General features: G+C 40.8%; 6 protein-coding genes and 2 pseudogenes across 9 annotated transcripts; 1 reads left to right on the top strand and 7 right to left on the bottom strand.

The window, feature by feature from the left end:
* Positions 1-6,151: 6,151 nt before the first annotated feature.
* Positions 6,152-10,935, bottom strand: LOC145890296 (uncharacterized; annotated as a pseudogene). Its single transcript, XR_014399550.1, has 4 exons — positions 10,887-10,935; positions 8,999-10,170; positions 7,630-8,188; positions 6,152-7,491 (listed from the first exon to the last, which is right to left on the bottom strand). The product of XR_014399550.1 is annotated as an uncharacterized LOC145890296 (transcript).
* A 108-nt stretch (positions 10,936-11,043) lies between these two features.
* On the bottom strand, positions 11,044-11,691 carry LOC145890295 (uncharacterized). Its single transcript, XM_082981310.1, has one exon. The coding sequence runs from the start codon at positions 11,689-11,691 to the stop codon at positions 11,044-11,046; it is 648 nt and encodes a 215-aa protein (XP_082837436.1).
* A 623-nt stretch (positions 11,692-12,314) lies between these two features.
* On the top strand, positions 12,315-18,575 carry LOC145888749 (uncharacterized). 3 transcript variants are annotated; one of them, XM_082979578.1, is made up of 11 exons: positions 12,315-12,697; positions 12,764-12,925; positions 12,986-13,064; positions 13,145-13,243; positions 13,308-13,412; positions 13,496-13,609; positions 13,666-13,830; positions 13,931-14,035; positions 14,136-14,219; positions 14,287-17,435; positions 17,519-18,575. In XM_082979578.1, the coding sequence occupies exons 7-10, from the start codon at positions 13,775-13,777 to the stop codon at positions 16,649-16,651; spliced, it is 2,610 nt and encodes an 869-aa protein (XP_082835704.1). In that variant the 5' UTR covers positions 12,315-12,697; positions 12,764-12,925; positions 12,986-13,064; positions 13,145-13,243; positions 13,308-13,412; positions 13,496-13,609; positions 13,666-13,774; the 3' UTR covers positions 16,652-17,435; positions 17,519-18,575. The 3 variants fall into 3 exon arrangements, with proteins under 3 accessions (XP_082835704.1, XP_082835703.1, XP_082835705.1); XM_082979577.1 differs by having other exon boundaries at positions 13,663-13,830; XM_082979579.1 differs by lacking the exon at positions 17,519-18,575 and having other exon boundaries at positions 13,663-13,830; positions 14,136-14,215; positions 14,287-14,591.
* Positions 18,576-22,985: 4,410 nt separating this feature from the next.
* On the bottom strand, positions 22,986-23,369 carry LOC145890294 (putative inhibitor of apoptosis). Its single transcript, XM_082981309.1, has one exon. It carries the CDS (start codon positions 23,367-23,369, stop codon positions 22,986-22,988), a length of 384 nt encoding a protein of 127 aa, XP_082837435.1.
* A 2,351-nt stretch (positions 23,370-25,720) lies between these two features.
* Positions 25,721-26,410, bottom strand: LOC145890293 (uncharacterized; annotated as a pseudogene).
* Positions 26,411-36,460: 10,050 nt separating this feature from the next.
* On the bottom strand, positions 36,461-36,985 carry LOC145890292 (uncharacterized). Its single transcript, XM_082981308.1, has one exon. The coding sequence runs from the start codon at positions 36,983-36,985 to the stop codon at positions 36,461-36,463; it is 525 nt and encodes a 174-aa protein (XP_082837434.1).
* Positions 36,985-38,544, bottom strand: LOC145890291 (uncharacterized). Its single transcript, XM_082981306.1, has one exon. It carries the CDS (start codon positions 38,542-38,544, stop codon positions 36,985-36,987), a length of 1,560 nt encoding a protein of 519 aa, XP_082837432.1.
* LOC145890290 (uncharacterized) lies at positions 38,541-40,986 on the bottom strand. The gene is made up of 2 exons (XM_082981305.1): positions 40,285-40,986; positions 38,541-40,184 (listed from the first exon to the last, which is right to left on the bottom strand). Exons 1-2 carry the CDS (start codon positions 40,984-40,986, stop codon positions 38,541-38,543), a joined length of 2,346 nt encoding a protein of 781 aa, XP_082837431.1.
* Positions 40,987-64,861: the final 23,875 nt, after the last annotated feature.

Genomic DNA, 64,861 nt, shown 5'->3' with positions numbered 1-64,861 from the left:
GTGTGAAAAAGTTGATTTCAGACTTTCCACATTTCTATCAGAATCATAGCTTAAATCCTGCACGGTTTTATCAACCACATATCCGCAAACATTAATTTAAGCAATAATATAACTGATACTAATGCAAAAAGATTTACATAGGCTAAGTTGTTCAACCGCCACAACAACACTGGAGTTTCAGTGTTTTCCGCATTTGTACAATAAAACTTCAATGAAAAAAATTGTTTTACCGAAAAGTCATATACAGAAAATTGTGAGAAGTGCTCAAATCGCCAAGTTGAGTTTTAAGCCAGATAAAAAATACATCATCGAACCAATCAGATTCATATTGCTCACTAGGGATGTCCCAAGGCGAATCCGAACCCGAATAGATTTGCCGAATATCAGAATAGGATTCATATTCGTGCGAACCCCGAATATTGCGCACGATTCGTGGGCAAATATTTATTGGAGTGTATAATGATGGTTGCATGATATAGCGGCTAAAGTTTTGTTTATTTTCCTAAATCAATAACGACAGCACATACAAATGCCACGAGAACTGGAGTAGACGTTTTCACGTTTGGTTAATCACCACGAAAGTATACAAAACGGTCGTCTAACATCATACCGGTTTCATTACTCATTAGTAGTGAGAGACGAAAAAAGGCGAGTCTTACGTAGTTATGTCTACTTTCATTCTGGCAAAATCCGAATATGTTTCTTCGAAAAAAGCGAAAAAAGCAATGATCACTATTTCACGAGATGGTTCATAAGATACAAACGTGTTTGTTCTGTCTATAAATCACAGTAGGTCTAATTATTTGAACCAAATTCAAACTGGACAGTTAGTACACACAAATTAATGACAGCAAATCCCACGTTTTTCATCAGAATGGCTTGAAACATCAGCGATTTTTCGTACTTCACTAAGGGGGGGTATGTCAAATTCAACAAAGTGCCAAAATACATTCCGCCCCCCTATAATTTGTTTTTAATCTCTTTATCTGTCAAGAATCTAGTGGTGATCAACAGTAAAACCATTAAAATCGGTAGAAATCCCAGGTATTCCATCAGAATGACTTGAAACACAAGCGATTTTGCGTGATTTGCTAAGGGGGTACGTCACATTCAACCGCGTGCCAAAATACTTTCCGCCCCCTATAATTTTTTTTAAATCTCTATCTGTCAAGAATCTTGCGCTGATTAACGGCAAAACGATTAACGGGAAAACAAAGTACAAATCCTAGGTTTTCTATCAGAATGACTGTGTTGGATTATCGCTATTCCCATGAAAATAAAAGATTTTGGGTTATAAAGAAAATTCTGTATACCTTGTATTTGCCTCCAATGTGTACACCAATTGACTGTCAATAATCTAGTGCTGCTTTTTGTGCACATGAAAAGGTAGTTAAAGGGATTAGTGCTCACTGCTTATATTTCTTTTTTCACACATAAATGACGGGCGTGCCATAAAACGTAATATTAAACCCTCTGCTTGTTTAATAGATGAGTATCAACTATTTACCCTCTCTGCCAATTTGTTCAATTATATTCGTTCAAACGTGACAAGCAAAGTGCAGCTAATAATATGAATTATGTAAACTGTATACAGATGGCCACTGTTGCACCTAGTTTGGTGCCCAACGGTGATTGTATTCCACATGTCGCAACCACCTCACTGCGACCACTGCAAGGCTGACGGCCACAACAAGCCTGACTGCAACATCTTAACAGCAAAGAAAAGAAGAAAAAGTACTAACACTAAAGATAAAGATACCAACAGAGAGCCAATGGACCAAGTCCCCAACTCCACAGAAGACCTGACCGAGTCAGACAAAGTCGACGACAAAGAAGAACCCCCGACAAGACAAGAATCCGAAGAAGAAACCTTCACTACAACAGATGACCCCTGCACATCCGATTTTTATACATCTGACTCCACCCCTCCCACATCCGAGACCACACCATGTTCAATACCCAAACCAATTTTCGTAGAACACCCATCCAAAATCACCACAATGAAGAAACAAGAAATCCCATACAAGGTCCTTACAACCAAAAAACGTAAGAAAGACAGTTCCCAAACGCACAAAAAAACAAGTGCTGCCGAAAATCCTTTCCCATTGACAAAATTACGTACGTATGTCGCTGTGACCGTCTCTACCAGCTATGTGACTGCGGCCTGTGGCTCACCCACCACAACTATAATGGTACGCGATGCAGGGCACCCAATTGTATACTCCATATCCAGTGCAAATGTGGGGTATACCACAATATCACCCAAAATAAAACTTGTTCTTACGAAATTAAATACCCACAGGACCTCAACACAACAATATAGTGACACTGGTCGTTTATAATTTTTCCCTTCTTATGTATCGCAATCACCATGCTGGCTCTGCCGCCTTTCAATGAACTACAACCTTACTTTCCTTTTTCGCGGTCGTGTAAGTCAAGGCACCCTAAAAAAAATCGTAACAGTGGCCATCTGTCTGCAGTTTACACAATTCAGACGTGACAGATTGGTTGAATGGATGGATTCTAGTTCAACGTTTTCAATTGCTATTTCGTTTTGATTTGTTGTATATTGAGGACACTTACGTTATTTCCATTGAAATTTTACGCTGTTATTAGCATTTTGCTGATAATATTTGAACGCTAAGAAAACTTTACAGTTATTTGTGAGTGCATGTTTATTTGATAAAGCATGGACAGATTACGGAAAACGAAATTGCTCTGCATCACCTACAAAATATAATGGATTTGCAAAAAAGTGCCAGCCATGCCAGATTAAGTCGACTTGAATCTGCAATGTTTTTGTATAGAAACCGTTAAAGCACACAAACTACCCAATAAGACTCTTAACCGCAAAATAAAACGCACGACTTCAACGTCAAAAACTGTAAAATATCTTTGTCAGAAGTCCCAAAAAATAAATCGGAGAAAAAAAATACATCAAATCAAACAAAAACAAGGTATGTTTATTTGATAAGATTCGAGCCAGTGTGGGCGAACAAAAAGAATTTATTACGTTTTCATAAAAAATTAAGGTGTAGATTTTTCTTTGATTATGTTATCCCTAACGTACAACACACAGAAAATGCAAAATGATCATCATTTTCGGTTGTTAAATATTTCGAAAAACTGGTCTAACTCCATACAAATGCATTACGTTTTTGAGAAACGAATAAATCACATTCACACGAAGGGGGAAAAACCTGCGTAGACCTTTGTCACAAATAGTAATTGCGGGTAACCTGCGATTACCGATTTTAATTGTTTTCCCGTTAATCAGCACTAGATTCTTGACAGATGCAGAGATTTTTAAAAAATTATAGGGGGCGGAATGTATTTTGGCACGCGGTTGAATGTGACGTACCCCCCTAGCAAAACACGCAAAATCGCTTGTGTTTTAAGTCATTCTGATGGAATACCTGGGATTTGTACCGATTTTAATTGTTCTCCCGTTAATCAGAACTATATTCTTGACCGGTACAGAGATTTAAAAAAAATTATATGGGGCGGAATGTATTTTGGCACGCGGTTGAATTTGACGTACCCCCCCTAGCAAAACACGCAAAATCCAAATGATTCTGAGCAAAAACTTGAGAATTTTCGGTGAGCACTTGTATGTATTGAACTTCCAGAAGAATTCTTGTTAAAATTGTGAAGCTTTTTGTTATTTAAATTCAGAATAAACACATATGTATCCGATGAACATTCTCGGGTAACTGTATTCACTGATGCGGAACTATTTTAGTGAAGAAACCTATTCGGATTCTGCCAAAATGACAATAGTGTAGTTATGGGAGCAACAAAGTAAGTGTATTTGTGGCAAAATTTCGTCACGCATTACTGCACACATATACTCGTTACAAACCAAAAAATAAAATGACATGCTGCAATTAAATGTGATGCCTCTTACTTTTGCCTCCTTACGCTTGCGTTCATAATTAATTTCTTTTCTATAATTATTCCAAATTGCATGCTATAGCATTATAATATAAAGCAAACTGTTTGACATATTGAATACGCGGAGTACAATAAAATTAAACAAGTGCAAATTCAAGGCGACAACCGAGAAATTTTTTTAAACTCGCTTCAAATGGAACTTTATTAAACTCTATATTTGAAGGTGTTCCATGACTTGAATTACATAATATTTTATTGAATGTAACAACACATAAATAAAAATACAGTGGCAAGCACAGTGGAAGTACAGGGCACCATGAAGTACAGTGTTCGACGAAACTATGGACTCTGAGAAGTGGTGGGCTTAGGTGAGGATTGATTTCCTTTTCTTGACATCCTGCCGGAATTCCAATCGCCGACTCCAGGTAAAACTCGTTTTAACGTTGTGGCGATTTCTTGGTGACTAACTGCACCGTGTCTGGTACCTCTCAATACGTCTGCAGAACACAAAACATAAGATTTAGTTAAAATTTTGGTGACATCTCATCGTGTACACAAATTAAATATTTGACATGTCGGAATTAAATATGTGAAAGTTGTGACAACTTCACAATTGGAAGGCTTTACAATGAGGCCCGCAGTGTGGCGTGTCTTGTGAGATTTCTAAAGCAATTTGACTCACCCAACACAAATGCAAACGGAGGATGTGATTTGAATGGGATTTTTGTTTTCCTGCGTCCAACCGCCAAACCAACCCACTTCAGGGAAATTGAAGAGCCAGGTGTTTTGTCATAAACAGCTTTACAAAATTCCGGAGGGTGCCACAAAGTCGGTCTGTGTCAATTTTGTCCTTTGAAAAAGTATGAACATACAAAATGATTGGAATGTATGCCAGATGTCATTAACAGCGAAAAGCATGCTAACAAAAAGCTAAGTGCATTAAGTATAAAGGAAGCTCACATTAGGTTCAATAAGTACAGCCATCAGATCTTCATCGTTGTCAGCTGATAGCGGCAAACAGCTGTCTGCCTTACTTTTGTTTTTTCTGTCACAGTTTCCAGTTTGCTTTCGATTCTCTGAATCCGGTCACCAAACATCGGAATCTCTTTTTCCACCTTTTCCGTTTTGTCAATAAGGATGTCAATCTTTTCAGACAGTTCATGCTCCTTAATTGTGACGTTGTTCTTTGACGCTTGAGTGAAAATAATCTGTTGAAAGTATTTGTAAACTAAAATAAGCAAATATACAAGCAGAGGCACCCCAGTTAATTAAAAAACTAGACGGAGAATATGTGCCGGCATTTGGCACAAAAATCAACACATCAAAACGGGTCACCTTTGTTGCAAGAGGGGAATCATGGGAGAAGCACTGCTTTCAGTGAATTCGCTCATCAAAATGTCCCTTTCCAGGTCAGCAGATCTACATTTGCTTTTCACACAACGAGCATATGTGCCTGAAGGGACCAAGTGCAGGAAACTGAGAATGCACAATTATTTTCCCCTAATATACAACTTACTCCCTGTAACATCTGTAATTCGTCACGTAGAATATGCACGGCCTGGAACGTGCCAGCTACCACACTACGATTTTCCCCTTATTAAATGAACGCGACCAATGATTGTCTCAACGTCAGTTCTCTGTTGTAAACGAATATCCACATTATAGTACAACACATTATCAACAACAATACAAAATAGCGCTACATACCAACTTTTTTGGGTCCAGGTCTCTATTACTCTTTATTCAAATAGATTCAGCTCTATCTCTTATTCAATAACCTTATTCAAATAGAAAACACAATAAATTCCAACTGAACCATTTATATTCAAGGGGCCCCTTTAAATACCGCAGTACACCAGTGCCACCAGTGCCACCAGTACCTCCAGTGCCTCCAGTGCCTCCAGTGCCTCCAGTGCCTCCAGTGCCTCCAGTGCCTCCAGTGCCTCCAGTGCCTCCAGTGCCTCCAGTGCCTCCAGTGCCTCCAGTGCCTCCAGTGCCTCCAGTGCCTCCAGTGCCTCCAGTGCCTCCAGTGCCTCCAGTGCCTCCAGTGCCTCCAGTGCCTCCAGTGCCTCCAGTGCCTCCAGTGCCTCCAGTGCCTCCAGTGCCTCCAGTGCCTCCAGTGCCTCCAGTGCCTCCAGTGCCTCCAGTGCCTCCAGTGCCTCTAAAATGCTATTGTAGGCATCGTAGGCATCGTAGGCATCGTAGGCGTTGAGTCTACGATGCCTATACTTGATGCCTACAAATGCCATCCGGGTGCCAGCCAGTGTGCGTTTTAGTGTGACCAGTGCCTTTTCGTACCACGTGTGGAAGACGTTGATCGAAGCTCTTTTATATTGTTATCTTGGCTGTGTTTATTTGTTGTGTGAACTGTTCTTTCAAGTATTTGCTCCATTGCATGCCGGGTATATACATCTGATAGGCCTGTGAAGTACATCTGTATGGTCCAAGCCGATGAATATGAATACGCACAATCCAAACATGCACTTTCCAGAGTTGGGGAATCCAAACTGATCGATTTTGCAAATTGGTGTTGTTTGTGTGTCAAAATGCAAGACTGGTCTAGTTTTGTGTAGTATGTTCCTGTTTTAATAATATTGTACCACATGTGGAGCGGTAGTTGCTGAATCTTCTTGCTGTGTAAACAACTTTTTCGACTTGTTACTTATCTAAACGACGATGAATGTGTCGTGCGAGTTATTCACTATGCTAAAGCTGACTTTATACTGAACACATGAGTCCATTTTTATATGATTAATTAATGCTACATTTCTATTCAACATGATGCTCAGCTTTGACTTATTGCTTTGTACATTTTGTGGGAGTCGATGCGGATGCCATCATACCATTTCAGTAATCAACAGTTTGGTACTGATCACCTCACCAATATCTTTAAATGTGCTAGAATGTTTAACATCCCTGTATGAACTGATATTTTACTCAAGAAGCTAGACCTTTATTTGTTGTATCAGTAACCAAAGTCTTATCTGTGAATCGGAAATCATGAATGAAATGAAATTGTATATGTAAATCCAAAAGCTGCTGTTTCTGCAGACATAATAAAAGAAACAAAATACAAAAGAAGAGAACATAGAGAAACTGTTTCAACTGGTGGACTTAGTGTGGTTTCTTATTTTTTCTGCTGCATGGTTTTTTTCCTGTTTGTTTTGGTGGAATTTTTGTGCAAAATGTTTTGTTCTTGGATACAATGTGATCATTTGCACTAAAAGTTTTCTTCTGAAACTTTGAGAAGTGTTCATCTTTTTCTTTTTTGGTCAGCATTGTAATTTTTTTCAAAGATGGAAAATTGTGGATGTAATATGTACATGCCGCATCTCACAAAACTCCTATGGACATCTGTGTACATAGCCTGTATCATGTTGTAAATAATACATATTAGGTTTGGAATTTGCTTTCTTTTCCATTCAGTTTCAACTTTTAACATGAAATTTCCACTTTCACAATTATTGTTTGTCCATGCCTTATCATTTACCAGTTTGTATGGCCATACTTTATGTTTTAGGCTTGGAATCATCCTGGTCTGTACATAGTGGTATGCATCTGGAACATCATTCAGACAGTAGTCCAGACAAGTTGCTTCTTTTTGTTCAAATTCTATTTGATCTGTCGCTTTGACTACATCAAATATCATATTTGTCAGCTTATTTCTTACTGTCATGTTGGCCCCAACTTTGTCACAAAGGTAAACTTTTAGATTTTGTTTTAGGCGGTTTAAACAAAGTACATGCTGTGCATTTGGAAAGGCTGTCTGGCATGCTTTATGTATTGCCTTCTCATCATCACTTCCAAAAACTAAATTATCTCCCATGCCCAGCTCCTGCCGAAGATGTGTGAAGAAGGTGTTATATGTTTTTGCATCAGAGTGCAAGTGCAAGAATGTAGGTCCAAAAAAAATTGGATGATCCTGAGTATCTGCTCGTATAATGGCAAGGTGTTTAAAAACAGTGTACGTTGCAAAAATTTGTCCAAGGTTGTATGTCTTGTCAGTTCCTAGAACTGTTTTGCCTGTCATACAGAATCGCCGCACATCTTCCATTTGATTGGTTGTATACAGAATTGATGAAAAAGGTTCTTTTTTTGTTTGAGCTGCTTGTTGCACAAATGGGTGTGTGGTCACCATATTAATTACTTGTAGGTATTCATCCGCCACATTAGAAAAGGTACCTTCATCAGAATTTGCTTTGCCATTGTGTTTGAAATTGTACATTTGTTGTTAGTTTCTAGGTCCTTTGGTGATGTCATTAAATTGATTGGCATTTAATTGTTTAACATATGCCTTTTTAGACCGCATATCAGTAATTCTATCAAAATAGTTTTGCCCGCGGGGAATGCCCGTCTTGTACATAGTCTCAGTTCCGTCACAAGGCAACCGGTGATGCGTTGGGGTCAATTTTCTGGTTGAATGAGCAAGAAGTCACGTGGTGTAGCCAGGGCGATTTTCAGCGTGTTTAGTGCAGTTTTAGTGCATTTTTTGCTCTTCTCAGTCAGTCAGACGTTTGGTGCAGGGTGCTGTGAAAAGTTTAGTTGAAAAACCACCAAAATGTTCAAGGGGATGTAGCTCAAAATTGAATCACAGAAGTATACCTTAATTTGTGATTTTATGTTAGGCCCGCCTCTTGGCTACGCAGTAAGGTGAAAATTAGTTGCAAGATAGTTGCTTAAAGCACCACCTAGGGGTCTTTTAGGCCCCCGATTAGTCATTATTTTAGCTAAATTGGCTGCAAAAAAATGTAAGATGGTTTTGCGAAAAAATGAATCACAAAAACCTCATCCAATTTGCAATTTAATGTTGGCCCTAACCCTTTTCTACGCAATGGCAAAAAAAATTGTCACAGGAAAGTTGCTTTGGTTGCCCCCTGGGACTGTTTTTGCTATCCTATAGGACAAAAGATCCTCCTGGAGGCTCCTCAGATCCTTGCTGTGTTTTGGCGGATGCAGCTGCAATCAATTTTTTTTCTCTATGAATAGTACCAGTAGATCTTCATGGGTCACTGACCACAGGAATTGTTGTTGGCAAAAAAGCAAATCACTCAGTATGGGTATTAATGGTGATAGCCTTCAAAACTAGATTTTTGGGATTTAATACTGATATGCGGCCTTTAGGAGGAATATTTTTTAACATGTCCTTCATTTCTTCTGCTGATTGTGAATTTGTCTTCACATATACCTGGGAATGTTTACTGTTGCCATGAGGCTGATGGCCAGGAAATTGACCAAGATATTCTGCAATTGCTGCTGTTGTGCAAGAATCTTCTATCCAAGATATTTTGCGTTGGTAAGACTGGTTTGATGCTAGTTTTGTGTAATAGGTTCCTAGTTTAATGATATCATGCTTTTCTGGTTGAGGATCTAGTTTTTCGAAGTGAACAGTTTTGTTGCTTCTTCTTCTTGTGCAAATAAGATTGTTTTTGAAAAACACATTTTTTAGTTGGCCACCTGTTTTTAAAAAGTAAGTGTAAAAAAATGACCCAGGCTTCCATGCCCCACAATCATCATCAAAGTGACGCATCTGGCCACATTTTCTTTTGGCTGAATTTAGTTGATTATCAAAAACTACAAAACAATTTTCTTTTTTGCCAGCAGGGATCATTGCAGCCTGTTTTACACCAATTTCTGTCAGCATTTTAATAACTGCTTTTTGAGAATGACAGCTGTTGTTTGGAAGTGACTGCAACATGTGAATTTTGTCAGGTGTGTACTTGTTTTTCTGGTCATTGCAACTATATTCACTTGCTTTTCTTTTTAATTTAGGGCTGGAATGATTTGGAGGGGAACATTGAAGAGGTGTTTTGGTAAAAAGGGCCACAAAATGATTTGGCAACCACATCTTGTGAGTGGTAGAGCACACTCGACTCCACATAATGTGTATTTGTGGTGAACAAACTTTTTGTGGCAGATTTGTGGTTGATAGTATTGACACCACTGCATCATTTGTTCCATTGCATGGCGGGTATAAACATCTGATTGGCCTTTGAAGCACATCTGTCAAAGCTAATATGGTCCAAGCTGATGAATACGTGCCTGGAACCGCACAGTCCAAACATGCCCTTTCCAAAGTTGGGGAAACCAAGCTAATTGATTTTGCTGATTGGTGTTGTTTGTATGTGTTAAAATGCAACACCATTTGCAGACAACAAACAACTCTTCATCTTAACGCTAAACTTTCATTTCTACACAAAGTTAAGCTGATTGCATTGAACAGACAGTTGCCATCTGGAGTGGTTTTTACTGCCTGTTTATCTTCGGCTAACCCATAAACTTAAACTAGGAACCTATTACACAAATTTATAACCTTAAAAAGGAATCACCACATACAAATCTTTTGAAAAACGAATAAAATTCTACGACAACACAAACGTTTCATGTTTGATCATACTGTGGTTTCCTGGTGGAAAACCAGGCCGGTGCGTAGATAATATTAAATTATTAAATATCTAAAAAACTTGTTTTAACTATGCAAATATTGGCTTCCACACACACAAAACAAATAATTCATGAAATGAGTGTCAATCAATAGTTTACTTGTACAATTTGAATATGTGTTGTGATGTCATAGAGACTTATTATGTCGTTCAGATAAATGCAACGTAAACGTGGCAAAGACACATAAGTTGCACTGGAGGCACTGGTGTACTGCGGTATTTAAAGGGGTCCACATTCAAGTACAGCACAAGCACATTCATTACTGGCATTAAAACGAGGCCAGTGTATGTTGCAAATGTTACGTCATAGACGCCAAGCGTCACAAAAGCAAATGGCGGGAAACATAGAAACCCTCGCTGCAACATACCCGGCCCCGATGTGTGAACCCATTAAGCACATCTTATATACAGAACATACAGCGAGCACAACACTAAAAAACGCATGTACAAAGCGGCAACACATATGATCCATCGACCGATCTTTGCACAACACACAACTTCGCGATCGGACGCTTTTAACAGTCCCATTTTTTTGACCAATACACTTTGTACCGATCCGAAATGATCCGGGTAAGTCTCGATTACTCTTCCCATCAGCCATCTACCTCGCGGAACGGAATTGTCCGCGATAAGAACAACATCACCACACGCCAGGTTCCGAGTAGACGCAGTCCATTTCTGACGCGTTTGTAACGTCGGTAAATACTCTCTAGTCCACCTCCGCCAAAACTGGTCGGCCAAATATTGCGTTTGGCAATATGTCGCATCGTCCGAACAAGAGCAAATGATTGGGAGTCAACGGCTCCTCGCTTTCTGGATCCATTGTAATCGGGGTAAGCGGTCTTGCGTTCAAGATAGCCTCCACTTTAACCATCACGGTACGAAGTGTTTCATCCGAAGTAAGTTGCTTAGACAGAAAAGTGCCCAGTATTCTTCTTATTGATCGAATGAGCCTCTCCCATACTCCACCCATGTTGCTGGCAGTTGGTGGATTGAAAGCACAATCGATTCCTCGTTGTCTAAGACTCTCATAGATTTGAGCTTGATTCCAAGCTTGCAAGGATTCACGCAAAATCCGTAAAGCACCAATAAATTTGGTGCCTTTGTCACTAAAAATCTTTTTTGGCCTCCCACGACGTCCGATAAACCTTCGCACAGCATCGACAAAGGAATCCACAGATAAAGAATGTGGAATTTTTATGTGAACTGCACGAACTGTCAGGCAGGTAAATACGCACCCATAACGCTTTACATCGCTTCTACCTTGCTTGGCAATCAGAGGACCAAAATAGTCTACTCCAACGTATGTGAAGGAAGGTTCATTCGGTGTTATACGCACGCGTGGAAGATCAGCCATCATCTGCTGTCTAGTTGGGGAGTTGCGTCGGCGGCAAAATATGCATTGACCGAGCACGCGTCTTACAGCAGTTCCACTGCGAACTATCTAATATTTCTGACGCAACGCCGTCCAAAATCCTATTTCCGAATGCTGAACCGTCCTGTGATGATCCACGATAATCAGATCTGTAACATGATGGTTGTTAGGCAACATAACAGGATGCTTCAAATCATAGCATATTGGCGCTCGATGCAACCGTCCTCCAACGCGCAAAACACCATCAACCAACAGTAGTATACTAGGTGAAAGCTGTCGCGACGGTCATAAATCCCTTTTAGTGAGCCATCATGATGAGCCATCCTTAGTGATGATGCTACGCCATCCACGTGCTAAGTTAAGGCCTACGCTGCTCACAGAGCAGTCGAGTGCTTGTGCCAGGTCGCTGAGAGGTCAAGTCAGCGCTCCGATTTACGACCTCTCGCTGCGAAGCGAATGTGAGGACCGGTCGTAAAAATCAGAGTGATCGACGTCCAATTCCACGCTGTGAATTCCAGCTGGGGTCGTGTATTTCAGACCATCACTGTGTGATTGGGGGGAGCTCTGTTCTGTTATGCGAACGTATTGTTGTGTGGGAATCGAAACGGAACCCCTGCTGTGTTTCCCTGTTCGACGATCGATGTTCTGTTATTTGTGGTCATGGTCAAATAAGGTCGTGCTTTGTTTACGAGGTTTGTACGCAGCAAGGATGAGAATTGCGCAATATCGGTTATAATTAGAACAAGCGAAAGAAGATCCTCAAAAAAGGCAAGTGGGTGCGTGTGTTATAAACAGCAACTGCGATCAGCGACATTCATCCGAGTTATCAGAGAGCTAGAGTGAGTGTTGCCGAGGTAGTCAGCATGGAAGTCGCTCAACGTAAGTTTGTTTGTCAGAATTGTCAAGCCAAGTTTTGGAACCCCGAGCAGCTTGACCTGCATATGGTGAACTGTGATGTCCTAAATGTGTGCAAGCATTGTGATAGAAGGTAAGCGTAAAGAATATGTTTGATTGCGTAATCGTTTTGCATTTACATTTGTTTGCCTTCACACAGTTTTAGCAACAGGAACAACCTTAAGCGTCACCTAAAGCAAAACTGTAAGGTCCTGCGAACCCTTCGAAACGCCAACCCAAAAGTAGACGATGTGGGATCAGATGGTGGAGAACGATCGTTTGCTGTCAAAGTGCAAAAAACGAATACAGGAAAGAGATTAAGGTTGTGCTAAATTGCGTTTAAGTAAGAAATGCCGTATTTAACCAATATATTATTCTGTAGTATTGAAAGCTGGGATTGTGTCGCGATCAGCTCTGTCGATGAACAAACCTCTGCTACGAATTCGATAAAAAAAAAGAAGGTAAAACAATTATTTGTGTGTTTATCACATTTGGTTTTTGACAAAAATCACGTTTATTTTTCTTTTTTATTGTTTCGTAGAACCTATGAGAATTGCGATGTTGGTTTGTCTGTCGACAAGTCAAATAATACAACAACTGATCAAGTGAAAGTGGATAACCTCCAAGCTGGTGTATCGGGGTAAGTTACATGCGGCTTGTTTGTTTTTTCCGTTGGACAATTTTTATGTTTTTTTCCCTCATAGAATTGCTAATCATGGAAACCAACGTGAGGAAGGGTTTTTGGACACACCTCAATTTATCGATGTGCGATCTCCGGGCGACATTTCACAGCATTCATTTGTCGAAAGGTTCGTTGACTAATTTACTTACTTGTTGTGATGTAACAAACATATTTCCCTGCGTTATGTCCGTGTTGTGGTGTACCTTACAGCTCCGACACATTCCCGGTTGATTTTCGTCCAACGCTACGTGAACATACCACCGAAACGTTGGAAAACGGAAAAATAGTTGTTGCATCCAAAAAGTCTTCGAAAGATCAAACAAGGTATGAATTAGTGTTGACCGTTTGAAACAGTTAATATATGTTGTGTATCGCAGCAGCGTCGATGAGGAAAAGATAAAAAAGGGTAGTGAACAAGTACAGGGCTATAGTCTGTACACGGAAACCGACTCTGAGATCGTTGAATATTGCGCTATAATCGAAAAGGCGATGGAACGTGAACTACAAACAAAGCGGGGAACGAACGCCCCTGGTACAGGATCTGAGTGAGTACAAGTTATATCGTTGTTTGATCTGGTCGTATCAATATCTGAACGATGAACAGGTGTAACGTGCAGGTAATTTATGCTGGGTTTGTTCTTACAGTGTAAGAAGGGTCGGGTTAATTCAGTTGCAAGAAGACGAAAAGCCACAGGAAGAAAAAGAAGTAGAAGAAGACGGTGGAAACAAATTGCAAGAATTTGAATCAAGGTAAGTACAAGTAAAAATACATTGGTATTTTCAAACCTAATTGTTTGTATGTGCATTCTACGTTGGTATAACGTGTTCACACCGGTTTCGATACTTGTAGTGCGAGCGAAGGTGCTTTGATGGGAGGCGATAATGAAGGTTATCATTTGGAATCGATCGAAGTCCGATCGGTGCAGAAAGGTAGGTGGGTTTTCAGTCGGATGTTATTGACAAGAGCTTGCCAAAAAAGAAATCACTGAATAATTGTTTAGTGGAAAAAGCGGTGGGAGACCTCGAAGACGCTCTCGACCAATTCAACATCTGGAATCTTCCCCCGAGTGTAATGCAGGTGACCGCGGCGAAACTGTTGGTAGTGGTTTGGTGGCTGACAACTGGCGAGCGATACGCACCTTTCAGAGACGGGGAAAATTAACGAGTATTTTTAACTTTCGCCTACCGATAAACTGGGAACACGTAAATGACATCGCAGATGAAATATTGGCCGGCGGTAATGAAGCGTTTCGAATTAACGCTGGATTCGGGTATTCTCTGCAAAGTATCTCGGGTGAGGAACGTTACTGGCACGCGAGCTCTAATAACTTCCAGGTGTTTGAAAAACCCTTTGTCGTTCGCACCCTTGACGATTTGTTAAGGTTTTTTGACGCTTTGCGAGAGATCGATGTTTCCGAGGAAGTAAGGTTAAAGCGCCCAAACACTTCCTGGATAGTCAAAGAGGTTCTGAACGTCACATTTTATGTGTATTATATGGCAAGTCCGCTTATTGGACGCGGGGTAAAGTTGCCGCTGTACGTCTCACAAAATACCGGTTTGCGTGCGCTACACAAAACCGTCGATGGCAGACGGTATTATGACGACAATTTGTGTTTCTTTCGCTGTCTGGCGCTTTTTGCGGATCACAAAATGGTGCAAGGGCTCACGTCTAGAGCACGTGAACTGTGCCAACAATATGCCCAACACGCCGGTCTAGAATCCGCGAACTTCCCGGGTGTCACCCTAGATGATTTGCCCTGTTTGGAAGCCTTTTTTAATCTTAACATTAATGTCTTTCAGTTAATTCGCGGTGAAGAGTTAAAGTGTAAACTCATTTGGCGTAGTGTGACCCGTTTCAGCGAAAAACGAGATCCAATATTAAATCTTAACCTTTATGAAACACACTTTAGTTTGATCACCGATATGAACAAGTACTCGTCAACCTTCTGTTGTCGTGTTTGTTCGACTTCCTTTCCAAGTCCTTATCAATGTAATCGTCACCAGGCCACCTGCGATTTGGTCACAAAAGAGGTTTTTAAATCAGGATTTTTTTCCCCCATGGGAAGTGTGTTGGACAGGCTTAGAAATGCTGGGGTCGTTGTAGATCCATCGCTAAACCTGTTTCCCTTTCGCGCGTGTTTTGATTTTGAAAGTTATTTCGCCACCGAAGGTCTACCAAAGCCGGCGCCGAAAACCAAGTGGATTGCTGAACATTTACCGTTAAGTGTGTCGGTGTGTTCATCGGTCCCCGGTTTTGAAAGCCCGGAATGTTTTATCACAACCGGTGATAGTCAGGATTTGGTGGACCGTTTTGTTGGCTACTTGCACCGAATAAGAACCGCGGCCTCAAATATTATGCTTGATCGCTTTTCCGACGTCATCAAACAGTTGGTAAGATTAATTGGCGTCAGTTGCGAACTGGAAGACGGCGAAGGCAACAACCACCCTTTGGTTAGGTTAAAACGCGATCTCCATTTATATTTGACAAACATTCCGATTCTGACGTATAACGGATCATCCTACGATTTAAATCTCGTAAAAAAGTATCTCATACCCGCTTTGATAAACACCGACAAAATTTTAAATGTAGTAAAACGAAACAATCAGTATTTATCGATACAAACAAGGTGCTTTGAATTTCTCGACTTGCGAAATTACGTGGCGGCAAACTGTTCCTATGACATGTTGTTGCGCGCGTTTAAATGTAATTTGCTGAAGGGGAGTTATCCCTATGAATATATGACAAGTATCGAAAAGTTGAAAGAACCTTGTTTACCCCCGCAGACGGCTTTTTACAGTTCTCTCAAAAGAACCGGTATTTCAGACGCCGATTACCGGAGGTGTTTAGACACATGGCGTTCGGAAGGCATGACATCCCTTGAAGACTATCTCATCTGGTACAATAATCGCGACGTCGTGCCGTTTATGGAGGTTGTTTCAAAACTTTGCACGTTTTATGAGGGACTCGGCGTAGATCCGTTCAAAGAAGCGATTTCCGTTCCTGGAATAACTCTCGTTTATTTAATGAAAACGATTAATCCGGACATCGGTCTACCGCTCTTTGGTGAAAAGTTCAAAGACATTTTTAACCTCGTACACGAAAATATTGTAGGAGGTCCTGCCATTATTTTCCATAGGTATCACGAGCGCGGCGTCACCAGAATACGCTCGGTGAAATACGGCCCACAGGCTAGAGTTTGTCAAGCTGTGGTTGGCTACGATTGCAACGCTCTCTATCTCTCTGCAATGGGAAAGGCCCACGGGACGTCATTTTTTTCTGTGCTCACCTACGAGACTGATACCCGTCTTTTTAGTGTAAGGCATTCTTCCAGGCACGGTCACCTTGCGCGAATATGGTTGGATTAGTGTGCGCAAAAGTATGGGATATTTATCCAACACCAGTTCAATAAAGGCGAAGTTCGTATAGGTCAGCGTAACATCCCGGTGGACGGTTATTGTCACGAACACAGAAAAATTTTTCAGTTTCACGGTTGCTATTTTCACGGGTGTGAAACGTGCTCATCGCGTTTTCGTTACAAAGATAAAAATGCCCCGGTGGTTGCCCGCGAAAAAACCACCGAAGTCACAGCCTATTTTCGGCGGCTTGGGTACGAGGTTTTGCACATATGGGAGTGTGAATGGTACGCACTGCAGCGTGGCGACAAGTCCGTGCGCGATTTCGTTGCTGGGCGGATGTTTAAAAAACTTCGCATTCCAACGGTTCGTAATTTTGCTAACGTACTCGACGCTGTCCGTTCCGGCACCCTGTTTGGCTTGGTCGAATGCGACATCGCTGTTCCACCCGAAAAGCGCGAATATTTTAGCGAGATGTGTCCGATTTTCAAAAACATAGATATTTCGCGTGCCGATATCGGGGAATACATGAGACATTTTGCAGAAAAACACGGCATCCTAACTACCAAACGTCGATCTTTAATCGCGAGTCTTAAAGGGGACAAAATTTTGCTTGCCACCCCTTTGTTACGGTGGTATTTATCGCACGGTCTGGTTGTCAGTCACATTTACCAAGTCATATGCTACGAACCCAACCGTTGTTTCGAATCGTTCACGGACGCGGTCACCAAGGCACGTCGCTTGGGGGATGTTGAACCTGACAAAAAGCTTATTGGAGACACGTTCAAACTGCTCGGTAAATATTGTTGTTTATTAGTCAAATGTTTTTGTTGTGCTTTTTTTGTAACTTTTGTGTTAATCATCTTCGTCCTTTTCCAGGCAATGCCAGTTACGGTAAAGTGATCACGAACAAACGAAAACATTTGGAGACAAAGTATCTGTGCGAAAAAAGATTGATCAACTCTCCCCGCTTCAAGCACGTCGAAAGGGTTAACGACGATCTGTACGAGATGAAACTCAAAAAGCGAACAATCCATCAAAATCTACCGGTTCATGTTGGTTTCTTTGTTTATCAATATGCCAAATTGCGCATGCTCGAGTTCTATTACGATTTCATCGATCGTTTTGTCGACCGTTGTAATTTTGAGTTGACAGTTTCGGACACCGATTCGTTTTATATTGCTCTGGCGGCCGACAGTTTCGATGACGTGGTTCGCCCCAGCTTGAAACGTGAATTTTTTCAAAACATTCACAAATGGTTCCCGTCGCCTTGTTGTGACCTACATCGCTCCGAGTTTGTCGAAACGCGTGTCTCCCACCGTCCGTTTATCCAGCATCCGTGCTGTAAAGTTCGCGAGCGTTCGGACCTTCGCACACCCGGTCTTTTCAAGATCGAGTGGAGGGGAACTGGAATTGTGGCCCTCGCCGCAAAAACATATTTTTGTAAAGGTGGCGACGGGGACGACAAGCAAACGTCAAAGGGACTCAACAAATCGCAAAACCCGCTTTCTTTTCAGCACTATCTCGACGTGCTTAATACCGGCGTGAGCGTGGCGGGAAAAAACACCGGATTTCGGGTCATGAACCAGTCCGTTTTCACCTACGAACAATCGCGAAGTGTAATCGGTAATTTTTATTGTAAACGTAAAGTGTTGGCCGACGGCGTTTCCACCGTACCGTTGGATTTGTGAACCTCCGAGATTGAACATCCGCCGTCGGTTGTGCATCGAACCACTTTCTCTCTTTGTGTGTGTGTGTGTGTGTGTGTGTGTGTATTCTTTTTTTCGTAAAGCAATAAAACGAAAACAAATCGTGGTGTTGGCTGTGGCTTTGTGCGACACGGCGAGTTAAGAGCTTTCTTGTCCACCGACGAGTCGAAGTTCTCACCGCTCGGTGAACGTTCGCTGTGCCGCGAGGGATTCGACAAATTGCCATAAATCCCCCCCCCCCTTTTTTTTCCCTCCTGCGGAGGGAAAGCGCTCACCTCCGGTGAGCGCGCAAGAAAGAAAAGAGGAGGAGAGACTTGTACATTTACACACTTGTATTCGAATATATATATATACACACGTACACACGTTTTGCAGTGATTTTGTTTTATTCGCCAATAAAAAAACATAACAGGTTACAGTTTCGAAATTGCGGTGTGGACGGTTCTGTCGTTTTCACTCAGGTCGGATGAAAAGGTTTTGACAATCTGCGACATGCAATAACCGCGCGCGCGAAACAGTAAATAGTAGATGCAATGGGGACCGCATGCCGACGACAAGGGATGTTGGACGACACGCGAATTCGACGTCCACCGGGTGGCGTTTTTATTTAAAAAGGCGACGATTTCTCTGTGAAACGGTGGCCGAGCGAAGGTGTCGTAATACTCGCCGCGACCTTCCGAGTCGAAATACAGAGCGAGCCAATGCGTTCCTTCGCGGTTACTTTTGTCGGTATTTACGACGTAGGCCTTGGGATTGGGGTGATTCAGGTTTGCCAGCTCGTCGCGAGCATAAACGCCGTAAAACCGAGTCCGCGTGGCCGGATCGCGCAACAAAATCGCCGCGATTTGAATTTCGTCCATCCCGCGCGCGCACACACACACACACACGCGCGCGCGCACACTCAGGCCGAGTAGTCGAAAATTACGTTTTTAAATTTGTCGATCTGAATAATGCTGTCGAATTCGGCGTACACCAATATATTTATAGAATTCGGCAGCGCCGTTCCAAAGTGCGCCTCCAAACGAAGGTTGCCGTGTTTGACCAATTCGAAAGACGCCTGATCGGCTTGGTCGGGCGTCAGGTCGAAGCAGTACAGCGTGAAACCGCGGCCGTAATCGGTGAGCACAAGGGACTGGTTGGTCGTTTCATAGCCCAGCATGCGCGCCAATTCGACCGAGAGTGTCATCTCGCACCCCTCGGGTATATTCACAGTGGTATAACGCGTCACGTGGTCGAAGACAACGAGATTTTTTTGCAGTTCCACCGCTGGGGGAAAAATGTTCGGTGTCCAAGCCACGAAGAAGCCTTCTGAAACCCCTCGACCCTTGTGATTTCAATAACGTCACCATACCGCCCACAATTTCCCTTCCCGATTTGTAGTGGCCGTCGGCCAGAACACAAGTTTCCCTGACAACTTCGTCTCCGTGGCGTATCTTAATGGCGAACCACATTTCGTTAAATTTCACGTTCGCCCAACTGTGCGGATATTGAATGTCGCTCAGAGCGATCTCCCATCGCCCCTGATCTAGGTGGATCGCTTTCGGAAGCTTGGTCGTGTAATTCGTCGTCGTGTTCTGGGGGTAATACTGTAAACTGCTGTTGCTCGGAAGCGTTATGAAAAACATGTTTCTTTTGCAAAGTGGGTGCCGGCAAAAGATAACCCACGCCGCTCGCGAGTAATGCCGTCCAAAGATTCGGGTTCGGATTGCCCAGAGTCAAATTCACGAGACTGGCGGCCACCACGACGAACACGAGAATGACTTGGGTGAAAAATACAACTTCCGCGCGGGGTAAGATTCGACCGCACGAAATCCAATCGTTTTTGGGCGGCATCGAAATGTCAGCGGGTCGGCAAATGTACAACGTCCTTCGCGTTTACCCAGGAATTAAAACTTTCAGGGTAATTTGACCATTTTATAAGCAGCTCTTTCATCCCACGCCTTTTTCGTTTTCCCAATACCTTCTCGACTGTGAAATGATTTTTTTCCACGTTTTGTAATTCCTGTTCGTAAAAGGAGCCGCTTATTTGCTCCCCGTTATAATCGATCAGGGAATAGGTGTGGGGGTTTGTCCGACAGCGAGCGTTGACAAAGAAAACCTCGTCCGACCAGTTTGGCAGATATCCTTTTTTGAACGTTCGACGAGTGACGGCGATTCTCACCATGGCCCCCACCGCGAATTTCCACTCCTTGGCCGGTCGCGGCGGATCGCCGTATAGGTTTTCCCAAACTAACTCCTGGTTCGCTGCACTCACCGACGCCGGGCTCGTTCGAATGCTCCGGTGGAAGGAATTGTTATAGCTCTCGACGAAGTCCTCCAGCACGTCGATGTACTTTATTTCGGCCTTGTGCGTAAAATACTGCCACATGCGCTGTTTTAAGGTACGATTAAAACGTTCTACGACCGAAGCCTTGGTTTCGTCGTTGAAGGTTGTAAAAAACTCAATGTTGTGTTTTCGCAACCAATCTTGAAATTGTTTATTGACAAACTCCTTGCCGCGATCCGTGTGAAGTTTTTTTGGTCTACGTGTGGTGCTTTCAAAGATCGCCTCGAACGCACGGATAAGAGCGACACCTGTTTTCGTTTTTATTGCAACGACCCAAGCGAATTTCGAAAAAACGTCAATAACAGTGAGCAAGTACTTAAAGCCGTTGTTTCGCGAACTTAATTTCGACAGGTCGACGAGGTCCGCCTCCCACTGGCAATCGATACCCCCCACCACCACCCGCATACGTTTAAACTTTCGACGCAGAGGTCTGTGAAGCGTGTAAGTGTCCTGCTTTTGCAGCCACTTTTTGACATCACCTCTATTCCGTCGAGTGGCGCGGGCCAGTCGGGCGACGCCTCCGAAACTACCGCGATGCGAAGGAGAAAAGTATTCGTTTGAAAAGTCTACAGATTGATCCATTGCTGAGGAAGACGGCTCGTCTTTGCCTGTCGCGTCGCGGGTGCAACTGGGTGCGGTCGACTCGGAAGGCCTCTTTTTTTATACGCAAGCACGGTGGATGGAACGTTGACTTTTTCCAACGCCGAAATGAAATCGGTCCAGCCGACAAGTTTGGCGGCGAGACGGCGCGGCCGCACAGCGGAATGCACCAAATCCTCGATGTGACTTCCGTCGATTGCTCGTCCTTGCACCAACAGTCTTCCGTTCGACGAGAAATCGATATCGGGGTTTTCGCGAACGATGTCCATCAGCCGCTTTGCTTTGTTTTTCAACGTTTTCGGCGTTGATTCAATTAGTCTTTTTTCCAGCATTATTTTTTCGGTATTATTGTTCGGTTCGGCGCTGCTGTGCCGTTTGTCGGTGACCGCAACTTCCAAAGGTTTGTTGGCGACGGTTTCGTTGTAAAAGCGGTAACGATGAAGTGCTTGATTGTAAAGCTTCACTTTTTCCTCTAGCGGTTTCGGTTCCGACAAAATATCTTGCATTTCCTTGTCCAAAGTCGATAACACCTTTTCAACGGGCGTTGATCGCGAGGTATATTTGTCCTGGAGGGACTTTAGAATGCTCGGATCCACGAGGGCAAGTTTTTGTACACCTTCCATCTCACTTTCCCCCGGTTAAGAGTTTACCGAGGACTGGAATTACCGATCCTATGAGAGGGCCAATCAACGCGGAAAGAAAGCCACCTCGTTGGATAATTCGACGTTTTTTGGCTAGCGACACCGACTTTTTTCCCAACTCGCGAATCCCCTTTTTATATCTGCAAAGTTTGACGCGTTGGGCGCGAGTCAACGGTACGTTCCCCTTTAAGACGTTATACGCACACTCGCAAATGCACTGAATTAACTGTCGGTCGCCGGCATTTATAATCGTGCGAACCAGCTTCGGTTTTGCCGACGCCAGAGTGAGGAGTGTCGGAGCTTGGTCGCGGACGCGACTGGACATGTTACACCTTTTTCGGCACGTACACAATCTGAGTTTCCCCGCGAAACACGTTGGTCCGCATGCGATATTGCTCAGGTGTTGACTGTTTAAAGTCCAAGACTAAATAACCGTGCGGCCTGCTTGTCGCGTCCCTATATGATTCCTGCAGGGCTCTTCCGCGTCCAGGTTGGACTTGCTTGGCGAGGTGACCGATTTGCGACGCGTCTCTGGGATTTTTAAAAACGACTAGATAATGTGCATTTAAACTAATGGTCCTATGCTCTTGACCTTTGTGAAATAGATTTTGCACAATATAAATTACACTAATGTTTCTGTGATGACTTCCCCTAGTAAAAAGATTGGTCACGTGTTGATCGCATTCGCGCATTAAATCATCAAGAATCAAAAGGGTTCTCTCGGTAGAATCAAAGTCGGTCGCCATGCCGCGAACAAACTCGACGCCGTCCAGCCCTTGATAGGCGGATTGCCACTCGCCGTAACACCAAACAATGCGGTCGGGATTTGGAACAGTTAATTTTTCCTTTATTAACCGCTTGACAAAATATGACTTGCCGCTCGAGGAGGGCCCTGCAACAAGGCAGGTAAACGGATGCAGAAATTCCATCGGCACAACCGCGTGTACACCCTATCGCCCCTCGACAAAAGTGAAAGGGGCACAAAACAATCTTCTCGTTTTAAACAGTTTATTTGTTTACACAACACACGACAACAGCACAATCATTTACAAGACACTAAAAAAAAGGCATCAAAACCGCCTGAGGAAGTAGCTGAGCGCCTCGGCTATTTCCGGTGCCAGCCTCTGTCGCTCCTCTCTTAGACACGCTTCGTCCCAGTTCGGACCGCAAACGTCGAAGCCTTCCCCGCCTCTCGCCGCAAAGGTGCTCACAAAGTCCTCTCCTTTTTTCCGTAGCAGATATTCACATCGTGGTGAATGTCGGGCGTGCTCCACCCACGGGGAGTCGTTTGTTTCCCAGTGAAACAAACCCCGCCCGCAGTAATAACATTTCACCTTGTCGTCGCGACCTGTGAAATAGAATCCGGCCTCCGCGAGCTCTGCAGGTGATGCCGTGATATGGAACGGCCACAGCCCGCTCTGAAAAGATCGCCAGCGCCGTCTTTCGTCCGTCATGCACGGCACTCATGGTTGAAGACACCGAAATCTTCTTGCTCGTTCCACGAGCCAGGTAGGTGTTCCCATACTTAACAGCTCACCAGCGGTCAGCGTGCTCCATTGGTTGTTCGACATCGTTTTTTAGTTACCAAGAAGGCTGTGTGTCTATCTTGCAAACCGCAACTGTATTTATACACCACAACTTAGCGCCGAAAAAAAGACCTTTCCCGTTTACACTTGACCAAACAAAACAAATAACAGAACATCGATCGTCGAACAGGGAAACGCAGCAGGGGTTCCGTTTCGATTCCCACACAACAATACGTTCGCATAACAGAACAGAGCTCCCCCCAATCACACAGTGATGGTCTGAAATACACGACCCCAGCTGGAATTCACAGCGTGGAATTGGACGTCGATCACTCTGATTTTTACGACCGGTCCTCACATTCGCTTCGCAGCGAGAGGTCGTAAATCGGAGCGCTGACTTGACCTCTCAGCGACCCGGCACAAGCACTCGACTGCTCTGTGAGCAGCGTAGGCCTTAACTTAGCACGTGGATGGCGTAGCATCATCACTAAGGATGGCTCATCATGATGGCTCACTAAAAGGGATTTATGACCGTCGCGACAGCTTTCACCTAGTATACTACTACCAACACTGGGTTCAGCCTCTTCAAGGTCAGCTTTCCGCTCATCTTCCTTGGCATGCGTTCCTGCAACGTACGTTTGCCCCCGAGAGCAGTTAATGCGTGAATTTCATCGGGAAACTCGATCCTTTGTACATATTTGATCACAACATACTCTAGCGACTCTTTCTTGTTTTGAATGTAACTCACAAACCGCAGCAACCATACTACTGTCTTCTCCAACTTCCACCAAGACGAGTAGCGCTGAATTAGCCTGTCCAAGCCATCAACCTTTGGTGCTACAACATGAGCGGCTCACCAGGATCCAACGGGTCCGCAGGCCATGCATCCTCGTCTTCACTCAAAAACTTCGGCCCTGTATACCAGCGATCGCATTCGACCATAGCCCTTGCACTTAATCCTCGAGAGGCGTCATCTGCTGGATTCAGGTCCGTCGGGACGTACCTCCACTGCGCTGGACTCGATCCCTCATCAATTTTAGTCAAACTGTTGGCCACAAAAACTAGTCAAACTGTTATTAATGCACTGCTATTTTCGCTGCCAGGCATACTAATTGATAAGATTTGTTCTTCTGGCATTTAAGTTTATAAATTTTTTTTCGAAACCAACGTTTCGTCTGCCATCCGGCGAGACTTCTTCAGGGTTATGTCAACAGTGATGCATCACGCGCATAAAACACTAAAAACGCAGGAAAAACGCAAGAAAAACACAAGGAAAAAGGGAATAGATAACATTGGCACCGCTTGCATCGTCACGTAAACCAGGTGTGTAGCGGGGCGTAACATTTACAACAAGTTGTTGTTTACAGCTGGAAAATACACACATTGCTCCTTATCGTTTACACAATGGTCGTTTTTGTGAATGTGGAGCGTCTCCAGGAACAGACGTTTTGTCTGATCGTCCTCCCTCTCTAGGACTCTGCGGCTTCAGACACCTCGGAATCTGGATCGAAGAAAGCTCGGTCATTTCTGAAGTCCAACAACGCCATTCGGAGGCGATGTCCTTGGGAACATCTGTATCCCAGCCAAACTGTTTCTTACTCAACTCTTGCAGGAGCAGGCGAGCCTTTAAAACCACTGGAGCCACAAAACCCAGGGGTCGAATAGCGAACTCACGACCGACAAAATCCCTCGCCTTTCTTTCACCTTAACATTAAATCGAAATGTATCCAACTTACTCCAAGCACACTCTCCACATGTTGCTCTTCACTATGCAACGAATACGATTGCAAACCTTCACATCTTTGCATCGAATCCAGAACACCTTCCTTGTTGCACAACCACTTTGTCAGGTTGAATCCTCCATGCTGCAACAATGAACACAACTCCGTCACCAACTTCTTTGCTTCGAAAATGGTTGCAACTGACTTCAAACAGTCGTAAACATAAAATTGCGTTGAAAAGTTGAAACGGTCTCGGCATCAAATCTTCTCTATTGTCGTCAGCGGTTCGACCCAAACAATAACTTTCACAACACGGCGATGACGTCGCGCCAAATAAGTGCACCAGAATTTGGTGTTCAACTGGCTCCTTTGTCATGTCTCCGTCAGGCCACCATACGAATCTCAGGCAATTCGTGTCTACGTGGTTAACCCTAACCTGGTGAAACATGGCCTTCACGCCGGCAACCAATGCGATCGACTGACGAAAATCCTGACGAAATCGCACAAGAACCCCTACCAGACTGTTCATCAAATCAGGTCCTTGCAGTAATTGCTCGTTCAGTGACGGTTTACGGCAGCTTCCTCCTGCTGCACTCGTTGCGCGTACCCTCGCTTGAGGTAGCCATTCACGGTCTCTGTGTACTTTTGACGAAGCTGTTCATCTTTTGTCAATCGGCGTTTTAGGTAACTCAATCGTTGCACAGCCTGTTTACGATTATTTGGCAAGTGTGGCGATCCTGTCCTCCACGGCAAGCGCAGCTGGTAGTGACCAGCATGTAACCTTACAGAATCGTTCATGAGGTTTAGGGCATATTTATCTTCCTTCGACATGCCAACGCCGGAAACGAGACTCAAATTCCTAAACTCTGTTTCCAACATGCGTTTTACCTGCTCATGCAACAAGTCACACGACAAATTAATATGATGAACCTGGACATTTTTCATAGCAAGAGATGAAGCAGGACCAAACAGGGACCAACCCAGAATCGTTTTCATAGCACTTGGTTCACCTCGCCGTCCTCTTCTCTCCTCGTCAATCCAAAACACTTCGGGAACATCCAAACCAATCAAAAGCAACACCTCGTCATACGCTGGCCTCGAAAACGTAATCCCTTTCAAATGAGACCAAGTTCGCTCGCATCTAGTCTATAACTTCTTCATACACATGGCCGAGTTAGAACCGGAATCCAAAAACGCGTACGTTTCATTTCCATTTTTGCAAGATAACTTTACAGGTACAATGTTCATGTACACATTCTGATCAACCTGTTGTCGAGCAGATGTGCTTGCTGCACAGCACGACGTGGAATCAACCGCTACCTGCGACCTCTTATTACAGGTGCTTGTCGCACTATCTTCAGAACGCATATTGGTATTTCTTTGAAAATAAGTTTTGGTGCTGGGAAATGTACCACAGCTACGAACCACAGCTGAATTTTGCCTGTGCTCTGACGGAAGAGATGCTACCTTCCTTGGAAGATTCGGGAGTATATTTGGAAGGGCATTACCTACCGGCTCGGAACTGTGCGCGGTTGGCTGCTGAACTGCATTCAAACCCAAATGATCTGGCATCATTTTTTGCTGAGATCCATTTATCGATCGCGTTTAGGGATGGTCAATATAGAATAACACACTATTCTAGAACATTCTAGAATAGTTAAATCGAATCCAGAATCCTATTCTGTTTTTGTTTTAGCTTGTACAATGCAGCACAACACGCTGATATTTTGTCTGCGGTTCTGAGTTTTAATGAAATTCATCTTTAACTCGCTCTGTCGTATCAATACGTTTTTTTATCAAACACAGTTATCAGTTTACCTGAAAATTATAAACGACAGATTTGTTGACAATTATAGTAGGGCACCAAAGTTTGCCTTTAACATTTACGGACGGCTTACATTAATTTTTTAACACCGTCGCATGCGCAAATACGGAAAGTTACCGTACATAGAAGGTAAATAACGCAATCAATTATTCGGTTTGAAGACAATTTGGATTCGGATAGTTTAGGATTCGAATCCTTTGGATTCGCTATTCTGAATTGCCCATCCCTAATCGCGCTTCCCACATTTCAACCTCAACCTCCGCTGCTTGCACCTCATGTTCCACTTCCAACAACTCAAGTTCGTTTTCAATCTTTTGCCTTTCAGCTAACAGGCGTTTCTTTAAAACGGCCATTTCCTTGCGAACCAAAGCCTCTATGCGTTTGGTACTTGATCGGGTACTCGAGGTGTGTGCAGTAGAAACTGCCAGTTTGTTTTGACGTGACGCTGATTTTATCTACATTCTTCGAGGCAGATTGATTCAGCCATTATTCCGAATTCTTCTTTGCCTTTCGAGGCTTTGCAGCGCTCATAAAGGTACTGTGTTTCTCTATGTAGCCATTACCAAGAATGGAAAGTAACAGTTTCTTTTCTTCAACATTGTTCATGTCGACCATTAGTTCTTCAGCTTCGCAGTATAGTGAATTCAGGTCCGACACAATTTTACTCAGTGTCGCTTTTGTCACAAACATTTTGTAGGTTATCAAACAAACCTTCAAGTCTTTCTCCTCTATTGAAATCTTAATTGTCCAATTTCCAGAAGGAAGTTGAGAACTTTTATGTAACAGCTGTGATTCGTCACGTAGAATCTGCACGGCCTGGAACGTGCCAGCTACCACACTACGATTTTCCCCTTATTAGAAAACACAATAAGTTCAAATTGAACTATTTAAGTACAGCATAAGCACATTCATTACTGGCATTAAAACGAAGCCAAAGTATGTTGCAAATGTTACCTCATAGACGCCAAGCGTCACAAAAGCAAGTGACGGGAAACATAGAAAACCTCGCTGCAACCATAGTATACTCTATGCTGTAACACTCCCATCACAAAGAATGGTACAAGGGCATGTCTGCCAAGATGCATCTGCGCAATTTTCATTTTTCGTCAAGCTTTGCACATCCAAATTGGTGGGTGGCCACTTGCATGCATTCGAACCAACCATGCAAAATGGACAAGTGCCGAAATCGCATAGTTACATACGTTGTGCAACCGCAAAAGCAATACTGGAGTACCAGCGTTGTCCACTGTAAATTAAAGCTTGTACTGAAAAAAAATATTTTTTATCGAAAAGTCGTATACTGCAAAATGGACAAGTGCTGAAATCGCTCAGTTACATACGTTGTGCAACCGAAAAAGCAACACCAGCGTTTGTCACTGTATAATAAAGCTTGTGCTGAAAAAAAATATTTTTTCACGAAAAGTCATATACTGCAAAATGGACAAGTGCTGAAATCGCATAGTTACATACGTTGTGCAACCGTAAAAGCAATACTGGAGTACCAGCGTTTTCCACTGTATAATAAAGCTTGTACTGAAAAAAAATATTTTTTATCGAAAAGTCATATACCGCAAAATGGACAAGTGCTGAAATGGCACAGTTACATACGTTGTGCAACCGCAAAAGCAATACTGGAGCACCAGCGTTTTCCACTATATAATAAGGCTTCTACAGAAAAAAAATATTTTTTATCGAAAAGTCATGTAGCCTACTGCAAAATGGACAAGTGCTGAAATCGCATAGTTACATACGTTGTGCAACCGCAAAAGCAATACTGGAGTACCAGCGTTTTCCGCTGTATAATAAAGCTTGTACTGGAAAAAAATATTTTTTATCGAAAAGTCATGTAGCCTACTGCAAAATGGACAAGTGCTGAAATCGCATAGTTACATACGTTGTGCAACCGCAAAAGCAATACTGGAGTACCAGCGTTTTCCGCTGTATAATAAAGCTTGTACTGGAAAAAAAATATTTTTTATCGAAAAGTCATATACTGCAAAATGGACAAGTGCTGAAATCGCATAGTTACATACGTTGTGCAACCGCAAAAGCAGTACTGGAGTACCAGCGTTTTCCACTATATAATAAAGCTTCTACTGAAAAAAAATTTTTTTATCGAAAAGTCATATACTGCAAAATGGACAAGTGCTGAAATCGCATAGTTACATACTTTGTGCAACCGCAAAAGCAACACTGGAGTACCAGCGTTTTCCACTGTATAATGAAGCTTGTACTAAAAAAAAATATTTTTTTACGAAAATTCATATACTGCAAAATGGACAAGTGCTGAAATCGCACAGTTACATACTTTGTGCAACCGCAAAAGCAATACAGGAGTACCAGCGTTTTCCACTGTATAATAAAGCTTGTACTAAAAAAAACTTTTTTTTATCGAAAAGTCATATACTGCAAAATGGACAAGTGCTGAAATCGCATAGTTACATACGTTGTGCAACCGCAAAAGCAATACAGGAGTACCAGCGTTTTCCACTGTATAATAAAGCTTGTACTGAAAAAAAATATTTTTTCACGAAAAGTCATATACTGCAAAATGGACAAGTGCTGAAATCGCACAGTTACATACGTTGTGCAACCGCAAAAGCAATACTGGAGTAACAGCGTTTTCCACTGTATAATAAAGCTTGTACTGAAAAAAAATATTTTTTATCGAAAAGTCATATACTGCAAAATGGACAAGTGCTGAAATGGCACAGTTACATACGTTGTGCAACCGCAAAAGCAATACTGGAGCACCAGCGTTTTCCACTATATAATAAGGCTTCTACTGAAAAAAAATATTTTTTATCGAAAAGTCATGTAGCCTACTGCAAAATGGACAAGTGCTGAAATCGCATAGTTACATACGTTGTGCAACCGCAAAAGCAATACTGGAGTACCAGCGTTTTCCGCTGTATAATAAAGCTTGTACTGGAAAAAAATATTTTTTATCGAAAAGTCATGTAGCCTACTGCAAAATGGACAAGTGCTGAAATCGCATAGTTACATACGTTGTGCAACCGCAAAAGCAATACTGGAGTACCAGCGTTTTCCGCTGTATAATAAAGCTTGTACTGGAAAAAAAATATTTTTTATCGAAAAGTCATATACTGCAAAATGGACAAGTGCTGAAATGGCACAGTTACATACGTTGTGCAACCGCAAAAGCAGTACTGGAGTACCAGCGTTTTCCACTATATAATAAAGCTTCTACTGAAAAAAAATTTTTTTATCGAAAAGTCATATACTGCAAAATGGACAAGTGCTGAAATCGCATAGTTACATACTTTGTGCAACCGCAAAAGCAACACTGGAGTACCAGCGTTTTCCACTGTATAATGAAGCTTGTACTAAAAAAAAATATTTTTTTACGAAAATTCATATACTGCAAAATGGACAAGTGCTGAAATCGCACAGTTACATACTTTGTGCAACCGCAAAAGCAATACAGGAGTACCAGCGTTTTCCACTGTATAATAAAGCTTGTACTGAAAAAAAATTTTTTTTATCGAAAAGTCATATACTGCAAAATGGACAAGTGCTGAAATCGCATAGTTACATACGTTGTGCAACCGCAAAAGCAATACAGGAGTACCAGCGTTTTCCACTGTATAATGAAGCTTGTACTAAAAAAAATTTTTTTATCGAAAAGTCATATACTGCAAAATGGACAAGTGCTGAAATCGCATAGTTACATACGTTGTGCAACCGCAAAAGCAATACAGGAGTACCAGCGTTTTCCACTGTATAATAAAGCTTGTACTGAAAAAAAATATTTTTTCACGAAAAGTCATATACTGGAAAATGGACAAGTGCTGAAATCGCATAGTTACATACGTTGTGCAACCGCAAAAGCAATACAGGAGTACCAGCGTTTTCCACTGTATAATGAAGCTTGTACTAAAAAAATTTTTTTTATCGAAAAGTCATATACTGCAAAATGGACAAGTGCTGAAATCGCATAGTTACATACTTTGTGCAACCGCAAAAGCAACACTGGAGTACCAGCGTTTTCCACTGTATAATGAAGCTTGTACTAAAAAAAAATATTTTTTTACGAAAATTCATATACTGCAAAATGGACAAGTGCTGAAATCGCACAGTTACATACTTTGTGCAACCGCAAAAGCAATACAGGAGTACCAGCGTTTTCCACTGTATAATAAAGCTTGTACTAAAAAAAATTTTTTTTATCGAAAAGTCATATACTGCAAAATGGACAAGTGCTGAAATCGCATAGTTACATACGTTGTGCAACCGCAAAAGCAATACAGGAGTACCAGCGTTTTCCACTGTATAATAAAGCTTGTAATGAAAAAAAATATTTTTTCACGAAAAGTCATATACTGCAAAATGGACAAGTGCTGAAATCGCACAGTTACATACGTTGTGCAACCGCAAAAGCAATACTGGAGTAACAGCGTTTTCCACTGTATAATAAAGCTTGTACTGAAAAAAAATATTTTTTATCGAAAAGTCATATACTGCAAAATGGACAAGTGCTGAAATGGCACAGTTACATACGTTGTGCAACCGCAAAAGCAATACTGGAGCACCAGCGTTTTCCACTATATAATAAGGCTTCTACTGAAAAAAAATATTTTTTATCGAAAAGTCATGTAGCCTACTGCAAAATGGACAAGTGCTGAAATCGCATAGTTACATACGTTGTGCAACCGCAAAAGCAATACTGGAGTACCAGCGTTGTCCACTGTAAATTAAAGCTTGTACTGAAAAAAAATATTTTTTATCGAAAAGTCGTATACTGCAAAATGGACAAGTGCTGAAATCGCTCAGTTACATACGTTGTGCAACCGAAAAAGCAACACCAGCGTTTGTCACTGTATAATAAAGCTTGTGCTGAAAAAAAATATTTTTTCACGAAAAGTCATATACTGCAAAATGGACAAGTGCTGAAATCGCATAGTTACATACGTTGTGCAACCGTAAAAGCAATACTGGAGTACCAGCGTTTTCCACTGTATAATAAAGCTTGTACTGAAAAAAAATATTTTTTATCGAAAAGTCATATACCGCAAAATGGACAAGTGCTGAAATGGCACAGTTACATACGTTGTGCAACCGCAAAAGCAATACTGGAGCACCAGCGTTTTCCACTATATAATAAGGCTTCTACTGAAAAAAAATATTTTTTATCGAAAAGTCATGTAGCCTACTGCAAAATGGACAAGTGCTGAAATCGCATAGTTACATACGTTGTGCAACCGCAAAAGCAATACTGGAGTAACAGCGTTTTCCACTGTATAATAAAGCTTGTACTGAAAAAAAATATTTTTTATCGAAAAGTCATATACTGCAAAATGGACAAGTGCTGAAATGGCACAGTTACATACGTTGTGCAACCGCAAAAGCAGTACTGGAGTACCAGCGTTTTCCACTATATAATAAAGCTTCTACTGAAAAAAATTTTTTTTATCGAAAAGTCATATACTGCAAAATGGACAAGTGCTGAAATCGCATAGTTACATACTTTGTGCAACCGCAAAAGCAACACTGGAGTACCAGCGTTTTCCACTGTATAATGAAGCTTGTACTAAAAAAAAATATTTTTTTACGAAAATTCATATACTGCAAAATGGACAAGTGCTGAAATCGCACAGTTACATACTTTGTGCAACCGCAAAAGCAATACAGGAGTACCAGCGTTTTCCACTGTATAATAAAGCTTGTACTAAAAAAAACTTTTTTTTATCGAAAAGTCATATACTGCAAAATGGACAAGTGCTGAAATCGCATAGTTACATACGTTGTGCAACCGCAAAAGCAATACAGGAGTACCAGCGTTTTCCACTGTATAATAAAGCTTGTACTGAAAAAAAATATTTTTTCACGAAAAGTCATATACTGCAAAATGGACAAGTGCTGAAATCGCACAGTTACATACGTTGTGCAACCGCAAAAGCAATACTGGAGTAACAGCGTTTTCCACTGTATAATAAAGCTTGTACTGAAAAAAAATATTTTTTATCGAAAAGTCATATACTGCAAAATGGACAAGTGCTGAAATGGCACAGTTACATACGTTGTGCAACCGCAAAAGCAATACTGGAGCACCAGCGTTTTCCACTATATAATAAGGCTTCTACTGAAAAAAAATATTTTTTATCGAAAAGTCATGTAGCCTACTGCAAAATGGACAAGTGCTGAAATCGCATAGTTACATACGTTGTGCAACCGCAAAAGCAATACTGGAGTACCAGCGTTTTCCGCTGTATAATAAAGCTTGTACTGGAAAAAAATATTTTTTATCGAAAAGTCATGTAGCCTACTGCAAAATGGACAAGTGCTGAAATCGCATAGTTACATACGTTGTGCAACCGCAAAAGCAATACTGGAGTACCAGCGTTTTCCGCTGTATAATAAAGCTTGTACTGGAAAAAAAATATTTTTTATCGAAAAGTCATATACTGCAAAATGGACAAGTGCTGAAATGGCACAGTTACATACGTTGTGCAACCGCAAAAGCAGTACTGGAGTACCAGCGTTTTCCACTATATAATAAAGCTTCTACTGAAAAAAAATTTTTCCACGAAAAGCCATATACTGCAAAATGGACAAGTGCTGAAATCGCACAGTTACATACTTTGTGCAACCGCAAAAGCAATACAGGAGTACCAGCGTTTTCCACTGTATAATAAAGCTTGTACTGAAAAAAAAATTTTTTTATCGAAAAGTCATATACTGCAAAATGGACAAGTGCTGAAATCGCATAGTTACATACGTTGTGCAACCGCAAAAGCAATACAGGAGTACCAGCGTTTTCCACTGTATAATGAAGCTTGTACTAAAAAAAATTTTTTTATCGAAAAGTCATATACTGCAAAATGGACAAGTGCTGAAATCGCATAGTTACATACGTTGTGCAACCGCAAAAGCAATACAGGAGTACCAGCGTTTTCCACTGAAAAAAAGCTTGTACTGAAAAAAAATATTTTTTCACGAAAAGTCATATACTGCAAAATGGACAAGTGCTGAAATCGCATAGTTACATACGTTGTGCAACCGCAAAAGCAATACAGGAGTACCAGCGTTTTCCACTGTATAATGAAGCTTGTACTAAAAAAATTTTTTTTATCGAAAAGTCATATACTGCAAAATGGACAAGTGCTGAAATCGCATAGTTACATACTTTGTGCAACCGCAAAAGCAACACTGGAGTACCAGCGTTTTCCACTGTATAATGAAGCTTGTACTAAAAAAAAATATTTTTTTACGAAAATTCATATACTGCAAAATGGACAAGTGCTGAAATCGCACAGTTACATACTTTGTGCAACCGCAAAAGCAATACAGGAGTACCAGCGTTTTCCACTGTATAATAAAGCTTGTACTGAAAAAAAATATTTTTTCACGAAAAGTCATATACTGCAAAATGGACAAGTGCTGAAATCGCACAGTTACATACGTTGTGCAACCGCAAAAGCAATACTGGAGTAACAGCGTTTTCCACTGTATAATAAAGCTTGTACTGAAAAAAAATATTTTTTATCGAAAAGTCATATACTGCAAAATGGACAAGTGCTGAAATGGCACAGTTACATACGTTGTGCAACCGCAAAAGCAATACTGGAGCACCAGCGTTTTCCACTATATAATAAGGCTTCTACTGAAAAAAAATATTTTTTATCGAAAAGTCATGTAGTCACTGCAAAATGGACAAGTGCTGAAATCGCATAGTTACATACGTTGTGCAACCGCAAAAGCAATACTGGAGTACCAGCGTTTTCCGCTGTATAATAAAGCTTGTACTGGAAAAAAATATTTTTTATCGAAAAGTCATGTAGCCTACTGCAAAATGGACAAGTGCTGAAATCGCATAGTTACATACGTTGTGCAACCGCAAAAGCAATACTGGAGTACCAGCGTTTTCCGCTGTATAATAAAGCTTGTACTGGAAAAAAAATATTTTTTATCGAAAAGTCATATACTGCAAAATGGACAAGTGCTGAAATGGCACAGTTACATACGTTGTGCAACCGCAAAAGCAGTACTGGAGTACCAGCGTTTTCCACTATATAATAAAGCTTCTACTGAAAAAAATTTTTTTTATCGAAAAGTCATATACTGCAAAATGGACAAGTGCTGAAATCGCACAGTTACATACTTTGTGCAACCGCAAAAGCAATACAGGAGTACCAGCGTTTTCCACTGTATAATAAAGCTTGTACTAAAAAAAATTTTTTTTATCGAAAAGTCATATACTGCAAAATGGACAAGTGCTGAAATCGCATAGTTACATACTTTGTGCAACCGCAAAAGCAACACTGGAGTACCAGCGTTTTCCACTGTATAATGAAGCTTGTACTAAAAAAAAATATTTTTTTACGAAAATTCATATACTGCAAAATGGACAAGTGCTGAAATCGCACAGTTACATACTTTGTGCAACCGCAAAAGCAATACAGGAGTACCAGCGTTTTCCACTGTATAATAAAGCTTGTACTGAAAAAAAATATTTTTTCACGAAAAGTCATATAGCCTACTGCAAAATGGACAAGTGCTGAAATCGCATAGTTACATACGTTGTGCAACCGCAAAAGCAATACAGGAGTACCAGCGTTTTCCACTGTATAATAAAGCTTGTACTGAAAAAAAATATTTTTTCACGAAAAGTCATATACTGCAAAATGGACAAGTGCTGAAATCGCATAGTTACATACGTTGTGCAACCGCAAAAGCAATACTGGAGTACCAGCGTTTTCCACTATATAATAAAGCTTGTACTGAAAAAAAATATTTTTTATCGAAAAGTCATATACTGCAAAATGGACATGTGCTAAAATCGCATAGTTACATACGTTGTGCAACCGCAAAAGCAATACTGGTGTAACGTGCTTTTTCTGCGGATCGGCAGCGCTACACGCTACACAGCAGTTTTTTGGCCTTTAGCCCAAACGCGTCCCATCCAATCTTCTAGGTAGTCGAGCCCGAGAAACACAACAGACACTTGTATTCGATACAGGAACGACCGGCACAACAACGCGCCAGAAATGGAACGGTTTCTAGTTAAAGAAACACAATTGTACATTCAATACATAGACAAATTCACACTGTGGCAAATTCAATCGCACTTACCGAACTGTTTTGCGACCGATCTTATTCCGTGATTTATCAGTAGTGACCACACATCTTTCAGTTGCATTAGTAATCCAATAAACTTTTCAATTGTTGCAAAGCAGTCAACAAACTATTTCGCGTTTTGCAACTAAAACCTTATTCAAATAGAATCAGTATTATTATATGTACCACAATAACTGGCAACACAACTAGCAATGAAAAACATGACCATGCGGTCTGCACGCGCACGTCTACTGCGCAGCCTTTGTCACATAATAACGAGAGTTGTGCCAAACATAGAAAACATAACGTGAAAGAATTAACGAAATTGGGTTTGGGAATCTACATCCTCCCCCCGAAAATTGGGCATTGTACCAATTTTACATCGACACAAAGATTCACAACTCAGTCTCGTTCTCCTGCGCGGGGATCACCACGCAGAGCTTAGTGATGGGTCTCCTGAGGAAACCGCCGGCCGTCTTCACTGCAACGCTCCTCACCACCTGGTGTTTATCATGGAATAGTTCGGTGACTTTTCCAAGAGGCCATCGACATCGTGGAGCAGAATCATCGGCGAGTAGCACAACATCACCTTTGGAAAAATTACTTCTCCTGGTGTGCCATTTTTGTCTGGAGATGATTGTCCGGGGGTACTCCCTCAGCCATCGTTGCCAAAACTCATCGGCAACATGCTGAACCAGGCGGTATCGGCGTCTGGCGTAGCAATCGCTCGGGTAGGTCATCGTCGGCGGCACTCCCACCGATGGGTTAATTCTTAATAGGTGGTTTGGCGTCAAGGGCATGTCTTCACCAACTACCAGGGAAACTTCAGTTAGAGGTCGTGAATTTATGATGTTCTCCACCTCCAACAGCAACGTGTGTAGGGCGTCATCGTCTAGTTTTCCCTCAGGATAAATCGCCATCATAATTCTTCGGACGGTTCCCACACTCCACCCATGTGGCTTGCTCCTGGTGGGTTGAACGACCACTTTACCTTCCGCTGGCGCAAGTAGTCGCAGATCTGATTTTGGTTCCATTTTTCCACGTCTTCCTTCATAACGCGGTTGGCACCGACGAAATTGGTTCCGTTATCCGAGTAAATGTGTGATATTGGACCACGTCGTGCAAGAAATCGCCTCAAGACATTCAAAAAGGCGTCTGTAGTTAGGTCGGCAGCAACTTCTAAATGAACAGCACGTGTCGTCATACACGTAAACAGACATCCGTACCTTTTAATTTCGCATCTGCGTTGTCTGATCAGCAAGGGTCCGAAATAGTCCACACCGACGTGTGAGAATGGTGGTTCGTCAACCTGCAATCTGGACGGAGGCAGGTCAGCCATCAGCTGCTGACCTGGCTTGGCATTTCTTCGGCAAAACAAGCAATGGCGTATAACCCGACGAACAGTCGCTCGGGCGTTCACTATCCAGTAACGCTGGCACAACAAACTCAATGTGTAATTGATACCAGCATGCCCCGCACCTTGGGCGTGCACTTCTTGGGCAATTAATTCCGTTAGGCGACAATCATTTGGCAGAATCGCCGGATGCCTTGTTTCGTAGCTCAACGTCGTGTTGTCGAGTCTGCCGCCAACACGAAGTATGTCGTCCTTCAATATAGGGTCGAGCCTATAGAGCGCAGATTTTGGCAGCAGTTTACCCGTGGGTAGCGATGCAAGCCAATCAGCAAAGTGCTGACGCTGCACAAACTTGACGAGTTCTGACTCAGCAATTTTTAATTCGTCAACGGATATAGGCGAGTGTGACACGGTTACCTCTTTCTTTTTAGCTTTACAGTACAAGTAGCGTTTAAACCTGAGCAACCATGCAGTTGCCAACTTCAAACGATGTAGTGATGAAAAATAGACAATCAAACGATCAGTACCTTTTTCTTCAAGCGTTGTGAGGAAAACATCCGCCTTGATTCTTTCCAAGTCAAAGCTTTTGTAGACCTCAGCAGTAGTTGGTTTCTTAGTAAATCGATTTGGCCACTGGTCGGGTGTCTTTCGCAGGAACTCAGGTCCGGTTAACCACATTCCACTGCACAGTGCATTGGCAGTAACACCGCGAGACGCTGCATCAGCCGGGTTCTCGTCGGTTGGTACGTGCATCCAATCATGGACACACGAGTAATTCAAAATCTGTGTAATTCGATTTCGCGAAAATATAGGAAAGTTCTTACTGTCGGCGTGCAAACTCTGCAGCACGATGGATGAGTCAGTCCAAAACAGACAAGGACAGTCTTCTAAATCAAGTTCCTCCTTCACTGTTCGTGACATTTTTACTGCATCTAAAGCAGCCTCCAGTTCCAGTCGTGGTATGGTTTGCCTTCCCGAACCGGAAAGTAGTGATTTGCCCATCACCAGAGAGCACGTAACGTTCGAGCGGTCATCTACTGACCTCAGGTAACAAGCACAACCTCGTGCTTCTGACGAAGCGTCAGCAAAAACATGTAACTGTACTTTGGACGCATTGGTGGTCATTCGATAAAACGAGGTATTCTTACCTCACAAAGGTCACAGAGGCTTTCTCGCCATTTTCGCCACCTGGCTTGATCCGTGGTCGGCACGACATCGTCCCATCCAATCTTCTGTTGACACACGTCCCTGTAGATCAATCTGGCTTCTAGGACCACGGGTGCAACGAGTCCAAGGGGGTCAAACAGGGAGTTTGTCACAGAGAGCATTCCACGTCGCGTAATCGGTTTGTCCGGCAGGACGACATTAAATCCAAACTCGTCCTCCGGAAGACGCCAGCTGTTTCCCAGAACACGTTCCTGTACCTCTCCGCCAAGCGGAATGTTCTGGATTGATTTGGACCTTTCTCCGCTGGGGACAGAGGTCATCACAGCATCACTCGATGACAACCATTTTGTCAGCCTGAAGCCTCCCATGGACAGTAGACTTCTCAAATTTTCCACCATTTTAATTCCCATTGTTTCTGTGGGGATTGATAATAAACAATCGTCCACATAAAAGTTTTTTCTCACAACCTCGGCAACACGAGGATCAAAAAACTGCCCAAATTCACGTGCGGTTTCACGTAGGCAGAATGTGGCGCAGCTTGGGGACGACTTCGCGCCAAATAAATGAACAGTCATTCGGTGAGGCACAGGATCCTTCAGTGTGTCGCCTCCTGGCCACCACAAGAATCTGAAGGCGTCACGATCCTGCTGCGTGACGCGTACTTGATAGAACATGGCTTCTATGTCCGCAACCAAAGCCACGGCTTCTTTGCGGAATCTCAGAAGCACTCCAACTAACGAGTTCATTAAGTCTGGTCCTTTCATCAAGTGATCGTTGATAGAGTTACCGTCGCACTTTGCGGCACAGTCAAAAACGATTCGAAGCTTATCCGGCTTCTTTGGGTTTACCACGGGGTGGTGAGGAAGGTACCACTTCCGACCATCAGTATTAATTTCTTCTTCTGGTACCCGTTCGGCATAACCCTTTTCCAAAAGGATTTGCATCTGCTGAACATACTTTTGACTTAAACTTGCATCACGTGACAAACGCTTCCTAAGACCAGACAGTCGTTTCTGTGCCAATTTCAAAGTGTTGGGAAGAACATCTGCCGAATTTCGCCACAACAGTGGTAACTGGTAATGTCCATCTTTGTGTTCCACTTGCTTGGCCATGATGTCATATGCAATGACGTCTTCTGCTGAAAACTTCAATCCAAACTCCATTGCTTCCCTGTTGCTCCGGAGCCACTGGAGGAAGGATTCGGCATCCCCCAAATCACCACTTCGCATGGGGTAAGTTTCACCATCATCGGTCACGATGACGTCATCGATGTTATTAAAGGAATTGAAACGTTCAATTCCTTGCAACAGAAAACTACAGCCCCTGGAGGTTTTCTGTGGAGCATAACCTCTTAGCAACCAACCTAGAGGCGTTTTGACAGCGTCCGGGTACTCCGGATCAGGAGAGAACCGACTATCCAAACATCGATGAACTAAGTAGTTGTCTGTACCAATAAGTAATGTGACAGACCCACCTTTGATTTGCGGCAAATGTACTCCCTTCAGATGCTTGGGACGAACAGGTGTTCCAAACTTTGGGACATGCTCAGGCGGGACAGGGATTTCGTCAAGTAACGTCACTTCCGGTAAATTGAACTCCTACTGACATGGAGAGTACTGACATGGAGATTTTCACGGTGTTCAGCTCCTTTGCACCATTGATCGAACCGAGCTGCATACGAACGGGTTCGCCTTCTACCTCAACATCCAACATGTTGATCAGCCGTTTCTCACAGAAGGTTTTGTCCGAACCAGTGTCCAGCAGAGCATATGTTTCAATTTCCTTGTCCCCGACGCGGACTCGAACAGGAACAATGTCTAACCAAGCGGACAATGAGTTGCTACCATGACAGCCCACGGTATTCAAGCAACTACCCTGCGTCAAAGACGCCGAGTCATTTCCATTTTTGTCCTCCGAAGATGCGTCCGTCGGCCGAGGTCTCGCCGGATTGTGCAGTAGCACATGATGGTATGCACTTCCACAACCTTCCTCATGGCAAACCGTCTTACTGCTACAATCGACAACCATGTGTCCCACTTTGAGACACCGGAAACACAAACCTTTCGCTCTCACAAATTGTCGTCGCTCACGATGCGATTTTCGTTTAAACGCATAGCAGACGTCGAGGTCATGCGGCTTTGCACAACAAGGACACGGTCTCTTTCGTTGTGTTGACTGTTGTTCGTTCTGCACCGATTTCTGTGCACTAGTAGTAGCAATGGCGTTGTATGACGTCGCCTTTTGTCGTTTGATACCTTGATTCTTTTCAGGGCCTGAAGGAAAGATACCTTTCCCATATATCGAGTTGGCTTCCTCACTCTGCTTTACAACGAAATTTGCAAAATCCACAAAACGCGCGACTCTACCCGTTTCCCTTTGCAATGCAACAGATACAGACATAGGCGCCTAGTCCGGGGGGGCAGGGGGGGCGGCGCCCCCCCAGGTTTTTAAAAAATATAACGAGTGGCTATTACGCGCGTTTGTCCGCACCATGTAACTCGTCGCATCCGTAACGTTCGAAGATAATAAGACCTAAAAACAATGTGTTTCTTACACGACGCACACAAAATATGTTGACCTAGATTCGCTTGCGTAGCTGACATCGGTTGTTGCAACGTCAGTCTCGCAGTGTGATGCCAACAGGTACGTATTGGTTGTGTCGTATACCGATCTTGTGTGTTTATCGTTGACGCCGCCCTTTTGGCTAATACGCCTCATGCATTGAAATTCAAACACAGTTTTTCGATATTTGATGACGTCATAGTAACAAATTATGACGTCATAATATAACCGCCCCCCCTGGAAAAATGAAAACTAGGCGCCTATTTATACAGATACCCACTTACATTGCATCTCCACAGGTAGCTTGCTAGCAATAGCAACAATAAAACCGACGGAATCTACGGTAGACATACCAGTGATTTCCTCCAATGATACGCAGCATCTCTTAAGGAGGACGGCCAACTTTTCCAAACCGTCGGGGTCGTTTCGTCCAATCTTCGGACTTTCTTGCAACTTCCTCTCGCAGCAACGAGCGATGATATGTGGTTGACCATAGCGTTCGTACAATTCTTTCCAAGCAAGTTCGTAGCTGATTGCAGGGTTGGAGGATGACGTATAGTGCCTCAGCTTTTCATTGACACTCGGTGTGCAATGTTGCAGCAAGTATGTAAGTCTTAAATCATCACAGTCTAATCTGCTAGCAATATGGATTTTGTATCGATTTGCAAATGACCAATAGTCCATAGGGTCCCCATCAAACTTTGTTATTTGTGGTTTTGGCAGAAAACGTTCACCAACCTCCGTATAATGAGGTCTAAACTGTGTCGTAGAGGTATGTCCATTATGTGGCGAGTAAATGTTATCACGTGGTACATTTTGGCGACTAGGACGTTCGAATTCCTTGAACTTTATTTCATTTGGTTTAGGATCTTCGATCACTAATTCTTCAGGATTCTTGGGACACACTGTGTCTTTTCGGGGTTCGTATTTTAACGAACAAACACTCCCAACTTCTTCCCATGCGTTCAGTTCGGCTTCTGCTAATTCTAACTTCCGTTGAGATTCGCGATCAGCGATTTCAGCTTCCAATTTTCGTTTAGCTAGTTCTCGTTCAGCTTCCAATTTTCTTTCTTCTAGTTCTCGTTCAAGAGTGAACTCGGCTTGTTTTAATTCCTCTTCTTTTCGTTCTTCATCTTGCTTGCGTGCTAAACGAGCAAGATTTAGCTTCACACGACTTTCCTTTAACTTAATACTGTATGTCGAGCTCCTAGAAGATCTTACGCTCCCAGTGTGAATAGTGGATTCACATCGTTTCGACGTTCTACTTGCGGGCGGTGAACGGCTACCAGCTTCCGAGACAGGCACCGGTGTTGAAATGTCTCGCAGCCACTGCCTGACACGAGTGTCAAATTCGTTCTTGCCTCGAACACAATCCCTTTTTCGAGACACACTTCCCGGCATCGTGGCCTCATCGGACATATCTTCACACAGGTTCATAACCTCGGTGTAGCTTGCTTCTACGGCAAGCAACGCTTCTTGCAATTTTTCCTTTTCACGGTCGAGCATCACCCTCTCAGCATCGAGGTAATCATCTTGTAACTGTTTTAATGCACAGCTAAGCCGTTTTCTCTTCTTCTTTGTCAGGACAGGCATGTTGTGACGTCACAAACGGTTGTAACAATGACAGTTCGAAACTTGTATGTAACGTGCTTTTTCTGCGGATCGGCAGCGCTACACGCTACACATCAGTTTTTTGGCCTTTAGCCCAAACGCGTCCCATCCAATCTTCTAGGTAGTCGAGCCCGCGAAACACAACAGACACTTGTATTCGATACAGGAACGACCGGCACAACAACGCGCCAGAAATGGAACGGTTTCTAGTTAAAGAAACACAATTGTACATTCAATACATAGACAAATTCAATCGCACTTACCGAACTGTTTTGCGACCGATCTTATTCCGTGATTTATCAGTAGTGACAACACATCTTTCAGTTGCATTAGTAATCCAGTAAACTTTTCAATTGTTGCAAAGCAGTCAACAAACTATTTCGCGTTTTGCAACTAAAACCTTATTCAAATAGAATCAGTATATTATTATATGTACCACAATAACTGGCAACACAACTAGCAATGAAAAACATGACCATGCGGTCTGCACGCGCACGTCTACTGCGCAGCCTTTTGTCACATAATAACGAGAGTTGTGCCAAACATAGAAAACATAACGTGAAAGAATTAACGAAATTGGGTTTGGGAATCTACAACTGGAGTACCAGCGTTTTCCACTATATAATAAAGCTTGTACTGAAAAAAAATTTTTTTATCGAAAAGTCATATACTGCAAAATGGACAAGTGCTGAAATCGCATAGTTACATACGTTGTGCAACCGCAAAAGCAATACTGGAGTACCAGCGTTTTCCACTGTATAATAAAGCTTGTACTGAAAAAAAATATTTTTTCAAGAAAAGTCATATACTGCAAAATGGACAAGTGCTGAAATCGCATAGTTACATACGTTGTGCAACCGCAAAAGCAATACAGGAGTACCAGCGTTTTCCACTGTATAATAAAGCTTGCACTGAAAAAAAATATTTTTTCACGAAAAGTCATATACTGCAAAATGGACAAGTGCTGAAATCGCATAGTTACATACGTTGTGCAACCGCAACAGCAATACTGGAGTACCAGCGTTTTCCACTGTATAATAAAGCTTGTACTGAAAAGAATATTTTTTATCGAAAAGTCATATACTGCAAAATGGACAAGTGCTGAAATCGCATAGTTACATACGTTGTGCAACCGCAAAAGCAATACTGGAGTACCAGCGTTTTCCACTGCATAATAAAGCTTGTACTGAAAAAAAATATTTTTTATCGAAAAGTCATATACTGCAAAATGGACAAGTGCTGAAATCGCATAGTTACATACGTTGTGCAACCGCAAAAGCAATACTGGAGTACCAGCGTTTTCCACTGTATAATAAAGCTTGTACTGAAAAAAAATATTTTTTCAAGAAAAGTCATATACTGCAAAATGGACAAGTGCTGAAATCGCATAGTTACATACGTTGTGCAACCGCAAAAGCAATACAGGAGTACCAGCGTTTTCCACTGTATAATAAAGCTTGCACTGAAAAAAAATATTTTTTCACGAAAAGTCATATACTGCAAAATGGACAAGTGCTGAAATCGCATAGTTACATACGTTGTGCAACCGCAAAAGCAATACTGGAGTACCAGCGTTTTCCACTGTATAATAAAGCTTGTACTGAAAAAATATATTTTTTATCGAAAAGTCATATACTGCAAAATGGACAAGTGCTGAAATCGCATAGTTACATACTTTGTGCAACGGCAAAAGCACCACTGCAGTACCAGCGTTTTCCACTGTATAATAAAGCTTGTACTGAAAAAAAATATTTTTTATCGAAAAGTCATATACTGCAAAATGGACAAGTGCTGAAATCGCATAGTTACATACGTTGTGCAACCGCAAAAGCAATACTGGAGTACCAGCGTTTTCCACTGTATAATAAAGCTTGTACTGAAAAAAAATATTTTTTATCGAAAAGTCATATACTGCAAAATGGACAAGTGCTGAAATCGCATAGTTACATACGTTGTGCAACCGCAAAAGCAATACTGGAGTACCAGCGTTTTCCACTGCATAATAAAGCTTGTACTGAAAAAAAATATTTTTTATCGAAAAGTCATATACTGCAAAATGGACAAGTGCTGAAATCGCATAGTTACATACGTTGTGCAACCGCAAAAGCAATACTGGAGTACCAGCGTTTTCCACTGTATAATAAAGCTTGTACTGAAAAAAAATATTTTTTCAAGAAAAGTCATATACTGCAAAATGGACAAGTGCTGAAATCGCATAGTTACATACGTTGTGCAACCGCAAAAGCAATACTGGAGTACCAGCGTTTTCCACTGCATAATAAAGCTTGTACTGAAAAAAAATATTTTTTATCGAAAAGTCATATACTGCAAAATGGACAAGTGCTGAAATCGCATAGTTACATACGTTGTGCAACCGCAAAAGCAATACTGGAGTACCAGCGTTTTCCACTGTATAATAAAGCTTGTACTGAAAAAAAATATTTTTTCAAGAAAAGTCATATACTGCAAAATGGACAAGTGCTGAAATCGCATAGTTACATACGTTGTGCAACCGCAAAAGCAATACAGGAGTACCAGCGTTTTCCACTGTATAATAAAGCTTGCACTGAAAAAAAATATTTTTTCACGAAAAGTCATATACTGCAAAATGGACAAGTGCTGAAATCGCATAGTTACATACGTTGTGCAACCGCAACAGCAATACTGGAGTACCAGCGTTTTCCACTGTATAATAAAGCTTGTACTGAAAAAAAATATTTTTTATCGAAAAGTCATATACTGCAAAATGGACAAGTGCTGAAATCGCATAGTTACATACGTTGTGCAACCGCAAAAGCAATACTGGAGTACCAGCGTTTTCCACTGTATAATAAAGCATGCACTGAAAAAAAATATTTTTTATCGAAAAGTCATATACTGCAAAATGGACAAGTGCTGAAATCGCATAGTTACATACGTTGTGCAACCGCAAAAGCAATACAGGAGTACCAGCGTTTTCCACTGTATAATAAAGCTTGCACTGAAAAAAAATATTTTTTCACGAAAAGTCATATACTGCAAAATGGACAAGTGCTGAAATCGCATAGTTACATACGTTGTGCAACCGCAAAAGCAATACTGGAGTACCAGCGTTTTCCACTGTATAATAAAGCTTGTACTGAAAAAAAATATTTTTTATCGAAAAGTCATATACTGCAAAATGGACAAGTGCTGAAATCGCATAGTTACATACGTTGTGCAACCGCAAAAGCAATACCGGACTACCAGCGTTTTCCACTGCATAATAAAGCTTGTACTGAAAAAAAATATTTTTTATCGAAAAGTCATATACTGCAAAATGGACGAGTGCTGAAATCGCATAGTTACATACGTTGTGCAACCGCAAAAGCAATACTGGAGTACCAGCGTTTTCCACTGTATAATAAAGCTTGTACTGAAAAAAAATATTTTTTCACGAAAAGTCATATACTGCAAAATGGACAAGTGCTGAAATCGCATAGTTACATACGTTGTGCAACCGCAAAAGCAATACTGGAGTACCAGCGTTTTCCACTGTATAATAAAGCTTGTACTGAAAAAAAATATTTTTTCACGAAAAGTCATATACTGCAAAATGGACAAGTGCTGAAATCGCATAGTTACATACGTTGTGCAACCGCAAAAGCAATACTGGAGTACCAGCGTTTTCCACTGTATAATAAAGCTTGTACTGAAAAAAAATATTTTTTCAAGAAAAGTCATATACTGCAAAATGGACAAGTGCTGAAATCGCATAGTTACATACGTTGTGCAACCGCAAAAGCAATACTGGAGTACCAGCGTTTTCCACTGTATAATAAAGCTTGTACTGAAAAAAAATATTTTTTATCGAAAAGTCATATACTGCAAAATGGACAAGTGCTGAAATCGCATAGTTACATACGTTGTGCAACCGCAAAAGCAATACTGGAGTACCAGCGTTTTCCACTGTATAATAAAGCTTGTACTGAAAAAAAATATTTTTTCAAGAAAAGTCATATACTGCAAAATGGACAAGTGCTGAAATCGCATAGTTACATACGTTGTGCAACCGCAAAAGCAATACAGGAGTACCAGCGTTTTCCACTGTATAATAAAGCTTGCACTGAAAAAAAATATTTTTTCACGAAAAGTCATATACTGCAAAATGGACAAGTGCTGAAATCGCATAGTTACATACGTTGTGCAACCGCAACAGCAATACTGGAGTACCAGCGTTTTCCACTGTATAATAAAGCTTGTACTGAAAAAAAATATTTTTTATCGAAAAGTCATATACTGCAAAATGGACAAGTGCTGAAATCGCATAGTTACATACGTTGTGCAACCGCAAAAGCAATACTGGAGTACCAGCGTTTTCCACTGCATAATAAAGCTTGTACTGAAAAAAAATATTTTTTATCGAAAAGTCATATACTGCAAAATGGACAAGTGCTGAAATCGCATAGTTACATACGTTGTGCAACCGCAAAAGCAATACTGGAGTACCAGCGTTTTCCACTGTATAATAAAGCTTGTACTGAAAAAAAATATTATTTATCGAAAAGTCATATACTGCAAAATGGACAAGTGCTGAAATCGCATAGTTACATACGTTGTGCAACCGCAAAAGCAATACTGGAGTACCAGCGTTTTCCACTGTATAATAAAGCTTGTACTGAAAAAAAATATTTTTTCAAGAAAAGTCATATACTGCAAAATGGACAAGTGCTGAAATCGCATAGTTACATACGTTGTGCAACCGCAAAAGCAATACTGGAGTACCAGCGTTTTCCACTGTATAATAAAGCATGCACTGAAAAAAAATATTTTTTATCGAAAAGTCATATACTGCAAAATGGACAAGTGCTGAAATCGCATAGTTACATACGTTGTGCAACCGCAAAAGCAATACTGGAGTACCAGCGTTTTCCACTGTATAATAAAGCTTGTACTGAAGAAAAATATTTTTTATCGAAAAGTCATATACTGCAAAATGGACAAGTGCTGAAATCGCATAGTCACATACGTTGTGCAACCGCAAAAGCAATACTGGAGTACCAGCGTTTTCCACTGTATAATAAAGCTTGTACTGAAAAAAAATATTTTTTCACGAAAAGTCATATCCCAGTCAAAAATTATCTACCCCTTTAGTATGGGCCTAGCTTGGTTTAAGTTCGGTTTAGTGCGTTTAAGCTTGGCACGGCCAATCAGCACTTATTCGGACGTCAGCCAAACTTATACGTTCGGTTTAGGAATGGTGCGCCGTGCTCAAGTTTGCATAATTTCCCCGTGCGCAAAATAATTTTGAAGTGTAATACGGTGCTTGAAGGTGGGTTTCGGCGGCGGGAATTTTGCTGCGTATACCTGCGTCACACATATCATATTGTTTTGTCATAAGGTGGGCATAGAAGCATGAAGTTGATTTTATATTATTTTGAGGTAGTTTGGTTGTACCTCTCTTGGTGAGTTCTGCCGTGGGGTTGTGACACATGCAGTTTTGGAGGGCAAATTATTGTCAGTGATTTTTACCATAATAGGCTATTTGTTGATTTTGCGAGCTAACTAAAATGTTTTTTTTAAATATTACAAAGCGAAGCTGAGGCGCTGCTTCGTCATGGTTGGATGAACAACAAGCAGGCAGGACAGGCTAGGAGGCTTGGCTAACTGCGTAATAATGAGTTGTTTGTTGTAGTAATGACTTGACGGCGGGAAACCTTGTCTAAATTTACAGGTGGTTTACGACAGCAGTTGTTTTATGTCAGGTATTTCTGTTTGATATACTTGCGACTCAAATTTAGATCAAGGGTGAATACGCATCTTGCATGTTTGGGTGTAATGCGTCGATTGTTAATCTGGTGGAGGGGTAGACCACGCCAATTGCAAGTTAAGCTTTCTTCAACTGTCGTCATGTTAACGTCACCACAACCTTACAAAATATAAGGAATTTATACCGCTTGAGTTCAACAGAAAATCGAGGCCTTTGTCTGATTTGCTTTACTGGAAAGCAACAGATATCAGACTATTTATGCTGTATGTGGGAGTGGTGCTGTGCTGTTAAAAGATAAAAATGTGCTGTGCCATAAACGTATTGTCATTTTCTCCATTTTTCTTTAGCTATGAGATGTTTGTTGTCGCCAAACATTAACACACATGAGTTTTCGTTATGTGTCCAAATGCTAAAAGACTTTGTTAGCAAATCTTCACATATTTATGGTAAAGCATTTGTCAGTTACAATGTTCATTGTTTGATCCACTTGTGTAATGATTATGAAAAACATGGTTCATTGGAAAACATTGGCTGTTTTCAATTTGAAAATTACTGGGGTTGTTTGAAAAAAAGTTTTAAATCTGGCTACAAACCTATGCAACAAATTGCAAGATTTGCATTTCATGAAAACCAAACTTCCCATTATATGTTTCTTAATTTCCATATAATATCCCGTCGAAAAAACTGTCAAAGCAATAGTGCATATTAACCAAATAGTAAATTTCCCTCCAAGTGTTCCTTTCACACACAATAACAAGGTTTGTGGATTGGCCAATAGCAATTTTACAACAAAAATCAGCGACTCGACCATTTCACAAAGCAATGATATTTATCGACTTTGTGACATTTACACTATTGATTCTTGGTTGCATATTGTCGTTCAAAAACAATTGTCGTCTTTTCAAAAAACCTTGTCAACTTAAAACATGTCGGACATGACAAAGTGTGTGGTTTTTATGGTGATAATGATCAAATTAGAAGGTGCATTCTGTTGCCATATAAAGGACATTTTGTTGCCATTAATTTGGTTTATGCCACATGATATATCTGCATGTATATTTGTTTCTTCCGCAGTACATTAGAATGAAAAATTTTGTTTGTATAAAATCCCCAAAGGCTGGATGGTCGGCACCAATGCATGTAAGTGGACACCCATCAATTTGGATGTATAAAGATTCTTGAAAAATGAAATTTCTGTGGATGCAGCTTGGCAGACATGTCCTTCCACCATTCTTTGTGAAGGGAGTAAGTTGTGTATTTGTGCCAAATAATTGTGCATTTTTGTTTCATGCACTTTGTTCTTTTCAGGCACAAATGCCCGTTGTTTGAAAAGAAAATGTAGATCTGCTGATCTGGAAAGGGACATTCTAATGAGCGAATCCACTGAAAGCAGTTCTTCTTCCACGATACCTCTCTTGCAAAAAAAGGTCCATAAACCTTGTGCAGATTTTTATGCATAAAACTGGCACATATTATTCATCTTTATTTTTTTAATTGACTGGGGACCTTTGCTTGTGCATTTGCTTATTTTAGTTTACTTTCAACAGGTTCTTGCCACCCAAGCAGCAAAAACAATGTCACAATGACAGGAGCATGAACTGTCTGAAAACATTGGCATCCTTATCGACAAAACAATAAAGGTGAAGGAAGAAATGCGGAGGATTGGTGACCGAATTCAGAGAATGGAAACTCTGACAGAAAAAAAAACACATGTGTGGCAGAAAAGTTTTTGCCGCAATCAGCTGTCAACGAAGAACATCTGATGGCTCTACTTACTAAACCAAATGTGAGCTTTCTTTTTACCTAATGCACTGAGGCTTTTGTCTGCATGCTTTACACTGTAAATGACATCTGCTATACATTTCAATCATTTTGTATGTTGATACTTTTCAAAAGGACAAAGTAAAACTTGCCCAAGTGATGGACATGGACCAACTTCGTGGCACCTTCCGGAATTCTGTAAAGCTGTTTATGACAAAACACCTGGCTCTTCAATTTTGTTTTGGCGCAGGAAAACAAAAATCCCATTCAAATCACATCCCCTGTTGGCATTTATGTTGGGTGAGTCAAATTGCTTTGGAAATCTCACAAGACACGCCACACTGCGGGCCTCATTGTAAAGCCTTCCGATTGTGAAGTTGTCACAACTTTCACATATTTAATTCCCACATGTCAAATATTTAATTTCTGTGCACGACAGAATGTTACCAAAATTTTAACTAAATCATATGTTTTATGTTCTGCAGACGCATTGAAAGATGCAAGACGCAAGCAGTGAAATACCAAGAAATCGCCACGGCGGGGAAACGAGTTTTACCTGGAGTTGTTGCCGGAGTGACGACAGAATATCAAGAAACGGCAATCAATCCTCAATAAAGCCCACCACGTCCCAGAGTACATAGTTTCCTCGAACAGTGCACTTCAAGTTACTCTGTACTTCCACTGCGCTTGCCACTGTATTTTTATTTATGTGTTGTTGCTTTCAATAAAATATTGTGTTAATTTAAGTCGTGTTACGTGCGAGACGGTGAAGTAGCGAGTTTGATCAGGTCATATTTTGAAAGCAGCCAGGCAATATCATTATGTTCGGTAAACGCACGGCGAAAGCTCGCTCGGCCAAGCTTGGATTTGTTCAATTGTAGAACATACGCCGAACATATATCCAACATTTAAGTACGGTGAACATGCGTCGCCCAAGCTTGATGCCAAGCGTATCTTGACATAAAGTGACAAGGGCCGTGCCTAAATTTATGACTGGGATACTGCAAAATGGACAAGTGCTGAAATCGCATAGTTACATACGTTGTGCAACCGCAAAAGCAATACTGGAGTACCAGCGTTTTCCACTGTATAATAAAGCTTGTACTGAAAAAATATATTTTTTATCGAAAAGTCATATACTGCAAAATGGACAAGTGCTGAAATCGCATAGTTACATACTTTGTGCAACGGCAAAAGCACCACTGCAGTACCAGCGTTTTCCACTGTATAATAAAGCTTGTACTGAAAAAAAATATTTTTTATCGAAAAGTCATATACTGCAAAATGGACAAGTGCTGAAATCGCATAGTTACATACGTTGTGCAACCGCAAAAGCAATACTGGAGTACCAGCGTTTTCCACTGTATAATAAAGCTTGTACTGAAAAAAAATATTTTTTATCGAAAAGTCATATACTGCAAAATGGACAAGTGCTGAAATCGCATAGTTACATACGTTGTGCAACCGCAAAAGCAATACTGGAGTACCAGCGTTTTCCACTGTATAATAAAGCTTGTACTGAAAAAAAATATTTTTTATCGAAAAGTCATATACTGCAAAATGGACAAGTGCTGAAATCGCATAGTTACATACGTTGTGCAACCGCAAAAGCAATACTGGAGTACCAGCGTTTTCCACTGCATAATAAAGCTTGTACTGAAAAAAAATATTTTTTCAAGAAAAGTCATATACTGCAAAATGGACAAGTGCTGAAATCGCATAGTTACATACGTTGTGCAACCGCAAAAGCAATACAGGAGTACCAGCGTTTTCCACTGTATAATAAAGCTTGCACTGAAAAAAAATATTTTTTCACGAAAAGTCATATACTGCAAAATGGACAAGTGCTGAAATCGCATAGTTACATACGTTGTGCAACCGCAAAAGCAATACTGGAGTACCAGCGTTTTCCACTGTATAATAAAGCTTGTACTGAAAAAAAATATTTTTTATCGAAAAGTCATATACTGCAAAATGGACAAGTGCTGAAATCGCATAGTTACATACGTTGTGCAACCGCAAAAGCAATACTGGAGTACCAGCGTTTTCCACTGTATAATAAAGCTTGTACTGAAAAAAAATATTTTTTATCGAAAAGTCATATACTGCAAAATGGACAAGTGCTGAAATCGCATAGTTACATACGTTGTGCAACCGCAAAAGCAATACTGGAGTACCAGCGTTTTCCACTGTATAATAAAGCTTGTACTGAAGAAAAATATTTTTTATCGAAAAGTCATATACTGCAAAATGGACAAGTGCTGAAATCGCATAGTCACATACGTTGTGCAACCGCAAAAGCAATACTGGAGTACCAGCGTTTTCCACTGTATAATAAAGCTTGTACTGAAAAAAAATATTTTTTCACGAAAAGTCATATCCCAGTCAAAAATTATCTACCCCTTTAGTATGGGCCTAGCTTGGTTTAAGTTCGGTTTAGTGCGTTTAAGCTTGGCACGGCCAATCAGCACTTATTCGGACGTCAGCCAAACTTATACGTTCGGTTTAGGAATGGTGCGCCGTGCTCAAGTTTGCATAATTTCCCCGTGCGCAAAATAATTTTGAAGTGTAATACGGTGCTTGAAGGTGGGTTTCGGCGGCGGGAATTTTGCTGCGTATACCTGCGTCACACATATCATATTGTTTTGTCATAAGGTGGGCATAGAAGCATGAAGTTGATTTTATATTATTTTGAGGTAGTTTGGTTGTACCTCTCTTGGTGAGTTCTGCCGTGGGGTTGTGACACATGCAGTTTTGGAGGGCAAATTATTGTCAGTGATTTTTACCATAATAGGCTATTTGTTGATTTTGCGAGCTAACTAAAATGTTTTTTTTAAATATTACAAAGCGAAGCTGAGGCGCTGCTTCGTCATGGTTGGATGAACAACAAGCAGGCAGGACAGGCTAGGAGGCTTGGCTAACTGCGTAATAATGAGTTGTTTGTTGTAGTAATGACTTGACGGCGGGAAACCTTGTCTAAATTTACAGGTGGTTTACGACAGCAGTTGTTTTATGTCAGGTATTTCTGTTTGATATACTTGCGACTCAAATTTAGATCAAGGGTGAATACGCATCTTGCATGTTTGGGTGTAATGCGTCGATTGTTAATCTGGTGGAGGGGTAGACCACGCCAATTGCAAGTTAAGCTTTCTTCAACTGTCGTCATGTTAACGTCACCACAACCTTACAAAATATAAGGAATTTATACCGCTTGAGTTCAACAGAAAATCGAGGCCTTTGTCTGATTTGCTTTACTGGAAAGCAACAGATATCAGACTATTTATGCTGTATGTGGGAGTGGTGCTGTGCTGTTAAAAGATAAAAATGTGCTGTGCCATAAACGTATTGTCATTTTCTCCATTTTTCTTTAGCTATGAGATGTTTGTTGTCGCCAAACATTAACACACATGAGTTTTCGTTATGTGTCCAAATGCTAAAAGACTTTGTTAGCAAATCTTCACATATTTATGGTAAAGCATTTGTCAGTTACAATGTTCATTGTTTGATCCACTTGTGTAATGATTATGAAAAACATGGTTCATTGGAAAACATTGGCTGTTTTCAATTTGAAAATTACTGGGGTTGTTTGAAAAAAAGTTTTAAATCTGGCTACAAACCTATGCAACAAATTGCAAGATTTGCATTTCATGAAAACCAAACTTCCCATTATATGTTTCTTAATTTCCATATAATATCCCGTCGAAAAAACTGTCAAAGCAATAGTGCATATTAACCAAATAGTAAATTTCCCTCCAAGTGTTCCTTTCACACACAATAACAAGGTTTGTGGATTGGCCAATAGCAATTTTACAACAAAAATCAGCGACTCGACCATTTCACAAAGCAATGATATTTATCGACTTTGTGACATTTACACTATTGATTCTTGGTTGCATATTGTCGTTCAAAAACAATTGTCGTCTTTTCAAAAAACCTTGTCAACTTAAAACATGTCGGACATGACAAAGTGTGTGGTTTTTATGGTGATAATGATCAAATTAGAAGGTGCATTCTGTTGCCATATAAAGGACATTTTGTTGCCATTAATTTGGTTTATGCCACATGATATATCTGCATGTATATTTGTTTCTTCCGCAGTACATTAGAATGAAAAATTTTGTTTGTATAAAATCCCCAAAGGCTGGATGGTCGGCACCAATGCATGTAAGTGGACACCCATCAATTTGGATGTATAAAGATTCTTGAAAAATGAAATTTCTGTGGATGCAGCTTGGCAGACATGTCCTTCCACCATTCTTTGTGAAGGGAGTAAGTTGTGTATTTGTGCCAAATAATTGTGCATTTTTGTTTCATGCACTTTGTTCTTTTCAGGCACAAATGCCCGTTGTTTGAAAAGAAAATGTAGATCTGCTGATCTGGAAAGGGACATTCTAATGAGCGAATCCACTGAAAGCAGTTCTTCTTCCACGATACCTCTCTTGCAAAAAAAGGTCCATAAACCTTGTGCAGATTTTTATGCATAAAACTGGCACATATTATTCATCTTTATTTTTTTAATTGACTGGGGACCTTTGCTTGTGCATTTGCTTATTTTAGTTTACTTTCAACAGGTTCTTGCCACCCAAGCAGCAAAAACAATGTCACAATGACAGGAGCATGAACTGTCTGAAAACATTGGCATCCTTATCGACAAAACAATAAAGGTGAAGGAAGAAATGCGGAGGATTGGTGACCGAATTCAGAGAATGGAAACTCTGACAGAAAAAAAAACACATGTGTGGCAGAAAAGTTTTTGCCGCAATCAGCTGTCAACGAAGAACATCTGATGGCTCTACTTACTAAACCAAATGTGAGCTTTCTTTTTACCTAATGCACTGAGGCTTTTGTCTGCATGCTTTACACTGTAAATGACATCTGCTATACATTTCAATCATTTTGTATGTTGATACTTTTCAAAAGGACAAAGTAAAACTTGCCCAAGTGATGGACATGGACCAACTTCGTGGCACCTTCCGGAATTCTGTAAAGCTGTTTATGACAAAACACCTGGCTCTTCAATTTTGTTTTGGCGCAGGAAAACAAAAATCCCATTCAAATCACATCCCCTGTTGGCATTTATGTTGGGTGAGTCAAATTGCTTTGGAAATCTCACAAGACACGCCACACTGCGGGCCTCATTGTAAAGCCTTCCGATTGTGAAGTTGTCACAACTTTCACATATTTAATTCCCACATGTCAAATATTTAATTTCTGTGCACGACAGAATGTTACCAAAATTTTAACTAAATCATATGTTTTATGTTCTGCAGACGCATTGAAAGATGCAAGACGCAAGCAGTGAAATACCAAGAAATCGCCACGGCGGGGAAACGAGTTTTACCTGGAGTTGTTGCCGGAGTGACGACAGAATATCAAGAAACGGCAATCAATCCTCAATAAAGCCCACCACGTCCCAGAGTACATAGTTTCCTCGAACAGTGCACTTCAAGTTACTCTGTACTTCCACTGCGCTTGCCACTGTATTTTTATTTATGTGTTGTTGCTTTCAATAAAATATTGTGTTAATTTAAGTCGTGTTACGTGCGAGACGGTGAAGTAGCGAGTTTGATCAGGTCATATTTTGAAAGCAGCCAGGCAATATCATTATGTTCGGTAAACGCACGGCGAAAGCTCGCTCGGCCAAGCTTGGATTTGTTCAATTGTAGAACATACGCCGAACATATATCCAACATTTAAGTACGGTGAACATGCGTCGCCCAAGCTTGATGCCAAGCGTATCTTGACATAAAGTGACAAGGGCCGTGCCTAAATTTATGACTGGGATACTGCAAAATGGACAAGTGCTGAAATCGCATAGTTACATACGTTGTGCAACCGCAAAAGCAATACTGGAGTACCAGCGTTTTCCACTGTATAATAAAGCTTGTACTGAAAAAATATATTTTTTATCGAAAAGTCATATACTGCAAAATGGACAAGTGCTGAAATCGCATAGTTACATACTTTGTGCAACGGCAAAAGCACCACTGCAGTACCAGCGTTTTCCACTGTATAATAAAGCTTGTACTGAAAAAAAATATTTTTTATCGAAAAGTCATATACTGCAAAATGGACAAGTGCTGAAATCGCATAGTTACATACGTTGTGCAACCGCAAAAGCAATACTGGAGTACCAGCGTTTTCCACTGTATAATAAAGCTTGTACTGAAAAAAAATATTTTTTATCGAAAAGTCATATACTGCAAAATGGACAAGTGCTGAAATCGCATAGTTACATACGTTGTGCAACCGCAAAAGCAATACTGGAGTACCAGCGTTTTCCACTGTATAATAAAGCTTGTACTGAAAAAAAATATTTTTTATCGAAAAGTCATATACTGCAAAATGGACAAGTGCTGAAATCGCATAGTTACATACGTTGTGCAACCGCAAAAGCAATACTGGAGTACCAGCGTTTTCCACTGCATAATAAAGCTTGTACTGAAAAAAAATATTTTTTCAAGAAAAGTCATATACTGCAAAATGGACAAGTGCTGAAATCGCATAGTTACATACGTTGTGCAACCGCAAAAGCAATACAGGAGTACCAGCGTTTTCCACTGTATAATAAAGCTTGCACTGAAAAAAAATATTTTTTCACGAAAAGTCATATACTGCAAAATGGACAAGTGCTGAAATCGCATAGTTACATACGTTGTGCAACCGCAAAAGCAATACTGGAGTACCAGCGTTTTCCACTGTATAATAAAGCTTGTACTGAAAAAAAATATTTTTTATCGAAAAGTCATATACTGCAAAATGGACAAGTGCTGAAATCGCATAGTTACATACGTTGTGCAACCGCAAAAGCAATACTGGAGTACCAGCGTTTTCCACTGTATAATAAAGCTTGTACTGAAAAAAAATATTTTTTATCGAAAAGTCATATACTGCAAAATGGACAAGTGCTGAAATCGCATAGTTACATACGTTGTGCAACCGCAAAAGCAATACTGGAGTACCAGCGTTTTCCACTGTATAATAAAGCTTGTACTGAAGAAAAATATTTTTTATCGAAAAGTCATATACTGCAAAATGGACAAGTGCTGAAATCGCATAGTCACATACGTTGTGCAACCGCAAAAGCAATACTGGAGTACCAGCGTTTTCCACTGTATAATAAAGCTTGTACTGAAAAAAAATATTTTTTCACGAAAAGTCATATCCCAGTCAAAAATTATCTACCCCTTTAGTATGGGCCTAGCTTGGTTTAAGTTCGGTTTAGTGCGTTTAAGCTTGGCACGGCCAATCAGCACTTATTCGGACGTCAGCCAAACTTATACGTTCGGTTTAGGAATGGTGCGCCGTGCTCAAGTTTGCATAATTTCCCCGTGCGCAAAATAATTTTGAAGTGTAATACGGTGCTTGAAGGTGGGTTTCGGCGGCGGGAATTTTGCTGCGTATACCTGCGTCACACATATCATATTGTTTTGTCATAAGGTGGGCATAGAAGCATGAAGTTGATTTTATATTATTTTGAGGTAGTTTGGTTGTACCTCTCTTGGTGAGTTCTGCCGTGGGGTTGTGACACATGCAGTTTTGGAGGGCAAATTATTGTCAGTGATTTTTACCATAATAGGCTATTTGTTGATTTTGCGAGCTAACTAAAATGTTTTTTTTAAATATTACAAAGCGAAGCTGAGGCGCTGCTTCGTCATGGTTGGATGAACAACAAGCAGGCAGGACAGGCTAGGAGGCTTGGCTAACTGCGTAATAATGAGTTGTTTGTTGTAGTAATGACTTGACGGCGGGAAACCTTGTCTAAATTTACAGGTGGTTTACGACAGCAGTTGTTTTATGTCAGGTATTTCTGTTTGATATACTTGCGACTCAAATTTAGATCAAGGGTGAATACGCATCTTGCATGTTTGGGTGTAATGCGTCGATTGTTAATCTGGTGGAGGGGTAGACCACGCCAATTGCAAGTTAAGCTTTCTTCAACTGTCGTCATGTTAACGTCACCACAACCTTACAAAATATAAGGAATTTATACCGCTTGAGTTCAACAGAAAATCGAGGCCTTTGTCTGATTTGCTTTACTGGAAAGCAACAGATATCAGACTATTTATGCTGTATGTGGGAGTGGTGCTGTGCTGTTAAAAGATAAAAATGTGCTGTGCCATAAACGTATTGTCATTTTCTCCATTTTTCTTTAGCTATGAGATGTTTGTTGTCGCCAAACATTAACACACATGAGTTTTCGTTATGTGTCCAAATGCTAAAAGACTTTGTTAGCAAATCTTCACATATTTATGGTAAAGCATTTGTCAGTTACAATGTTCATTGTTTGATCCACTTGTGTAATGATTATGAAAAACATGGTTCATTGGAAAACATTGGCTGTTTTCAATTTGAAAATTACTGGGGTTGTTTGAAAAAAAGTTTTAAATCTGGCTACAAACCTATGCAACAAATTGCAAGATTTGCATTTCATGAAAACCAAACTTCCCATTATATGTTTCTTAATTTCCATATAATATCCCGTCGAAAAAACTGTCAAAGCAATAGTGCATATTAACCAAATAGTAAATTTCCCTCCAAGTGTTCCTTTCACACACAATAACAAGGTTTGTGGATTGGCCAATAGCAATTTTACAACAAAAATCAGCGACTCGACCATTTCACAAAGCAATGATATTTATCGACTTTGTGACATTTACACTATTGATTCTTGGTTGCATATTGTCGTTCAAAAACAATTGTCGTCTTTTCAAAAAACCTTGTCAACTTAAAACATGTCGGACATGACAAAGTGTGTGGTTTTTATGGTGATAATGATCAAATTAGAAGGTGCATTCTGTTGCCATATAAAGGACATTTTGTTGCCATTAATTTGGTTTATGCCACATGATATATCTGCATGTATATTTGTTTCTTCCGCAGTACATTAGAATGAAAAATTTTGTTTGTATAAAATCCCCAAAGGCTGGATGGTCGGCACCAATGCATGTAAGTGGACACCCATCAATTTGGATGTATAAAGATTCTTGAAAAATGAAATTTCTGTGGATGCAGCTTGGCAGACATGTCCTTCCACCATTCTTTGTGAAGGGAGTAAGTTGTGTATTTGTGCCAAATAATTGTGCATTTTTGTTTCATGCACTTTGTTCTTTTCAGGCACAAATGCCCGTTGTTTGAAAAGAAAATGTAGATCTGCTGATCTGGAAAGGGACATTCTAATGAGCGAATCCACTGAAAGCAGTTCTTCTTCCACGATACCTCTCTTGCAAAAAAAGGTCCATAAACCTTGTGCAGATTTTTATGCATAAAACTGGCACATATTATTCATCTTTATTTTTTTAATTGACTGGGGACCTTTGCTTGTGCATTTGCTTATTTTAGTTTACTTTCAACAGGTTCTTGCCACCCAAGCAGCAAAAACAATGTCACAATGACAGGAGCATGAACTGTCTGAAAACATTGGCATCCTTATCGACAAAACAATAAAGGTGAAGGAAGAAATGCGGAGGATTGGTGACCGAATTCAGAGAATGGAAACTCTGACAGAAAAAAAAACACATGTGTGGCAGAAAAGTTTTTGCCGCAATCAGCTGTCAACGAAGAACATCTGATGGCTCTACTTACTAAACCAAATGTGAGCTTTCTTTTTACCTAATGCACTGAGGCTTTTGTCTGCATGCTTTACACTGTAAATGACATCTGCTATACATTTCAATCATTTTGTATGTTGATACTTTTCAAAAGGACAAAGTAAAACTTGCCCAAGTGATGGACATGGACCAACTTCGTGGCACCTTCCGGAATTCTGTAAAGCTGTTTATGACAAAACACCTGGCTCTTCAATTTTGTTTTGGCGCAGGAAAACAAAAATCCCATTCAAATCACATCCCCTGTTGGCATTTATGTTGGGTGAGTCAAATTGCTTTGGAAATCTCACAAGACACGCCACACTGCGGGCCTCATTGTAAAGCCTTCCGATTGTGAAGTTGTCACAACTTTCACATATTTAATTCCCACATGTCAAATATTTAATTTCTGTGCACGACAGAATGTTACCAAAATTTTAACTAAATCATATGTTTTATGTTCTGCAGACGCATTGAAAGATGCAAGACGCAAGCAGTGAAATACCAAGAAATCGCCACGGCGGGGAAACGAGTTTTACCTGGAGTTGTTGCCGGAGTGACGACAGAATATCAAGAAACGGCAATCAATCCTCAATAAAGCCCACCACGTCCCAGAGTACATAGTTTCCTCGAACAGTGCACTTCAAGTTACTCTGTACTTCCACTGCGCTTGCCACTGTATTTTTATTTATGTGTTGTTGCTTTCAATAAAATATTGTGTTAATTTAAGTCGTGTTACGTGCGAGACGGTGAAGTAGCGAGTTTGATCAGGTCATATTTTGAAAGCAGCCAGGCAATATCATTATGTTCGGTAAACGCACGGCGAAAGCTCGCTCGGCCAAGCTTGGATTTGTTCAATTGTAGAACATACGCCGAACATATATCCAACATTTAAGTACGGTGAACATGCGTCGCCCAAGCTTGATGCCAAGCGTATCTTGACATAAAGTGACAAGGGCCGTGCCTAAATTTATGACTGGGATACTGCAAAATGGACAAGTGCTGAAATCGCATAGTTACATACGTTGTGCAACCGCAAAAGCAATACTGGAGTACCAGCGTTTTCCACTGTATAATAAAGCTTGTACTGAAAAAATATATTTTTTATCGAAAAGTCATATACTGCAAAATGGACAAGTGCTGAAATCGCATAGTTACATACTTTGTGCAACGGCAAAAGCACCACTGCAGTACCAGCGTTTTCCACTGTATAATAAAGCTTGTACTGAAAAAAAATATTTTTTATCGAAAAGTCATATACTGCAAAATGGACAAGTGCTGAAATCGCATAGTTACATACGTTGTGCAACCGCAAAAGCAATACTGGAGTACCAGCGTTTTCCACTGTATAATAAAGCTTGTACTGAAAAAAAATATTTTTTATCGAAAAGTCATATACTGCAAAATGGACAAGTGCTGAAATCGCATAGTTACATACGTTGTGCAACCGCAAAAGCAATACTGGAGTACCAGCGTTTTCCACTGTATAATAAAGCTTGTACTGAAAAAAAATATTTTTTATCGAAAAGTCATATACTGCAAAATGGACAAGTGCTGAAATCGCATAGTTACATACGTTGTGCAACCGCAAAAGCAATACTGGAGTACCAGCGTTTTCCACTGCATAATAAAGCTTGTACTGAAAAAAAATATTTTTTCAAGAAAAGTCATATACTGCAAAATGGACAAGTGCTGAAATCGCATAGTTACATACGTTGTGCAACCGCAAAAGCAATACAGGAGTACCAGCGTTTTCCACTGTATAATAAAGCTTGCACTGAAAAAAAATATTTTTTCACGAAAAGTCATATACTGCAAAATGGACAAGTGCTGAAATCGCATAGTTACATACGTTGTGCAACCGCAAAAGCAATACTGGAGTACCAGCGTTTTCCACTGTATAATAAAGCTTGTACTGAAAAAAAATATTTTTTATCGAAAAGTCATATACTGCAAAATGGACAAGTGCTGAAATCGCATAGTTACATACGTTGTGCAACCGCAAAAGCAATACTGGAGTACCAGCGTTTTCCACTGTATAATAAAGCTTGTACTGAAAAAAAATATTTTTTATCGAAAAGTCATATACTGCAAAATGGACAAGTGCTGAAATCGCATAGTTACATACGTTGTGCAACCGCAAAAGCAATACTGGAGTACCAGCGTTTTCCACTGTATAATAAAGCTTGTACTGAAGAAAAATATTTTTTATCGAAAAGTCATATACTGCAAAATGGACAAGTGCTGAAATCGCATAGTCACATACGTTGTGCAACCGCAAAAGCAATACTGGAGTACCAGCGTTTTCCACTGTATAATAAAGCTTGTACTGAAAAAAAATATTTTTTCACGAAAAGTCATATCCCAGTCAAAAATTATCTACCCCTTTAGTATGGGCCTAGCTTGGTTTAAGTTCGGTTTAGTGCGTTTAAGCTTGGCACGGCCAATCAGCACTTATTCGGACGTCAGCCAAACTTATACGTTCGGTTTAGGAATGGTGCGCCGTGCTCAAGTTTGCATAATTTCCCCGTGCGCAAAATAATTTTGAAGTGTAATACGGTGCTTGAAGGTGGGTTTCGGCGGCGGGAATTTTGCTGCGTATACCTGCGTCACACATATCATATTGTTTTGTCATAAGGTGGGCATAGAAGCATGAAGTTGATTTTATATTATTTTGAGGTAGTTTGGTTGTACCTCTCTTGGTGAGTTCTGCCGTGGGGTTGTGACACATGCAGTTTTGGAGGGCAAATTATTGTCAGTGATTTTTACCATAATAGGCTATTTGTTGATTTTGCGAGCTAACTAAAATGTTTTTTTTAAATATTACAAAGCGAAGCTGAGGCGCTGCTTCGTCATGGTTGGATGAACAACAAGCAGGCAGGACAGGCTAGGAGGCTTGGCTAACTGCGTAATAATGAGTTGTTTGTTGTAGTAATGACTTGACGGCGGGAAACCTTGTCTAAATTTACAGGTGGTTTACGACAGCAGTTGTTTTATGTCAGGTATTTCTGTTTGATATACTTGCGACTCAAATTTAGATCAAGGGTGAATACGCATCTTGCATGTTTGGGTGTAATGCGTCGATTGTTAATCTGGTGGAGGGGTAGACCACGCCAATTGCAAGTTAAGCTTTCTTCAACTGTCGTCATGTTAACGTCACCACAACCTTACAAAATATAAGGAATTTATACCGCTTGAGTTCAACAGAAAATCGAGGCCTTTGTCTGATTTGCTTTACTGGAAAGCAACAGATATCAGACTATTTATGCTGTATGTGGGAGTGGTGCTGTGCTGTTAAAAGATAAAAATGTGCTGTGCCATAAACGTATTGTCATTTTCTCCATTTTTCTTTAGCTATGAGATGTTTGTTGTCGCCAAACATTAACACACATGAGTTTTCGTTATGTGTCCAAATGCTAAAAGACTTTGTTAGCAAATCTTCACATATTTATGGTAAAGCATTTGTCAGTTACAATGTTCATTGTTTGATCCACTTGTGTAATGATTATGAAAAACATGGTTCATTGGAAAACATTGGCTGTTTTCAATTTGAAAATTACTGGGGTTGTTTGAAAAAAAGTTTTAAATCTGGCTACAAACCTATGCAACAAATTGCAAGATTTGCATTTCATGAAAACCAAACTTCCCATTATATGTTTCTTAATTTCCATATAATATCCCGTCGAAAAAACTGTCAAAGCAATAGTGCATATTAACCAAATAGTAAATTTCCCTCCAAGTGTTCCTTTCACACACAATAACAAGGTTTGTGGATTGGCCAATAGCAATTTTACAACAAAAATCAGCGACTCGACCATTTCACAAAGCAATGATATTTATCGACTTTGTGACATTTACACTATTGATTCTTGGTTGCATATTGTCGTTCAAAAACAATTGTCGTCTTTTCAAAAAACCTTGTCAACTTAAAACATGTCGGACATGACAAAGTGTGTGGTTTTTATGGTGATAATGATCAAATTAGAAGGTGCATTCTGTTGCCATATAAAGGACATTTTGTTGCCATTAATTTGGTTTATGCCACATGATATATCTGCATGTATATTTGTTTCTTCCGCAGTACATTAGAATGAAAAATTTTGTTTGTATAAAATCCCCAAAGGCTGGATGGTCGGCACCAATGCATGTAAGTGGACACCCATCAATTTGGATGTATAAAGATTCTTGAAAAATGAAATTTCTGTGGATGCAGCTTGGCAGACATGTCCTTCCACCATTCTTTGTGAAGGGAGTAAGTTGTGTATTTGTGCCAAATAATTGTGCATTTTTGTTTCATGCACTTTGTTCTTTTCAGGCACAAATGCCCGTTGTTTGAAAAGAAAATGTAGATCTGCTGATCTGGAAAGGGACATTCTAATGAGCGAATCCACTGAAAGCAGTTCTTCTTCCACGATACCTCTCTTGCAAAAAAAGGTCCATAAACCTTGTGCAGATTTTTATGCATAAAACTGGCACATATTATTCATCTTTATTTTTTTAATTGACTGGGGACCTTTGCTTGTGCATTTGCTTATTTTAGTTTACTTTCAACAGGTTCTTGCCACCCAAGCAGCAAAAACAATGTCACAATGACAGGAGCATGAACTGTCTGAAAACATTGGCATCCTTATCGACAAAACAATAAAGGTGAAGGAAGAAATGCGGAGGATTGGTGACCGAATTCAGAGAATGGAAACTCTGACAGAAAAAAAAACACATGTGTGGCAGAAAAGTTTTTGCCGCAATCAGCTGTCAACGAAGAACATCTGATGGCTCTACTTACTAAACCAAATGTGAGCTTTCTTTTTACCTAATGCACTGAGGCTTTTGTCTGCATGCTTTACACTGTAAATGACATCTGCTATACATTTCAATCATTTTGTATGTTGATACTTTTCAAAAGGACAAAGTAAAACTTGCCCAAGTGATGGACATGGACCAACTTCGTGGCACCTTCCGGAATTCTGTAAAGCTGTTTATGACAAAACACCTGGCTCTTCAATTTTGTTTTGGCGCAGGAAAACAA

Source organism: Ascidia mentula, chromosome 2 (genome assembly GCF_947561715.1).
Source record: "Ascidia mentula chromosome 2, kaAscMent1.1, whole genome shotgun sequence".
In the NCBI taxonomy this organism is placed as follows: domain Eukaryota; kingdom Metazoa; phylum Chordata; class Ascidiacea; order Phlebobranchia; family Ascidiidae; genus Ascidia; species Ascidia mentula.
This window is presented reverse-complemented; position numbering and strand designations above follow the sequence as displayed.

What these genes read in the sequence shown, in the direction of transcription:
- LOC145890295 (XM_082981310.1), bottom strand. Translation starts at nt 11,691, where the DNA reads ATGGCTGATCTTCCACGCGTGCGTATAACACCGAATGAACCTTCCTTC.
- LOC145888749 (XM_082979578.1), top strand. Translation starts at nt 13,775, where the DNA reads ATGGAACGTGAACTACAAACAAAGCGGGGAACGAACGCCCCTGGTACA. An exon ending in GCCCCTGGTACAGGATCTGA is followed by an intron (nt 13,831 to 13,930) that starts GTGAGTACAAGT and finishes TTGTTCTTACAG; the next exon opens with TGTAAGAAGGGTCGGGTTAA. An exon ending in TTGCAAGAATTTGAATCAAG is followed by an intron (nt 14,036 to 14,135) that starts GTAAGTACAAGT and finishes CGATACTTGTAG; the next exon opens with TGCGAGCGAAGGTGCTTTGA.
- LOC145890294 (XM_082981309.1), bottom strand. Translation starts at nt 23,369, where the DNA reads ATGACGGACGAAAGACGGCGCTGGCGATCTTTTCAGAGCGGGCTGTGG.
- LOC145890292 (XM_082981308.1), bottom strand. Translation starts at nt 36,985, where the DNA reads ATGGCGATTTATCCTGAGGGAAAACTAGACGATGACGCCCTACACACG.
- LOC145890291 (XM_082981306.1), bottom strand. Translation starts at nt 38,544, where the DNA reads ATGACCACCAATGCGTCCAAAGTACAGTTACATGTTTTTGCTGACGCT.
- LOC145890290 (XM_082981305.1), bottom strand. Translation starts at nt 40,986, where the DNA reads ATGTCTGTATCTGTTGCATTGCAAAGGGAAACGGGTAGAGTCGCGCGT. An exon ending in TCAACATGTTGGATGTTGAG is followed by an intron (nt 40,185 to 40,284) that starts GTAGAAGGCGAA and finishes CCATGTCAGTAG; the next exon opens with GAGTTCAATTTACCGGAAGT.